The following is a 72,089-nucleotide window of genomic DNA, read 5'->3' on the forward strand; positions in this document are numbered from 1 at the left end:
TGGCGGCCAAACAATTTCGTTGATAAATATTAAGTTTTGGTGACTAAAAAAAAATAAGTCGTTATATATTCATTTTTTTTGATAAAAAAAAATTATTTATCAAATTAATACTTTTAACGATTAATATTTTAGTAGCTTTGGTTACAAAATGTTTCACTCCCCAATTATTAACATTTGCCGACCAAAAACCAAATTTGTCGCCAAACGTGTGAAAATTTTGGAGGGAAATTATTTGATATTGGCGCTCTCTGTTTAGACAAAAACAGATTATTCTCCCTCTCACACAGATTCTCCTTCACCACCAAACCTCACCCCACCTCACCTCACCGCACCGCAGACCACCGTCGCTCACCGTACGTCGCACACCGCCGCCGCCGTAAATCACCACCGCCACCACCGCAGATCACAGGTTCTCTCTCTGTCTCTGGATTTCGATCTCTCTCTCTCTCTCTCTTCCTCTATTTCCCCCTTTCTGACTGTTGCTCTAGGGTTTTATATGCTTGATTCAGTTTAATTTCGTGATGATTTGTGAAATGGGTTTGGCTGTTGTGGTTTGATTTTTGAAGTTCTATGGGTTTGATGTCCTAAATATGGGTTTGATTTTAGTCGTTTGATACATTTGCCCCTCTTTTTCCGTTCTCTTTCATTAGTTTCAAAGCCCTAATCCATTGATTGTGTATGTCTTTGCATGTATGGCTACTCCTTGATTGTGTATGTATTCAAAGCCCTAATTTGAAAGCATTGAGGTTGACAATAAGAAATTTTTATGGCACATGTTAATGGGGTCTTAATTTTGAAGAAATCTTCTGTTTAAATATTGATGGTTCCAATTGGCAGACCAAAAGTGCCAAAAGAGACTGATATCCTTTCTGAAAACTGTCTCTAAATAGATGAACTATTGTTCCCTCAAAACATTCACTTCTTTTGAATGTTGCATCACATGTTCACATGTAAAGATCTACAATATATAAAATAAATAAATAAAAAAGAAAAGTGTAAAAGATCTACAAGATTGAAGATAAGACATAAAATTGATACAAGTATGATAGATTTGCCGCATCTTGACACATAATTGAAGGATACAATCTTTATTTAATTATATGCATAATGCATCGCATGACCTATGGTCACTATCTAACAACAAATTTAGATTTCATGCCAATGGCACATTTAAAGGGGTTTGTAAGGACAAATTTAACTTCATATGCATGCATACATATATTTATGTGCAAAGATTTAAATATTTTGTTGTTATATTCAATTTATTAATAAAATTATACATTATATATCAATCTCATTCTCTTTGTGATGAATTAGGAATTCCACATAATCTCCCTTCCTTAGCATTTAGTATCATTTCAACTATACGATTCAATTAAATTCTCTCAACAGTGAACTAAACCATCTTGGGAAGATTTGGGATTTGCATTGCTTTTATTTATTCCCCCATCTTCTGTAACTTTAATAAAGCCAATGATTATGACTTGCAAGGTAGTGAAATGGGCCATTCCCAAAGAAAAAGCCAAATCAGCATGCAATCAATGAACACTTGCAGTGTCCCTTCAAATTAAAGGACCACTCACCAGCTCCCTGTTTTTTTGGGGTAAGTACTAGACTGCCTGTTAGTGGCATCAGATTAGTATTATTGATAAATACAATATTTTTTCTATATATATATATATATTTAAAATTTAATTAACTGTATAATTCTTTAGATAGTGAAATTATGAAAAAAGATGCATATAGCTGATCAATTAGACATTTTAAAATATTATTCTCACTCCACTATTATGTTGTTTCTGATCGTTTTGATATGCAGGTGTTTTATGTTTTAGAGTAAGCAATGGCAATGGTGAAAGTTTGGAAGACTAGGAACTTAGCCAAGCTATATTCAAATCATCAATTAGAAATTTTTGCTTAGCTCTTTTTTACTTCTTACTTACTCTTTTGTGCAAATTTACCCAGGTGGACTATTATTATTGATGGCTTGTGGCAGCGGCTAACCCACCAAGCTGGTATGGCATTGGTTTGTTTTGATAAGAGCAGAGTTGGAATAATAATTTGTTTTGACAGTACTTTATTATTGATGGCTTGTGGCAGCAGCTAACCCACCAAGTGAATTTTTTCATTTAATTTAATGTTGATTTAATCACTTTTGCATATTAGTTATGAATAATCCTTTGTACCACACTTGTTATTTGAAATTAATGGGGTAGAAGAGAAAGAGCTGGATTTCTCAGAATTTTACAAGAAATCGCACAACCTTCTTCCACATTTGATGCTGCGGCACGAGCTCGTGATCAACAGATGGATGCAATGAGAGCTGAGATGGAGGCTCTTCGTGAGGAGTGGCAACGAGATCATGAAGAGTTGATGAGGGAGAGAGAGGAGCGCAAGAGAGATCATGAAGAGATGATGACGGAGAGAGTGGAGTTGATGAAACAAGCCAAAGATGGGAAAAAAACTCGGGAGGCACAACAACTCAATCATTTGAACAACATGGTCTCACGGCTCACAAGCCTCTTGCAGCCTTGAGATGGTCATTCTACTATTTGGTAAGAACATTTTTATTCATATGATACTAAAATTTATAGAAAAATTCAAATATTGACATTATTGTTTTGGAAAGTCGAAAAAAGAGTTTTGGGACTTGAAAATCTCCCCAATGTAGATGGATTGACATTATTGTGTGATCCATTAGAGCTCACTCTCTCTCTCTCTCTCTCTCACGCACACACACACACACAGAGACACACAGACACACAGACACATACACAGGCTGCTGAGATTGAACAGCCATGACCATTAATTCATAGTGCTTCATGATATTGTTTTGTATAAACATTTTGTTTTGAGCTATAACTGGCAGCCTTGTTTATTGCATTTGAACAAAGATTATATACATTGTGATGAAAAAGGAGTGGACAAATTGAAAATTCTTAGAAATATTAGTGGTGATAGAATGAATTTTGAAATTTGTTTGGATAAGAAAATTGAAACGAAAAGGAATGGGGGCACTGCAAATTGTTTAGTTGTCTGAATACTTGTCTCTTTGAATTTACATTTTTCTTTGTTAACTTTTGTTTTTAAGTTTCTGACCTGATTCTTTATACTCATTCCTAGATTTCTATTGGCTAATAACATTCCTAGTTTGTAGAATGTTGCCTCCTTTTTCGGTGCAAAGTGTAGTCTTGTTAGAGGCCACTATAAATGAATACAAAAGAGAAACTATGAGAATTGCTTTTAGTCGAGGTAGAATATGAGGGAAAAAATAAGGCCTGTCATTTTGAATGACTCAAATATGCACTAAAATGCGAATGCCACACATTAAATGAAGTTAGCACATATATAAGGCTTTGTACTCATCAACTGTCCGTTAAATCTCTATTTATATAGGGAGCACCCAAATGAATGCCTATTAGCCAAGTCAATGAAATATTATTTTGATACTATATACATATCTTGGCATCTCATCTAGATTAATCAAGACAGTAGACCACTGCAAATGAAGATAAGCTAAAGCCTTTGTTGTATTATATAGCGATCCCGGGTTTACCCTTGTTGTACAGTGATCCGGACATGTGTCCGTGAATGTTGGTAGTTGTTTATTTTCTAGTTTGCATCCTCTTTACTTTGTATTTTGGGATATGGGATGTGTTGGGCAGGTTTGTTACAGGTTGGTTGTGCTTGGGAGCCTAGTGTTGCTGCCCAGATTTTTGGTCCTTCGCTCGAGCGAGGAGTTTTTCGCTCGAGCGAGAGTAGTGTTGCCCCGGTTCTGGACCTGAGAGTTGTAGTTTCTGGCTCGAGCGAGCTTTTCGTGGCTCGAGCGGTCTGGGTTTTTCTTCGCTCGATCGAGAACTTCTTGGCTCGAGCGAGAGTTTTCTGTGTCTGGTCGCTCGAGCGACCAATCCTTCGCTCGAGCGAGCGTGTTTTATATCAGCGGACAGCAGCGTCTAAAACATCACTTTTTCACCTCTTTTCTTTGATTAAACCCTAAATCCGACACCCTCTCTCTCTAAACTTGCACTCTCTCTAAGATTTCATCTCCCTAGGGTGTGAATCTAGCCTAGGGCCTTTGTTAAAAAGATAGAGGGCGTTGAGAGCTTCGATTTAATCTGAAAAAGGTTGGATTTGGAGCAAGTTGATCTTGGAGTCTTCATCTCCTTTGTGGCTTAAACTTCGAGGTAGGGATAACCTACTCCTCTCTATGGGTTTTGTCTTTAAATTTTGGTATTTTGAGATGTTGGGCTTGGTTTGGTAATTTTGTAAAAGTTTGGGGCTTTTGTGTAATTTTACAAAAGTTGGGGTTTTATTCATAATAAACCTAGATGCGTGTTTGGCATAGAATAATGGAACGATTGTTGAATCATTGATGAAAATGGAACCTAAGGGTTGAAATGTTAATTATGGGAATTGACCTAATTACATTGTTTAATTAATTGGGATAATTAATTGAGAAGAATGAAGAAATGAAATGTTGATTGAATATCCATTGTGCGTTTATTTTCTGTTTAGAAATAACTGCTTTGGGCTATCGGTGGAGGATAGTCGTGATTGTTGTAGACAATGCATGATGATTAGGTAAACTGAAACTAATCAATGAAATGTGTCATGGAACTTGACGGTTAATTGAATACATTAATTGTATGTATTGTGTGATTGTATATAGAACCAATGTGTTTATATACGTTATGTGTAGAGGAGGAGATAGGGGATGTACTCCGCGGTTTAGGGGAAGATAGGGGATGTACCTCTAAACCGGATAGGTATTTGGAGGAGATAGGGGATGTACTCCGTAGACAGAGCTCATATGCTTGTCTAGAGAAGTGAAGATAGAGCTCATATGCTTATCTTTGTGAAGTGTGGATACAGCTTGTATGCTTATCTGTGGATATTGTTGATATACATATCTGTTGTAGAATGTGGATACAGCTTGTATGCTTATCTGTGGATATTGTTGATATACATATCTGTTGAGAATGTGGATATAGCTTTTATGCTTATCTGAATGTGAGATATTGTTTTTATACATATCTGTGGAAATAATGATAGAGCTAGCTTGCTTATCTGTTGAAAAAGGGAAAATGAAAAGTAATTGGGACTTGTAAGTCGTTGACATAAATATGTAATTTATGTGATTGAATCAGTGTTGACCAACTATCAATTGCTAATGTTTTAGTCATTGTCCATGGTTGGTTTAGTGTATTTCTACTGGGCTGTGGCTCACCCTATATGGGAATATCATTTTCAGGTACAGGAAGCATGCCACCTCCAAGGACTTAGCTGGGAGGCTAGTGGCGGGCATAGTTTTGTCGTTTTACTTTTGATGTATTACATGTAATTTCAAGCCAAGGGCTTAATGTGTGAACGAGTTAGAACTCTTTGTTGTAACCAAGTGTTAACTTGGGAAGCTGTAAGCCCGTAGGGCATTTTGTTATGAGGTTAACATGTAATACTTATGTAATGGAACTCTAATGAATGAAAGAATGTGGTTAGTTTATATGTAAATGTATGTCTTATTAGATGGGTTTATTGTTGTTATTTTGAGGGCGTTACATATTACACCTAGAACAACATTCCACACCTGAAATTCCAGCAAACAGAAAATTTAAAAAATACACCTTAATGGACATCTTTTCTGGTTCATCACATGAAATAGAATGAGAGTCCTTGAAGCAGTAAATGATAGTTAGGGCTGCAACACTGGTACACTTGGTGACTACTCAAACAAGGGCAATGATCCCTCCCACATATAAAAATAGTTAGAGGAACCATTGAGATGAAATACAAGTTACAACACAATAAAAGAGGAGAGAGCAATCATGTATGCATGCTTACACAAAATACCTATACGTGCATACTTGTAATGTGAAAACTGAATTGCCAAAGGAAAAAGTTTTCAATCAACAAATCCACATCTCACTAATACAAACAATCCATCACCAAAATCAGATTGTGAAGGTAGTAAAGAACCTTAATTGGCAGATGATTTAGAGGCCCAAAAAACATAATTAGAATCCAATGATGAAAGTTATATCGTACTTGCATGTTGGAGTTCAACGCATATTTTTAGGACGAAGTTAATCCATTCAACTTGCACTTCATCAAGTTTGGTGTTTGTGTAAGTCTTTTTCCCATCAAAATGCAAGAGAAATTTTAGAAACAATTAGTTATGAAAAAGATATACTAGTATCATGAATATAATATAGGTCTAAGCTACTAAATTGGTGGGATTTTTAGTGGGCAACTCCAGATTGAGTTGAGGGTGTGCTCCAATGGTGGTTTGGAGTGAAGCCAAGTAAATTGGAAATGAAAATTTGGAGAGCAGTACCTTTTATCTTGCTATGGTCAGTGTGGAAACTCAGGAATGATTGTGTATTTAATAATGGGCAGCGTTCTTGTGTTGAGTTGGGTGAAGTAGTGAAGGTTAAGGTGGCTTTATGGGCTAACTCATTTTTAGGTGGGTTGTCTTACTCTGCCCAGGACCTGCTATTAAACCTCGGTCAGGTTAGGCAGTGTATTGGAGGTGGTAGTAGAGGCAGGGGATGTGCACAGAAGACGCTGCTGCTGAACTAGATTTAGGAAAGGGGAAAAGCAAATATGGAAAGAAACTCTTACGGCAGTCATTTCGTCTATTTGGAAATTCAGTAATAATTGTGTACTCAATAACAAGCATACAGACACTGAAGAGCCGTGTGATCTCATTAAAGTGAGATTGGCTATTTGGTATCCTTGTATGTATTGGTCTATATGTAAAAGTGATTAATATAAAAAACAGATTTATGTGAGTATATTACACTTGCAAGATTTAGAGGTTGACCCCATAGGAAATAAAGATGAAAGACAAAACAAAAGCTAAACCAACCAAAGTACATATACTTCTTCACATCACTACAAAATCCATACAATTTATTTAAGGAAAAAAAAGAAAAGAAAAGCAGCAGCTAAATAAGGGGAGCAATCTATGTTAGTCATACTATCTAGGCATAATTCATGCCACCCTCCAGATCATTGTTACAAATCTATTGCCAGTGAATTCCTAACAATAACACTCCCAATTAAATCTATATTATCCAGTATCCTTTTAGTATTATTCATTCTTACCAAGGGGATGGCAAATCCAACTAATGCTTCATGGACAATATGAGAGTTGGGTTAGCCTTTCATTAAATATGTCACTGTTAATGGTCAATCTACTTTTCATTTGTAATTTAATTTTTTTTATCATTTTATGCTGCCAAAAAAAAACCTCTTAATTGAACAAAGATGAAATTAACTTTAACCCATTATTAAAATTCTTAGAATTGAACAAATCATGGATCAACATGCAATAAAAGAGGGAAATAAAAAATCTAAATGTGACTTTCAAATAAAAGCTAGCAGCCTCATTTTGAATAGAATCACTATTATGCAAGAAAGGCACAAATTTTATTTTATTTTTTTTAAATTTAATTTTATTTTTTTAAATTTTAAATTATCTATAAATTACATTAATATAGTTCTTTTTGAAAAGCAAAGAAAAATCAACATTTTACTACTATAGTTGCACAGAGTCCTAAAAAGTGGAAAAAGAAAAAAAAGAAAAATTAAGGCAATTGGATCAACAACTTTCTGCTTCACAGTTTTCAGAATTCAAAAGTTAGAGAGAGGGAGAGAGAGCGAAAGAGATAACACCTGGAAACTAGAAAAAACATATGAAGGAAAAGAAAGAGCCAAGAAAAGTGTACCCAACAATAAAAGATAGATTCATGAACTCACAAGAAAGAGAGAGAGACAATGAAACTTCTCAAACTGAAACTTGCAATATTAGTGCATGCCCTGTTTTTGGCTCTACTTTACAACATAGTACTCTGCTTTGATTAATCAAAAGCTTCTGAAACTTCAAATATTTTCCACTTCTCTGATAATACAAAACAACCCAATTCGAAAACCTACTTTGCATATAAAACTTATATGCTTCTCTCTCTCTCTCCAATTCTCCACCATATGCTTATATATGACATAAACCCACCTCTGTAAAGCCCACCAACTATCAACAAAAACCTTACCAATTTCAACTCTGATTTACAGTATCATTACCACCCAAGACCCTCATTCATTGAACTCTTACCTAGCAAAAAGAATAATTCAAATGAGAAGTTGTAAAGGAAGAGCACTGCTAAGTGACAATTTGAAGACATTTAAGATGCCTTGACAATTCATTGAACACTCTACTAACCAAGTTTAAAGTTTCATTAAACTCTCTACTAGCTAGAAGTTTAAAGCTTATTCGTCCAAAGAGCAATTTCTTTATCCAAACGCATTGTAAGTCTAAAAATTCATTGAATTAGCTATTGCAATGGAAATAAAAATGTATATATGAAACTAGGTTTTAAGATATTTAAGATGCCTTGACAATTCATTGAACACTCTACTAACCAAGTTTAAAGTTTCATTAAACTCTCTACTAGCTAGAAGTTTAAAGCTTATTTGTCCAAAGAGCAATTTCTTTATCCAAACACATTGTAAGTCTAAAAATTCATTGAACTAGCTATTGAAATGGAAATAAAAATGTATATATGAAACTAGGTTTTAAGATATTTAAGATGCCTTGACAATAATTTATATATGAAACTAGGTTTTAAGATTAAGATGCCTTGACAATTCATTGAACACTCTACTAACCAAGTTTAAAGTTTCGTTAAACTCTCTACTGGCTAGAAGTTTAAAGCTTATTTGTCCAAAGAGCAATTTCTTTATCCAAACGCATTGTAAGTCTAAAATTTCATTGAACTAGCTATTGAAATGGAAATAAAAATGTATATATGAAACTAGGTTTTACCATGCTTCACTATCTCCTTTTTGTAACAAAAATTCAGTTTTAGATGTTGATTCAGCAACATTAACAGAATTTCCCCATTTGTTTGGTTGCTGCCCTTGTTTTAACCTAAATATTTATGTAGTCTCAAAGTGAATGTATATGTATTTACTTGCTGCATACATTAATTTATACATTTGGTAGTTTAGGAGATTTTAGTTTTTATTAATTTATACATTTATCAATTGACATCTAATCATGTTCAACATTTTTACTCAAATGCTCAAGGCTATTTGAAAATAATACATGATGCTTTAAAAATCGTGATTGGCTTTGTCTTGTGGTTGGCATGTTTTTTTGGTTCCTTTGAGTGTCAGGGGAAATAGTAGGTGTCTTTGTCTTGGTGTACTTGGGCTACTAAGGGGCTGCAATTAGTGGCAGTGGTGAACTTGATCTAATTGCTTTGTTTGTTCTATCTGTTTAATCTTGTCCATTGAATTTGTGAGGCAGACTTTGGGAACATTAGTTGGTTGTCTTTTTGCGCTGCTTGTGGTTGAGTATAGGTTGGTTTATAAATGCCTTTCTATGTTGGCATGTGGTTTTGTTTTAGATGTTCACAATGGCTGATGCATATAGTGGCTGCTTTACTTGAATTGAAGCAAAAGTGGCTGCTCAGGTGGTTTCTAGTGTGGCTCAAAGGGGTATTACAGACAGCATGGAGTTAGCATACGTATAGCTGAAAATGGATATAGCAAAGTTATTACAGACTGTGGAATGCTTCCCCAATGGATATAGCTAAGTAGTTAAAATAAGCAAGGTATGTGTAGATCCTGGAATTGAAGGGGTTTCCAAACAAGGGTACATGCTCTATGATTTTATTGTTTAGCAAAAAAAAATTTTCCCAAGTTTTTTGTTTTTGTTTTTGGCCATCTATATTTACTTGTTTAATTTGTTTCATCAGGCATATTACTTTCACTTGAACTTGTAGACAGATATTGAATTCTCTGTTATGAAGGTTAAGCCCTTGGAATTTAACTAAGAAAGTAGTAAAAATAACAACAAACAATTATAAGAACAATTTTAATAGAGCTATGTGTCATGACCCGAACCCGCCCCTATAGGTTAGGATCATAACCGGCCAGTAATCATAAGACTACCTACGGCCTTAGACAAAAATCCAATAATATATAATAATAGGGTGCCAAAAGCGGAAGCAGAATAATAAATTTTTGTCCAATGAGCTGTGTTTATATGGCATAACAAAACATTTCCCATATATAATAACTCACACCACAGATAATTACAGAATACATATTCCAAGATCATTCAGTCATCCCTTGATACATAGTTCAAACTTATAATATTTACATATACTGTAACGCTTTCAAAATAATTACAATAAACCAACTCCAAAAACTAGTACAATGTAATATAAATAAAATAAGAAGCTTTCATTAATTAGAGTTAATATACAAAAAGTGACGCATGCGATATATATTCATAAATTGTTCATCCTGAATCTACCGCATGTATTACAAGAGGTAATAAGAAATGAAAGCTAAACAGATATTCATATTCCCTAATGGCTTATATCTTTCTAAGTCCGTGCTTGGTTACAACAAAAAGAGTCATAAACTCAATACAAATAAAGCCTTAGGCTTGTGAAAAGTAAATACAAAATAAGCAGGAATTGAGCCTTCAACTTCACAGTCCTCCTAAGCTAAGTCCTTGGTAGAGGCATATCATCAGTACCTGAAAATGTTTTTCCCAGGTATGCTGAGCCAAAGCCCAGTAGAGACAGTCTAGCATAGTATATGAATCTTAACAAAGATATAAGTATGGTGTGCATATACAATGCCCATAATAAAATCATTCGTACTTTTACAAGATCATCATATGTCAAGTTTCGTATCTCAAGCCATTTTATCTTAATTCATTTCATGACAATTCATTTTACCTCAATCCATGAGTCAAGTCTATTATTATCCAGACAATCCAATTGGGGCTACAACTCAGTGGTTCTCTAACCAATACAATCATTACACAAACACTTCAAATTTGTTATTTTATGAAAATTTCGTTCGCGGGGAATCGACACTCATGTATACATGTGCGGTTTTCGGGATTTTCATCCTGGATACATAGACCAACTTAATTCAATGGAGTCCATCTCCTTTCTTCTCCCAAACATAGAGTACATTCCCTTTCTTCTCCCAAACATGGAGTACATTCCCTTTATCCTCCCAAACATCATACATATTCAATGCATTAAAAACACAGCCATATTCAATGACAACCGATAAAAGATTAGTTTCAATTCACCTAATCTTCATGCAATTTCTACAACAATCATAGCTATCCTCTACCGATAGCCTAAAACAGATATTTCTAAACAGATATACAGGGTTCGTTTGGTTTGTGTTTCTGAAAATTTTTTGAGGAATTTTCTCTACAAATAAGTTTTTAAAAGTAATCAAACCAAACAAGTTTTCCCAACAAAATTTCTCAAAACTTGTAAACCAAACAAGTTTTTCAAACAAATCTCTCTCTCACACACATCAAATCAATCACTTTTTCCAAAACTCTCTCTCAAAATAATTTTTCAAAACATCTTTTGAAAAAAACCAAACCAAATAACTTTTCGTACTTTTTATCTCTAAAACACATCTCTCAAACACAAACCAAACATACCCACAATCTCCAAAACAGATAAACTATCCAATTTCCCATAAGTGAGCGATAACAAGCATCCAATCCCACCATTTATATAAATATCTATCCAATTTCACATTTCCAATACTAATTATAATTATTTATACAAAATAATTAATTGGGACATTTTAGGGCAAAACTCCCATTTCTTCCAAATCTAATCTTTGTGTCAAAATCAACAAATTTAACACAACACATCCTCATATCTACACCCACAACCATTCTCAATACCTTCATTTGAAAACTCCTCTTTTGATTTTAAATCAAAACTCTAGGTTTGTTTGAAATCCTTCACATCCCAACATTATTTACACAAACAACAAATAATTAAGTTAAAAATCATAGGAGAGTGTAGAAAGTCCCTACCTCAAAGTTAGAAGACTAGCAAAGCAAGGAGAAAGCTTCAAAAACGTCGAAACCGTCTTTTGTTCGGATCAAAATGGAGCTCTTGAGATGCTCTACTTTTTCCCAAAGACACTAGGGTAGAGAAACCAACGGATCTAGGTGAAAATGTAGAGAGAATGTGAGTTTTAGAGAGAGAGGCTCTAGATTTAGGGTTTTGGAAGGAAAAGAGATGAAAAAGTGATATAGAAGGAGATTGTTGCGAACTGATATACGCATAGTCCGCTCGAGCGCAAGAAGTGACGTAAGAGCATCCGACACAATAAGTTGTTCCGCTCGAGCAACGCTCGAGTGCAGAATGCACACTCCTAGTAGTTCTGCAAATAACAGACCAGTACTCGAGCACAAGAAAGGCCACTCGAGCTGAGCCTGCTAGAGCATAGAGTACACTCTCCTAGTAGTTTTGTAGACCTGCAAAAGTATCGAGAGTTCACAAAGCCTGCTCAAGTGCAAGAAGTGCCGCTCGAGAGGAGTAAAATTCTGGGCAGCAAGAGTTTGGAGACTAAGCAACCAACCTGTCCCGAACGCAATCACAACAATCCAATAGGCAAATTTAAGGAGATACAAGGGAAGCAAAATGTGAAAAACTATATGAAACCATGAAACTCGAGTCTGGAATACAACAAAGGTCGGGTCAAAACCGGAATCGCTATAATCTCCCCCCCTTAAGGAATTTCGTCTCCGAAATTTCAAGTCAAGTTTTAAAGTTATGCTTAAACAAATTACCATAATGATCATCAATCAATTCCATCATCGTGACCTATTCCCCGGTCATCTATTCTCACAACAAGATGAACAATTTCTTAGTATTGAATATACAATTCACATATTTCAAAACATATGCAATGTTCACATTAAACTCGTGTTTCCAAAACATATACAACATATATACAACGTTTTCATATTCTCAAAACATATACAATGCTTTCATATTTCATTAACATAATTAAAATTCCAATGTATGTTCAAATATCAACAAATAAGTCTGGATACTTCTCATGGACTTCCAACTCACGTTCCTAAGTTGCTTCCTTAACCCCGTGATGTTTTCACAATACCTTAACCAAGGAAATTGTGTTGCCTCGCAAGACTTGGTCCTGAGTATCCAAGACTCACCAATCTCTCCTCATATGGGGCATACTCATCTACCTTGAAGTCGGTTCAATCCAATGTATGCGATGGATCCGACTCATACTTCCGAAGCATGGTAATATAAAACACATCATGAATCCTGAAAAGCTATGGCGGCAAGGCCAAACGATAAGCTACTTCTCCAATTGGCTCATGGATCTCAAAAGGCCCAATGAATCGAGGGGACAACTTCCCACTCTTTCCAAATCTCATCAAACCTCTCCTAGGTGATATCTTCAAGAAGACATGGTCTTCCACCTCAAAAAACAAGGGTTTCCTCCTACGGTCGGCATAACTTTCTAACGACTTTGGGCAGTAACCAACCTCTTACGGGTAAGTGCAACTTTCTCTGTCGTTTCCTGGATTGACTCTGGACCCAACATTGGTGCATTACCCACCTCTGCCCAACACACAGGAGATCTACATGGTCGGCCATACAAGGCTTCAAACGGTGCTATGCCAATACTTGACTAGAAGCTATTATTATAGGCAAATTCCACTAAGGGCAAATGCCTCTCCCACGAACCCTTAAAGTCAAGGACACAACCCCGAAGCATATCTTCAAGGATCTGAATAGTACGCTCGGACTGCTTATCAGTCTGAGGATGATAAGCAGTGCTAAAAGTTAATCTCATGCCCAAGGCACTCTGTAGGCTCTGCCATAGCCGAGCTGTAAAATGCGAATTTCTGTCCGAAACAATCGTCAATGGAACCCTGTGCAACCTCATTATGTCCCTAATGTAAAGGTCGGCAAGATAATCTACCGAGTTACTTGCACGCAAGGTTCTGAAAAGCAGTTGCGGTCGCCGTAACGGTGGCGGTGGCGCGGTTGCGGTTGCGGTTAAAGCCCGTAGCATAACGGTTGCAGTAACTGGAACCGTGATTTTTTTTTATTTTTCACACAATTTGAAAAAAACTTACCGATATGCATATTTTTTTTCCATAATCATATTTATTGGGTTTAAAATAAATATTGATCAATTTTTGTAAATTTTTAAGTATGATCCAATATATTTTATATTTTTAAGTTACTATAAATTGAGTTTTTTATATTTTATTTTAATAATTAATGACTTTATATTATATAAAAAATCAATTACTAACTACTATATATAAGATAAACAATGACAAAAGTAAGAGAATAAATAAGAGCCTAAATATATATATATATATATACATATTTTAACCAAGCCAAATAGATAATGATCACACTTATTATTATTATTATTTTCAAACAATATATAGATAGACACACACAAACAAAATGGTTGAGTGATAGCAGCTGAATAGAATAGCATAGGTCTTACAGCTTCAACAAATCAATAACATTTTCTTCATCTTCCCTCTTCTCTCTCTCTATCTCTTGCTCTTCCATTTTCTCTCTTTATTTTCCCTCTTCTCTCTACCCCTCTTCCCCCTTTTCCCCCATTTTTAGTTTTTTTTTTTTGTGTTTTTTTGAAAGAAACAGTTCGGAACCGTTACGTAACGGTGTAACAGGCCGTTACGGCTGTTACGGTACCGTTACGACCGCTACGGCCGACACACCTGTGAATCTCAATCACACTGTAAAAGCGACTGTAACGGATGGCGGTAACCTTTGTTGTTAGAATCGTACGATTCGCGATTCGAATCGTACGATTCGGTTCGATACACATAGAAATCGATTCGAACAGGTACATGGAATCGGAAATGGTGCAGAATCGCATCTGAATCGATCGATTCACGATACGAATCGAAGAATCGCTGAATCGCACGATTCGTTACTGTCGCGGGTCGACCCAGTTTCTCGGACCCGAATGGAAAAAAAAAATCAATTTTTGGGCCAATTTTTTTGCTTTTTCTTGGCACAAGATGGGTCACTTGGTCTTCTAAGACCAAATGACAGTCCACCCAAGGTAACCCATGATCTTTTTTTACTTCCAACAGACAAAACCCTAGAAAGACTCACCTCTCTGTTCGACGCAGAGCTTCGTGGTCCCTCTTCGCAGTGTTTGGTGGTCCCTTGCTGCTGGAATCTGCTTCGTGGCCCTTCGTATAGTCTTCGTGGCCCTCAACGCAGAACTTCGTGGTCCCTTGTTGTTTGGTCGCCTCTTCTTGCACCTGCAATTTTGTTTGAGGTAGTACACTACCAGACAAACTTCAAATAGGGAATATAAAATACTATATTACTTTAGACTCCTCCTTTTCCATTACTTTATTGTCCATTATCCATTACTCTATTATTGTCTATTGTGTGGACTGTAGAAGCATTGAAGAATCTGCTGTGTGGGTGGGACATTAAAAAATATTTTGTTTTTTTTAATGGATAAAAAAAATATGAAAAGCAAAAAAAAAAGTGGAAAACAAGATCCAACATGGGACCATTGTACCCGTATCAAAGATGATAATAGAATGTATTTGAGATGTAATTATTGTGGAAAAGATTATTGGGGTGGAGTGATTCGAATGAAAAATCATTTAGCCGGAACTCATGATAATGTTGGTGCTTGTAGTCAAGTTTTTGAAGATGTTATGAATATGTTTTTACAACTCTTAAGTGGAAAAAAACAAGACAACATTATAGATGTTGATTGTTTTGAAGAAAAAAATATTAAGGGGAAAAATAAAGGGGGAACTATGGATGTGTATGTCACAAAGGGGAGGGCAAAGCAACAAACTTTGAATCAAATGATAAAGCAAAGGGAGCCCGTGATTAGAGATATTTGTAGAGTCATTTATGGGCATGCATTGGCTTTTAATTTAGTGAAAAGCCCCTTGTTTAAGAAGATGTTGAAGTCGGTTGGTGAGTATGGTGTGGGATTGAAACCACCAAGTTATCATGAAGTGAGAGTATCTTTTTTGAAAAAAGAGGTTGATAATGTGAATGCAAGTTTAGAAGTGTATAGAAAAGAATGGAAGAAGACGGGTTGCACTATAATGTCTGATGGATGGACCGATTGAAAGTCTCGCTCTCTTACTAATTTCCTTGTTAATAGTCCAAGTGGAACAGTGTTTATTAAATCAATAGACACCTCCGGTGTAATTAAAAATTCTATGAAATTGTTTGAGATGCTTGATGACATTGTGAATGAAATTGGTGAAGAAAATGTGGTTCAAGTGGTAACCGATAGTGCATCGGCGTATGTGGGTGCCGGTAGATTATTGGAAGAGAAGATGACTAAATTGTTTTGGTCCCCATGTGCGGCACATTGCCTTGACTTAATGTTGAGTGACAGGTGAGTTGACGGTTTTCAAAGATACAATAATTAAAGCCAAGGAAATCGCTGTGTACATTTATAGGTATGCTTGGGTGCTTGATTTGTTCAGAAAATTTACAAAGAATAGGGAGTTGACAAGACCCGCGGTTACTAGATTTGCCACCGCCTTCCTTACTTTAAAAAGTTTCCAAGATAGAAAGCTCCAACTTAGAGCTATGTTTGCATCGGAAGAGTGGGCTAGAAGTAGCTATTCTACATCTGTTAATGCAAAAAATGTTAGCATATTATATTAAGTGATATTATATTAGCCGAAAGGTAGCCGAAAGATACACTAGGGTCTGTCTGTAATCATTTTATGCACTCAGGGATAGCACTCAGGGGGATCATCTTGTAATTGCATTTCTTGTAAACCCTAATCTTAATCTATAAATAGGGGGTGATATTCTATCATTCCCCAAGCTGGTTACCCAAGCTTCATGGTATCAGAGCTACACCATTAGGGTTAGGGTTCAAAACGTACCTAGTTGGATCATCTACTGGGCTGATCTCCTTCAGCCGTCCTCTGCTTCATCTTCGTCCCTCCGCTCGTCTGCTTCGTCTTCATCTTCGTCTGCTCGTCTGCTTCGTCTCTGCTTCGTCTGCTCGTCTGCTTCGTCTGCTTCGTCTGCTCGTCGTCCTCATCTCCCTCGCCTTCCGCCATCGCCCTCGTCGTCCTCATCTCCCTCGCCTTCGTCACTCTGGTATCTCACACCCTTGATATATATAAATATATGTATATATATACTGATATATATTAATATAACCTGATCATATATATTTATATATATAAATACATGTTTATATAAATAAATCAATATATATATATATACCCCAAAAAAAAAAAAAAAAAAAAAAAAAACACACACAAAAACAAAAAAAAAACAAAAAAAAACAAAAAAAAAAAAAAAACAAAAAAAAAAAAACAAAAAAAAAAAAAGAAGAAGAATGGTTTCTTAATTTTTTTTTTTTTTGTTTTGTTATGTCTTTATAGTAGTCATTGTGCCTGTTATCTCACTACCACCTTCCGGGTTTGTGATTATCACTAGTTTTGTTGCGGGTTCGGTAGTATTGTATCCATGACAGATTCCACCAGTGTGTCTCCTTCTTCTCAAACACCAAAGAGTGAGAGTCCCATTCTACCTACTACCATGACTGAGAACCCCAACCCTAGTCTGAAAATCACCACCTCTCTATTTAATGGTCAAAACTACCTAGCATGGTCTCAAAGTTTGACTTTGTTTTTGAAAAGCAGAGGAAAGATGGGGTATATTGATGGCAGGATACAGGCACCTAGTACCACTGACTCAGGATATGACCAATGGGAGATTACCAACTCTTTGATTATGAGTTGGCTTATCCATTCGATGGTTCCAGAACTTGGTGAGGGCTACTTGTCTATGGAAACCGCCCAGGACATTTGGGAGGCTGTGGCTGTTACCTATTCCCGCAAAGGAAATTTTTCACAGGCATTTGAGTTGCGCCGCTCTATTGAGAGCTCACTTCAGGGGGAGCAAACTGTTCTTCAATACTTCACTTTCCTTACCAACGGCTGGAAACGCCTTGACCACCTGGAAGACTATAAGCCCGTTTGCCCTACTGATTCTATTGGGTACAAAAAGTTCATCGCCCGGGAACGGGTCTTTAAATTTTTGGCCGGCTTAAATGTGGAATATGATCCAGTTAGGGGTCGAGTTTTGAGTATGGATACTCTTCCTTCACTTCAGGAGGCATTTGCCTATGTACAAAATGAGGAGAGTCGCCGGTCTGCCATGATGTCCCCTGTCTCTACTGACCGTTCCGCATTACTGTCTACTCCTCGAGATGGCCTCAGCCTGCCTCTTTCGTCTGCTAATAAGGAGTCTGTATTCTGTGATTATTGCAAGCAGCCGCGGCATACTCGTGAGACGTGTTGGAAGCTTCATGGGACTCCATCCGGGGGTCGAGGTGATCGGTCTGGTTCTCGAGATCTTGGGTAAGACGACTTAAAGATAACAGATTAACAGAAAACTTGGGAACATGGAGAACAGAAGATAGATGTATGGTAGGAGTGACTTGGACTAAACCTTTTCCAGAAATGGAAGAAACAGTACCATCGGCAATCCTAACTTTGTCCTGACCTGAAGAGGGCTTATAGACAGAGAAAAGATCAGAGGAGCCAGACATATGATCTGAGGCACCAGAATCAATAATCCAAGGCAATGATGTATGACACAGGAAAGCATAGATGATTTGTACTCAGTTTGGGGCCACTATCAAAATATTTCGTTCTGATAATGGCGGGGAATACATAGATTCTGGGTTAGGACAATATTTCTCTACTCATGGCATTATCCATCAGACCTCTTGCACCAATACCCCTCAACAAAATGGGGTGGCCGAACGCAAGAATCGGCACCTTCTTGACATGGCTCGGTGTATGTGTTTTTTTATGAATGTCCCTCGGCCCTATTGGGGTGACGCTGTTCTCACCGCTGCCCATCTTATTAATCGTCTCCCTACCCAGGTCTTGGACAAACAGGCTCCGCTTCATGTCCTCCTTGGTTCTTCGTCCTTGTTTTCTATTCCTCCCAAAATATTTGGTTGTGTCTGTTTTGTCCATAATCACTCTCCCTCTCGTGGTAAGTTGGACCCTCGCTCCCTCAAGTGTGTTTTCCTTGGTTACTCTCCTACTCAAAAGGGGTATAAATGTTACCACCCTTCTTCTCGTAAGTGGTTTGTGTCCATGGATGTCACTTTCTTTGAATCCCAGTCCTATTTCTTGTCCTCTCCGGTGTCACCGTCCTCATTTCCGGGGGCGCCTTGGTGTGAAGTGAGTCCTGTGCCTCCTATGGAAGAACCAGTTGTTCTTGCACCACCCACTACTACTGTGCTTCCTATGGAGGAACCAGTTGTTCTTGCACCACCCTCTTCTACTGGGACTCTAGAACCCACTGTCACCAAGAATACGGATGGGCATGTTTATGTCCGGGACATAGACAGAAAACAAGTTAACTGGATACACGGGACCGTTTCTGCTACCCCACTGCCATCTCCTGCTTCTGATGAGAGTCGAGGTAACTTTGAATCTCTCGAGTCCATTGATCTTGATATTCCTATTGCCAAGAGGAAGGGTGTGAGATCTTGTACTCAACATCCTATCTCACAGTTTGTATCATACTCTCATTTGTCATCCTCATACAGAGCGTTTGTGTCCAATATTTCCTCTGTTAGCATTCCTAACCATTTTCAGGATGCTCTTGCTACCTCTGAATGGAAACTAGCCATGATTGAGGAAATGAAAGCACTTAGGAAGAATGGCACTTGGGAATTGACTGAGTTACCTCCGGACAAACGACCAGTGGGATGTAAATGGGTATATACTGTGAAACACAAAGCTGATGGGTCTATTGAGCGTTACAAGGCAAGACTTGTGGCAAAAGGGTTTACTCAGACATATGGCATTGATTATCAGGAGACCTTCGCACCCGTGGCTAAAATGAATTCAGTCAGAATACTTCTCTCTCTAGCAGCTAATCTGGATTGGCCGCTTTATCAGTTTGATGTCAAGAATGCTTTTCTTCATGGTGACCTCGAAGAAGAAGTATATATGGACATCCCTCCGGGTTTTGAGGATCATCAAACAGAAGGCAAAGTATGCAAACTTCGAAAGTCATTATATGGTCTCAAACAGTCTCCAAGGGCTTGGTTTGAGAGATTTACTCAGGCTATGTTTAAATATGGCTTCAAACAAAGTCAGGCAGATCACACATTGTTTGTGAAACATTCCTCACACGGTAAGACTACAACACTTATTGTTTATGTAGATGACATAGTTCTTACAGGCAATGATAGTGGGGAAATACCTCTGTTGAAGAAATATTTAGCTAAAGAGTTTGAAATCAAAGACTTGGGCAGCTTGAAGTATTTTCTGGGAATTGAAGTTGCTCGCTCTAAGGATGGGATATTTATCTCACAGAGAAAATATGTGCTTGACCTGTTGAAGGAAACTGGGATGCTTGGCTGCAAGGCATGTGCCACCCCCCTGGAACCCAATCAGAAATTAGGGGATAATGAAGGAGGAGAAGTTGTGGATAGGGGGAGCTATCAACGACTAGTGGGTAAGCTCATTTACCTATCTCACTCCCGTCCTGATATTGCTGTTGCTGTCAGTATAGTTAGTCAGTTTATGCATGCTCCTCATCAGATTCACCTTGAGGCTGTCATGAGAATCTTGAGGTATTTGAAGTCTGCTCCTGGTAAGGGTCTGTATTTTTCAAAGTATGATCATCTTCGTGTAGAAGCCTATACAGATGCTGACTGGGCTGGATCAGTATCTGATAGGAGATCAACTTCAGGGTATTGCACATTTGTTGGCGGCAACCTAGTTACTTGGAGGAGTAAGAAACAGAATGTGGTTGCCAGGTCCAGCGCAGAAGCTGAGTTTAGAGCTATGGCACAAGGTGTGTGTGAACTTTTATGGATCAAATTATTGTTGCGTGATCTAGGTATTGATCAAACGGACTCCATGCGGTTATACTGTGATAATAAGGCCGCCATCAACATCGCTCACAATCCAGTTCAACATGACAGGACAAAACATGTTGAGATTGATCGCCACTTCATTAAGGAGAAACTCACTAGTGGTATCATTTGTACTCCCTTTGTCCAGTCTGGTGAACAACTTGCTGACATTCTCACCAAGGGGATTGGCACTAAACCATTTCATGACATATTAGTCAAGCTGGGCATGAGAGATATCTTCGCACCAGCTTGAGGGGGAGTGTTAGCATATTATATTAAGTGATATTATATTAGCCGAAAGGTAGCCGAAAGATACACTAGGGTCTGTCTGTAATCATTTTATGCACTCAGGGATAGCACTCAGGGGGATCATCTTGTAATTGCATTTCTTGTAAACCCTAATCTTAATCTATAAATAGGGGGTGATATTCTATCATTCCCCAAGCTGGTTACCCAAGCTTCAAAAAAGGCACAAGGAACAATCTTGGGAGATGCTAGATTTTGGAAAGCAATCAAGTATTGCTTGAAGTGTGTGCTCCCTTTGGTGAAAATTTTGAGGCTTGTGGATGGTGATGCAAAGCCGGCAATGGGATTTATTTATGAAGCTATGGATAGAGCGAAGGAAGAAATTGCTTCAAACTTGAACCATGTGAGAGGTAGATATAAGCGCATTTGGGAAATTATTGATACTAGATGGGATTTACAACTCCATAGGCCTTTGCATGCGGCGGCATATTACCTTAATCCGATGTAAGTTTTTTTCTATTTTTGTCAAATTATTTGTGTTGTGTTGTGTGACTTATATACAAAATGTGTAATGGAATTTATTTATGAATTTATCTTTCTTTCTAGGTTTCATTATCAAGAAAACTTCAATGCGGATACGGAGGTGAAAATTGGTTTATTTAAAACCATTGAGAGGATGTATCCGGATATAGAGGAGTGAGTGAAGGTTGATGAGCAATTAGAAAAGTTCAAGAAGGCCGAGGGTATGTTTGGTATGAGCATGGCCATCTTGACAAGGGAAAAGAAACAACCTGGTAAAATTTTTTATTATGAAATTATATATTCACAATTTCACAACAATTATGTTGGCAATGACATGCATTATTCTCTAACATCTCTTTATCATTTAATTACAGCTCTATGGTGGGAAAGTTACGGAGAAGAGTGCAAAGAGCTTCAAAAGCTAGCTATTAGAGTGCTAAGTCTTACTTGTAGTGTCACCGGGTGTGAGAGAAATTGGAGCACTTTTGATTATGTGCACTCGAAGAAAAGAAACCGGTTGGAGCAACAACGGTTGAATGCTTTGGTTTTTGTGAAGTATAACATTCAACTTGAGTTGAGGCAAATTAAGAGACAAGAAAGGGGTGAGACTTATGATCCTATTTATTTATCGGATATGGAATCCGATGATGAATGGATTACCGAGAAAGAAGATCCATGTCTACCCGAAGATCATTCATGGATGGACATCCAAGAGTGTTTCGAAGATGATGAAGGAACAACTAGCAAAAAGAGAAAAAGAGGTATAATTCTATATTTTAATTTTTAAATAAGTTAATTTCAAAGATTTAGTTTCTATATTTTCACATTTACTTGCTCATTCATAACCTTATTTAATTTTATTAATGTAGGACCAAGAAATTTAAATGCCATCGATAGAGGAAAAAGAAAAGTATTTGAAGATGATGATGAAGTTGAATTGATTGAAGGTGGGGAAGAGGAAGAGGAAGAGGAAGAAGAGTTTGATGAAGTGACTATGGTAGATGATGATGAAGATGATGAAGATGATATTGACCTTGGAGATGATGAAGATTGAAATGAAGAAATGAAGACTTTTTGGAATTTTTAACTTTGTCTAATCTAACTTTTGTTTTGTATGGTCTCTTTTTAACACAAGTTACTTTACAAGTATAGATTAGAGTTTTGAAAAGTTTAGAACTTGTTAAGTTGTGAACCTTATTCATGATGAATGTGAATTGCCATACATATATGTTGTGATGTGAATTTACATAAATTATATCATAAATACATAAATATAATATAGGATCATAGATCACGGTGGGGCTCGGACCCACATCTCTTGCCATAGAAGCGTCTTACCTATTTAGACCACGTGATCATCATGTAAAGTAACATTTTTATTACTTTAAATCTAAATATTTCATGTTTATAATATTTAAGTGTATAAATATGTTTTTTTTATGTAATTTAGAAAACGTAAGTGAATCTTTACGATTCACGACTCGATTCGATTCGCGATTCGGTACATGGCCATTTCGATTCACGATTCGAATCCCGATTTGACAACTATGGCGGTAACCACCAAAACCGTTACGTAACGGCGTTACGTAACGGTTGCGGCCGCTTTTTAAAACCTTTTTGCAATAAACTCGCTGGCCTCTGATGCTTGGCCTTCACTTGCTGACAAGTAAGGCACCTTGACACAAACGCGACCACATCTTTCTTCATCCCCCTCCACCAAAACTGGCGATAAAGGTCGTGATGCATCTTTATGCCTCCTGGATGCACCACAAGGCGTAAATGGGGAAACTCTCGAAGTACCTCCTATCGGCAAGACTCCGGCACGAAGAGACGGTCAAGATATCTGACACTCGAGTCAGAGTATATGTTCAAGCTTCTTTCTACCTTCCATCTGAAAATCTTCTCTCGGAGGGATTCTATCTCAAGGTCACCTTTCTGTGCTTCTATCACTAGGTTCACAAGTATAGGTTGTGCAACTACTGCAAATAAGGTTGCAGACTCAACGGACTCACCAAGCTGCAAGTCAAACTCTCCAACAGCACCTAACATCTCCCATTCCGGATGGCAATACAAGCCACATTGCTAATAGATTTCCTACTCAATGCATCGGTCACAACATTGGCCTTCCCCGAATGATAATGCAACTCAAAGTCATAGTCCTCTATGAATTCCATCCACCGCCTCTACCTCAAATTCAAATCTTTCTGTCTAAACAGATACTTTAGACTCTTGTGATCAGAAAATACTTCAAACTTCTCACCATACAGATAATGCTTCCAAATCTTTAAGGCAAAAATCACAGCCGCTAACTCTTGGTCATGAGTAGGGTAGTTCCTCTCATGTGTTTTCAACTGTCGCGAATCATAGGCTACTACCCTTCTCTTTTGCATCAATACACAACCGAAATCTTCTTGGGAGGCATCACAATGCACTGAATAGCCCAAACCTCTCTTTGGAATAATCAAAACTGGAGCAGTGGTAAGTCTAACCTTAAGTTCTTGAAAATATTTCTCACAAGTCTCACTCCACATGAAACTTGATCCCTTTCCTCGTTAGTCTAGTCAATGGTGAGGCTAGCTTAGAGAAATCCTTCACAAATTTACGGTAGTACCAGGCCAACCCCAAAAAACTACAGATCTCGAAAGCATTCTTAGGTGGTTTCTAATCTTGCACTGCCTCTATCTTGGATGAATCTACAGTCACCCCTTCCCCGGATATCACATGGCCTAAGAACTTAACTTTTTTCAAGCAGAATTCACACTTCCCAAACTTAGCATACAGTTTGTAGGCTCTAAGCAACTCAAGTACCACTTGCAAGTGTTCCTCGTGCTTCTCTTTAGAGGGTGAGTAAATCAAGATGTCATCCACAAAGACGACCACAAAACGGTCTAGGAACTCACGGAAGATCCGGTTCATTAAATCCATAAACACAGCTGGTGCATTAGTTAGTCCAAAGGGTATCATTAGAAACTCATAATGGCCATACCGTGTACGGAATGCCGTCTTCGGGATATCCTTCTCCCTTACTCTTAACTGGTGATAACCCGATCTCAGGTCTATCTTAGAGAAGCAACAAGACCCCTTCAACTGATCAAACAAATCATTTATACAAGGCATTGGGTATTTGTTCTTAACAGTTACTTGGTTCAACTTTCGATAATCTATACAAAGTTGCAACGCACCATTTTTCTTTTTGGTAAAAAGAGCCGGTGCTCCTCAAGGCGAAGTATTAGGGCGGATAAAACCCTTATCCAACAATTCATGGAGTTGAATCTTCAACTCACTCAGCTCAGCGGGTGCAAACCTATACGGTGCCATAGAAATCGGTGCCGTGCCAGACACTAAATTAATAGAAAACTCGATCTCTCGGTGAGGTGGTAAACTAGTAAGATCTCCGGAAAAACATTCGGGTATTCGCAAACTACCCTTGGCAACTCAACTCGGACTTCATCACACTCAGTACTCAAGAAGTTGGCAAGAAGGCAACTAAGCTTACTCCGCCTACGTGGATCGTACACCGATGATAATGTAAGATTTCTGAATAGCTTTCTGTATCTCATATGTTCAATGTGTGAATGATTACAATAAGACCTTAGATTATATAGTCCTAAATTCTAAATCAAAAGGGAGAATATAATTATGCCTCTAATAGGAGAATACAATTATGCCTCTAATAGGACTCTAACACAATCATATCTCTAATAGGACTATAATAGAAAATACTAATCATACCTCTAATAGGACTATAATAGAAAATACACAATATATTCTCACACCTCCGCTCAAACTCAAGGTGTTTCAGCAGAAAACACTGAGACTTTGCTAAGAAGAAACTGAAACCGAGCGGTAGTGTGAGTCTTGGTGAAAAAGTCCGCAAGTTGCAAAGCCGAAGGGATGAAAGGAAGCAAGATAGAGGCAGACTGCAGATGTTGGCGAACAAAGTGACAATCAATCTCAATATGTTTCGTCCGCTCATGAAAGACAGTATTGTGGGCAATCTGAACAGCACTGCGATTGTCACAATAGAGAGAGGTCGGAGAAGACTGAGAGACACCCAAATCAGACAAGAGACAACAAAGCCAAAAAATCTCAGCAGTGGCATGAGCCATAACACGATACTCAGCTTCGGTAGTAGATCGAGCAACGACTGATTGTTTCTTGCTTTTCCAAGAGATTAAGGAATCTCCAAGAAACATACAGAAATCAGACGTAGACTTACGATCAGTAACATCACCAGCCCAATTGGAGTCAGCATAGGCCACCAAGTCCAAAGAGGAAGTAGAGGACAACAATAAGCCTTGAAAGATAGTACTCCTGAGATAACGAAGAATGCGAACCAAAGCAGCCCAATGGGTGGAGCGAGGAGTAGAAACAAACTGACTAACTACATGAACAACATAAGCAAGGTCAGAACAAGTGACAGTCAGATAAACTAAACAACCCACAAGCTCGCGATATAAAGTAGGATCATCCAGAGGGACACCATCAGTAGAGTTAAGCTTTACATTAAGCTCAATAGGTGTATCAGAAACCTTAGTATCAGTAAGACCAGCATGATGAATGACTTCATTAGCATACTTAGCCTGAGACAGGAAATAGCCTTTGGGAGAAGAAGCAACCTCAATACCAAGAAAATACCGTAATGGACCCAGATCCTTTATTTCGAAGGTGCGGAAGAGATGTTGCTTGACCTCAGAGATAGCAGAAGAGTCCGAGCCAGTGATGATCATATCATCCACAGAGTAAGAGAGCAACAAAACCAATCGAGGTATGTCGCAGAAATAAGGCAGAGTTGGAAGCAGAAGGATAAAACCCAAGTTCGGTAACAGAATCTGAAATCGATCATACCAAGCACGAGGAGACTGTTTCAGACCATACAGAGCACGCCTAAGACGACAAACCTGTCCAGAGGGATGGCTAAGGCCAGAGGGAGGACGCATGTAAACCTCCTCAGTGAGATGGCCATTAAGAAAAGCATTCGTAACATCCATCTGATAAAGAGGCCAAGAACAAACAGCAGCGACAGAGATCAAAGTACAGACATTAGTCATTTTGGCAACAGGAGCAAATGTCTTCTCATAATCAATACCATACTCCTCAGAGAAACCTTTGGCAACCAGACGAGCTTTGTAACGCTCAAGAGAGCCATCAGAATGAGTCTTGACTTTGTAAATCTATTTGCAACCAACCAGGTTCTTACCAGCAGGTAAAGGAACCAACTCTCAAGTACTAGTTTTCTGTAAAGCAGACAACTCATCCTCCATAGCTTGAACCCAATGAGGATCTTGACAGGCTTCCTTGTAAGACTGAGGTTCTACAAAAGAGTGAATAGCAGACAAAAAAGTATGATAGGAAGCAGAAAAACAAGTATTAGACCAACCCTACCTGTTTGGAGGATGATGTGCTCGAGGAGGATATTGGTGTGCAGTAGGATCAGAGTCTTCAAAAGCAGGAGGATCAGCAATAGGGGTGGAGACAATTGGTGGAGGAGGAGCTTACGACGAGAATAAACTAACGGAGGAGGAGAAAAAATTGAAGGAGGAGAAACAGCCAGTGGTGAAGCAGGAGGAGAAGATGAAACAAGCTCAAGAGGAACTGTGGAGATGTACTCATCAGACGGTACCTCAGAAGGAAATGGGTCAATGTGAACCAAATCCTCTTTGGAAACTGGAGCAGTGACAGGAGGAAGTTGAAAGTAAGGCAGACGTTCGAGAAAAGAAACATGACGGGAGACATAAAGACGACGGGAAACAGGGTCGTAACACCGATAACCTTTTTGAGTAGGACTATAACCCAAAAAGACACAGAGGACAGACAGGGCACTAAGTTTGGTCCTATCTTTGCGGGGAAGAGGGACAAAACAAGCAGACCTAAACACACGAAGGAGGGAGTGGTTAGGAAGTTGGGAGAACAAAGCCTCATAAGGAGATCGACCAGAAAGAATAGGAGTAGGCATGCGGTTGAGAAGAAAAGCAACAGTAAGAACTGCCTCCCCCCAGAATGGAGCCGAAACTAAGGCAGAGAGAAGAAGAGACCTAGCTGTCTCAAGGAGATGACGGTGTTTATGCTCGGCTCGACCATTTTGGACAAGGGTATCAGTACAAGAGGTTTGGTGAATGGTGCCCAATTTGGCCAAATACTCACAGACTTCAGTTTTAAAGTATTCCCCACCCAAGTCAGATCGGAGTATTTTAATTGTGGCCCCAAATTGTGTAGTAATCATAGACTGAAAGGTACAATATATCTGATAGAAGTCGGACTTATGAGTCATAAGATAAGCCCAAGTGTAACGGGTGCAATCATCAACAAATGACACATAGTATACAGAACCCCCTTGGTGAGAACAGGAGAAGGGCCCCAGACATCGGTATGAACTAAAGAAAAAGGTGTAGCAGATATAGAAGTACTGTTACGGAAAGGTAAGGCTGTCATTTTGGCAAGTTTATACTCCCGACACTTAGTAAGTTGACTAGGAGAAACTTTGCCCAATATACCTGACTGAGCTAAAGATCGTAAGCGGTCAGTAGACAAATGCCCTAATCTGGAATGCCACAAATAGAAAGGACTGGACAGAGAATCTAACTGAAAAGAAGAAAAGGCAGTCGGAAAGGTAGTCATAGGCAGATGCAAACTCTCCACCACATAGAGGTCTCCAACTCTATGGCCAGTCCTAATCTGCTGCTTGGACATCCGATCCTGTACAGAACAAATAGAAGAAGAAAAGATAACATCAAAATCAGAGGCATCAAGTTGACTAATAGATAATAAACTGACTGATAACTGAGGAACATATAAAACAAATGGAATAGAGACTGCAGACATAGCAGACGGTAGGACAGACCCAACAGGTATAACTGACATACCAGACCTATTAGCCGCATTAACAGTAATAGGAAAAGGAGGAGGAGTGCAATTTTGAAGTAAGGATAGATGGGGAGTCATATGATGAGAGGCACCAGAGTAAAAAAGCCAGACAGAGTTTGAAGATATCTTCCATAGCCAGCTTGCTAGTCAGCTTATCAAATTGCTTCTTGTGTAGTCCCTTTGTTAGCACATCAGCTAATTGTTCACCTGTTGGAAGGTAGGTCATACAGATTATGCCAGCATTGATTTTCTCCTTGATGAAATGTTTATCCACTTCTATATGTTTTGTGCGATCATGTAGAACTGGATTATGAGCTATAGATATAGCTGCTTTGTTGTCACAATAGACCTTCATAGGTGTCGGGTGAGAAAGCTTTAATTCTTCAAGAATTCTTTTAATCCACATTGCTTCACAGATTCCATGTTCAACAGCTCTGAACTCTGCTTCTGCACTACTTCTAGCTACCACATTCTGTTTTTTACTCCGCCATGTAACTAGGTTCCCACCTACAAAGGAGCAGTATCCGGATGTTGATCTCCTGTCTGTAACACTTCCTGCCCAGTCTGCATCTGTGTATACTTCAACTTGAAGATGCCCATGTTTCTTGAACAGTAAGCCTCTCCCTGGAGTTCCTTTCAAATATCTTAAGATCTTATAAACGGCCTCAAAGTGCTCTGCCCCTGGTGAGTGCATGAACTGACTTACCATGCTGACTGCAAAGGCAATATCAGGCCGCGTATGAGACAAGTAAATCAATTTCCCTACAAGTCGCTGATATTGTTCCCTCTCTTTGACTTCTTCAGCCTTAGCAGCTTGTAACTTCAAGTTAGGCTCGATCGGAGTCTCCACCATCTTACAACCAAGCATACCTGTTTCTCCAAGGAGATCAAGAACATATTTTCTCTGATTAACGAATATACCTTCCTTGGATCTTGCAAATTCCATTCCGAGGAAATACTTGAGGGCTCCCAGATCCTTAATGTGAAATTCTTTTGCGAGTTTCTCTTTGAGGGCTGCTAACTCTGCTTCATCATTACCAGTTAAAATGATGTCATCAACATAAACAATCAAAATTGCAATTTTACTGTTTTTTGAATGTTTATAAAATATTGTGTGATCTGCTTGACTCTGCGAGAAGCCACAACTGATAACTGCCTTCCCAAAGCGTTCAAACCACGCTCTTGGTGATTGTTTGAGTCCGTATAATGACTTGTTCAATCTGCATACTCTGTCGCTTCCAAGTCTCTGTTCAAATCTCGGCGGTAGGCTCATGAACACCTCCTCTTCAAGATCACCATTGAGAAATGCATTTTTAATGTCAAGTTGATGTAGAGGCCAATCTGAATTTACTGCAAGAGATAACAGTACTCTGATGGAATTTATTTTAGCAACAGGAGCAAACGTCTCCTGATAGTCGATCCCATAAGTTTGAGTGAAGCCTTTAGCCACCAGTCTCGCCTTGTATCTCTCAACGCTTCCATCTGCGTTACATTTTATCGTAAACACCCATTTACACCCAACTGTTTTCTTGTCTTTGGGTAGATCAACTATCTCCCAAGTACCACTTCTCCTTAAAGCATTCATCTCCTCCATGACTGCTAATTTCCAATTTGGATCATCCAATGCTTCCTGTATATTCCTTGGAACAAACAAGTGTGAAATCCTAGATGTGAAAGCTCTATGGTTTTTAGACAGTCTTTGATAGGAGAGGTAATTTGCAATAGGATGTTTAATGCAATTTCGGACACCTTTCCTAATTGCTATAGGAACATCAAGGTCGGAAATAGAAGGAATAGGGTTACCTAAAATTTTGATGCCAGAACTCGGGTGGACATTCGGGTCATTAGGATGGACATTCGGGTCATTATTCCTCAGATGAAATCGCTTCCTAGTATAAACCTGAAGCTCAGGATTTAGATCATTTTGTAGTACTTCTCCCCCTAAACAAGAATCTTCTTGACTAGGCACCATAGAACTTGGTTCTCCTAAGTGATCACTATCAGACAGATGTGGTTTTTGGGTAGGATAAATGACATTGGGGAGCGGGATAGAAATATCCCAAAAACGGTCTTCTACTCCACTTGTCTCCCCCTGAAGAGAAGTGTTGGGGAAATAGGATTTTGTTTCCACAAATGACACATCCATACTCACATGAAATTTCTTGGTTTGAGGATCGAAACACTTATACCCCTTTTTGTTTGAGGAATAACCCAAAAAAACACATTTTATAGCACGGGGGTCAAGTTTTGAACGAAATTGACTGGGAACATGAACATAGGCAGTACATCCAAAAACTTTGGCGGGTAAATCAGAAAACAACCTCGTGTCAGGAAAAAAAGTTTTGAGACAATCAAAAGGTGTTTTGTATGTTAACACCTCTGTAGGCATCCTGTTTATCAAATAAGAGGCTGTTAAAATTGCTTCACCCCATAAATATTTAGGAACATGCATGTAAAACATTATAGCACGTGCTACTTCAAGTAGATGTTTATTTTTTCGTTCTGCAATGCCATTTTGTTGAGGGGTATCCCGACATGTAGATTGATGAAAAATCCCATTTTTTTCCAAAAACTCACCCAACTGCTCATTGAAATATTCTGTTCCATTATCAGAATGTAAAATACCAATTTTGGTTTGAAATTGGTTTTCAATCATATTGTAAAAATTTATGAATAAATTTTTCACGTCAGATTTTTTATTCATCAAATAAATCCAACATAAGCGGGTATGGTCATCAATAAATGTAACAAACCATTTTTTACCAGAAAGAGTAGTGATTTTAGAAGGGCCCCAAACATCACTATGAATCAAATAAAAAGGTTTGGAAGCCTGGTAAGGTTTCGGCAAATAAGTAGAGCGATGAAATTTTGCAAAAATGCAACTTTCACAATGAAAAGAAGAGCAATCAATCCCTTTAAATAATTCTGGAAATAAATGTTTCAGATAAAGAAAACTAGGATGTCCTAGCCTATAGTGCCATAGCATTATTTTTTCTTGAACAGAGATTGAACTAGTACTATTAAAGCTCTGAGCTTTTTTATTACTAGCAGGTACTTCATCAAAGTAGTAAAGACCTTCAAGCATCCTAGCACGCCCAATCATCATCCCCGAGTTCTGGTCCTGAAATTCACAATGGGATTCAAAAAATGTAACACGACAATTAGAATCCTTAGATAGTTTACTGACAGACAAAAGGTTACAGGCTAAGTTGGGGACGTGAAGAACAGCATTGAGATTAATTTTCTCAGTTAGTTTAATAAATCCTTTTCCTGCAATAGATGAAAAACTACCATCGGCTATTCTGATTTTGTCATGACCAGAACAAGGGAAATAGGTACTAAATAAATGGGAAAAACTAGTCATGTGATCGGAGGCACCGGAATCTATGATCCACGGAGAGAAGTTTAGGCAAGAGAAGGCTTTAGGATTTCTACCTGTTTGTGCCAACAAAACACTAGGAGTACCGGATGAGGAGTTGGATTTTATCAGCTTTAAGAGTTGATCAATCTGCTCTTTGTTGAAGGGACCTGAATCGGCTTCATTAGCGGTAGGAAAGCCACGATTTTTCTCTCCTTGTTTGCTGCTTTTCCAGTTGACAGGTTTGCCATGGATCTTCCAACACGTTTCGCGTGTATGGCGAGGCTTGTTGCAAAAATCACACCAGACCCGTGGCTTATCATCAAACCTGCGCTGGTAATTTGCAGCCTTGTTGGCCGCAGCATCGCTAATTAAAGCAGAAATTTCAATTGATTCACCAGTACCTTTTTTCTTAAGCATGACGCTCCTTCGGCTCTCTTCCCTTCTGACTTCGGCAAATACTTCGCCAATGGATGGGAGAGGAGGTCTGCCAATAATTCTTCCTCGCACTTCATCGAACTCAATGTTGAGGCCGGCAAGAAACTTGTAAATACGGCTGTCTTCCACAGTTTTCTTGTGGTGGTTGTAGTCGTCAACCGATTTCCATTCGTATGTGTTGAAGATGTCAAGATCCTGCCACAACCTTTTCAACGAATTGAAATATTTGGTGACGGAATCATCTCCTTGACGAATCTCTCCCAACTTCAAAGTTAATTCGAAAACTTGAGATTGATTTCCTAGGTCAGAATACATCTGACTAACATTATCCCACAATTCTTGTGCAGTAGTATAGCACATGTAATTAGAGCTTATATCCTCCTCCATGGAATTGACCAACCATGTCATAACCATGGAGTTTTCAGCGTCCCAACTGTCGAACAGCGGATCATTAACAGCAGGAGCCTTCTTGTCACCAGTGATGTAACCGATCTTTCCTTGCCCACGGATATACATCCGGACAGATTGTGACCAGCGGAGAAAATTATCACCATTTAGGCGGATGGTGGTGATTTGGACAGAGTGAGAGTTGGACGTTTTCACCGGAATGGCAGCGGCAGGGGTTGAAGTGGTTTCGGACGTGACTTCCGACATGGCTATGACGGTTTTAGGGCTGCTGTGTTTGTTGTTGCTCTGATACCAACTTAGAAAATATGAGGAAGAAGGAATATATTTGACGAAGAAATACCTGAAGAAGACCCAAGCAAACCTGAATGAAGAGAGGAAACAATGGAGGTAGATGGGGATGGCTGGGAGTTAGACAATATATGCCGAAGCTGACTAATCTGAGCAGTCAAGGAAGTCAAGTCAGGATCAGGAGTCGGAGCAGATGTAGTAAAATCGGCAGGAGACTGAACAGACAGACATCCATTCTTGGGACAATGGTACTTCCAATGACCCCTTTGATGGCAGTAGGCACACTCATTTGAAGCAAGGAGCCCTTCTTGGATTTTACAGAAGCAGAAACTGTCATCATCATAATAAATTGAAAGCTAATGGGGGCAACAAAACCAATATATCCAACATCACAATGTAAGAACCAAAAGAGTATGAGGTCTAAATGTAATATCAGAAAATAATATGACAATAACCCAATATTAGAGGATTTCAGATGCAAAAATCCAATGGGTCGAACCAGCCTCAAACATAACCCTTTCGAGTGAGAGAAGCTGAGAGGTAACTTCACTTCGATGTAACCAACAGATGCGACGAAGTAACCAGAGAACCATACACCAGGGACAATCGCGAGGCAGAGAGCAGCGAGAAGAAGTCGAGAGTCAAAGACTTGCAAATCAGCTAGGTCGCGAAATTTGTCCAGAGAGCTTTGAACCAGAGAGAGAACTAGGGGTTTCGACAGACTGAACTAGAGATGGGTGGAAGTCTTGCAAAACCAAGATGGGTTGACCACGAAGGAGAGCCAGAGAGAGAAGACGAGCTGTGAGGAGGCGATGACTAGATGGGTCGAACCGTTGGATGGGTGCGACTACCAAATAGCACAAACAGAGAAGAAATCCAGACGGGTTGACTAAGACAAGGCATAACCACGAGCAGATGGGTCATGAACCAGAATGAGCAGATGAGTCGACTGAGATGAGGCACAAACACGAACAAGAGAGTAATGGAGACGGGTTTAGGGTTTCGGATCAAAGAACGGCTCTGATACCATGTAAGATTTCTGAATAGCTTTCTGTATCTCATATATTCAATGTGAATGATTACAATCAGACCTTAGATTATATAGCCCTAAATCCTAAACCAAAAGGGTGAATACAATTATGCCTCTAATAGGAGAATACAATTATGCCTCTAATAGGACTCTAACACAATCATACCTCTAATAGGACTATAATAGAAAATACTCTAACACAATCATACCTCTAATAGGACTATAATAGAAAATACACAATATATTCTCACAGATAAGTCTCTGTCCACCCGGTTCCCCAAGAAATAAAAGCAATCACCGCTCAAGGTATATAAAGTAACTCTCTGACGGTAGCAGTCTATAACAGCCCGATATGATGACAACCCAACCAATTTCCAAAATAACATAAAAAACTAAACATGTCAATTAACATAAATGCAAAAGGAAATTGGCGACTGACAACCTCTATGTCACAACCTCGACACTCTTGCTTCAAAACAATTTCACCACCAATAGGTGATTCTACACAGATAAGAGATGCTAACTGAGCCAACTCTAATCCCAAAATCGATGCAAATGCAGACGAAATAAATGAATGGGATGCATCCGTATTAATCAACACATTAGCAACTGAATTGCAAAACAAGAAGGTACCTCTCACTATCGAAGGCGCTGGTACAAAATTTGGCCTGGTAACAGCATACACATGCCCTGTAGGTCTCTGTTCAACCTGCTTACCCCTCGGATCATAAGCTTGATGTACTGACTGAGCCGAAGAGGCTCCTTGATTGGTCCTCGAGGCCTGTGCTGACTGTGTAGGCTGGTGGCTCTGTGTCTGCCTCGAACTAGATGCATTGGGTGTGCCACCCAATTGAGGGCAAAATCTGTTCATGTGTCCCGCCTATCTATACTGATAACAAGTGAGCGGCTGTCCTCTCCCTTGACTCTGGCTTTGAGAACTAGCCGAAGACGATGCAAACCGTTGCCCTCCTCTCTATGGGCAAGGTGGAGACTTGTGGTCTAACTGACCACACTTGTAACAAGTGAAATCTCCATGACCACCTCTCCCAGAACCCAAACTCGGCACTGGAAAGGTAGACCTCGACTATGCTACTTGGGACTGTTGGGGGTTAGAACTCCTCTGCTTCTTATTGGCCCCCTGAACATCCTGACTCCTCGTGGAGCCCCTCATCCTCTCCTTCTCCATCTGCATTACGGTCTCAAGATGAGCCATCGCTTCCACAAGGCGTTCGTAATCTCTAATCATCGACCCGACCACTTTGAACATTAGCCTGGTCCTCAACCTCTTCTCAAACTCCAAACAACGGCACTCTTCAGTCGCTACGAGTTCTGGTGCGAACCTCGATAAGCTAGTAAATGTAGCTTCAAACTTAGCCACATGAGTGTTCAACTGCACCAACTTGGAGAATTAATCTCTCAACTTCTCCCTAATAGTGGTAGGTAGAAATTTGTCCTGGAGGGCATTGGCAAAATCATTTCAAGTCACCCCAATGCGTCCACGTGTATACTTTCATCACTGACTCGCATCTCTTTTCAACTGGAAAGATGCCAAGGTCACTCACAATTGGTCATCCTCGATGCCAAGTATCTCGAATGTTTTCACTATCTGCTCTAGCCACTCATCTGTCTTCAGTGGCTCATTGGGATCACCCAAAAATTCATCCGGATTCGACTGGAAAAACTCCCGCTTCAAGAAAGATGGCCCTGCTTCAGCTACTTAGGCTTGGGCTTGGACTTGATTCTTAGCCTTGAAAATGTCCATAGACTTCCACAATGCTCCAGCCATTTTGCAGGCTAAGGCGCCCATGGCTTGTTGACCAACTGGTTCAGCCACATTGGCCTAACCAACTCCTTCTTCCTGTGTCGGAATTTCATCCGGTAAAGGCACCTTATGCCTCCTAGGCCTACCACGCCTACCATCACCACGTCCACGTCCACGTCCACGCTCTTGTTCTGACATCCTAATGAAGGTAACAAAATAGATTAGCACATTTACCAATGTGCCGAAGCTAACTCACTTGCGTCCTAAAGCAGTGGACAACAGTAATTCACTCCACTTAAGCGTATAGTCACGTAAACACATATGAATTTCCTTCCTAGATAATGACTGTCCTACGGCGTTGCCAGAGTTCTGATTAGAAACAACAGTGATCAAGTGCTCTTCTAACAAGACTTCTAGAAACCCGTAGACCAATATCCTAGGAATTAAATCCCATACCTATATAATCACATAAGCAATGTTATCATGTAAGCACACCGTACATAATAAAATCTCTATCATACGAGACAAAACCATTATGGTACTAACCACTTCCTACGTATTCAAAGTATTCAAACCCGGTACGCTCTGATACCAAGTTGTAACGCTCCCAAAATAATTACAATAAACCAACCCCAAACACTAGTACAATATGATATAAATAAAATAAGAAGCTTTCATTAAACAGAGTTAATATACAAAAGGTGACCCATGCGATATAGATTCATAAATCGTTCATCCTGAATCTACAGCATGTGTTACAAGAGGTAATAAGAAATGGAAGCTAAGTAGATATTCATATGCCCTAATGGTTTATATCTTTCCAAGATCGTGCTTGGTTACAACAAAATGAGTCATAAGCTCAATACAAATAAAGCCCTAGGCATGTGAAAAGTAAATATAAAATAAGCAGGAATTGAGCCTTTAGCTTCACAGTCCTCCCAAACTAAGTCCTTGGCGGAGGCATATCATCAGCACTTGAAAATGTTTTTCCCAACTAGGGTGAGCCAAAGCCCAATCGAGACAGTCTATCATAGTATATGAATCTTAACAAAGATACAAGTATGGTATGCATATACAATGCCCATAATAAAATCATTCGTCCTTTTACAAGATTATCATAGGCCAAGTTTCGTATCTCAAGCCATTTTATCTTAATTCATTTCACCTCAATCTATGAGTCAAGTCCATTATTATCTAGACAATCCAACTGAGGCTACAATTCAGTGGTTCTCTAACCAATACAATCGTTAAACAAACACTTCAAATTTGTCATTTTACGAAAATTTCGTCCGTAGGAATTGACACCCATGTATACATGTGGTTTTCGGGACTTTCACCCTGGACACACATGCCAACTTAATTCAATGGAATCTATTCCCTTTGTTCTCCCAAACATGGAGTACATCCCATTTCTCTTCCCAAATATCATACATATACAATGTATTAAAAATACAGTCATATTCAATGACAACTGATAAAAGATTAGTTTCAATTCACCTAATCTTCATGCAATTTCTATGACAATCATAGCTATCGATAGCTCAAAACAGATATTTCTAAACAGATATACAATCTCCAAAACGGATAAACTATTCAAATTCCCATAGGTGAGAGATAACAAGCATCCAACTCCATTATTTATATAAACATCTATCTAATTTCACATTTTCAATACTAATTACAATTATTTATACAAAATAATTAATTGAGGCATTTTAGGTCAAAACTCCCATTTCTTCCAAATCCAATCCTTGTGTCAAAATCAACAAATTTAACACAACACATCCTCATATCTACACTCACAACCATTCTCAATACCTTCATTTGAAAACTCATTTTTTGATTTTAAATCAAAACCCTAGGTTTGTTTGAAATCCTTCACATCCCAACATTATTTACACAATCAACAAATAACTAAGTTAAAAATCATAGGAGAGTGATGAACAAAGCAAGGAGAAAACTTCAAAGACGTCAAAACCGTCTTTTGTTCGGATCAAAATGGAGCTCTTGAGATGCTCTACTTTTTTCCCAAAGACACTAGGGTAGAGAAGCCAACGGATCTAGGTGAAAATGTAGAGAGAAGGTGAGTTTTAGAGAGAGAGGCTCTAGATCTAGGGTTTTGGAAGGAAAAGAGATAAAAAAGTGATGTAGAAGGAGGCTACTGCAAACTGATATACGCATAGTCCGCTCGGACGTAGGAAGTGACGGGCGTAAGAAGTGACGCTCGACCGCAGAATGCACTCTCCTAGTAGTTTCGTAGATAACAGACCAACACTCGAGCGCAAGAAAGGCTACTCGAGTTGAGCCCGCTCGAGTGTAGAATACACTCGCCCAGTAGTTTTGCAGACCTGCAAAAGTACTGAGAGTTCACAAAGCCTGCTCGAGCGTAAGAAGTGTCGCTCGAGCGAAGGAGCAAAACTCTGGGCAATAAGAGTTTGGAAACTAAGTAACCAACCTGTCCTAAACGCAACCACAACAATCCAATAGTCAAATTTAAGGAGATATAAGGGAAGCAAAATGTGAATAACTATATGAAACCATGAAACCTGAGTGCGGGATACAACAAGGGTCAGGTCAAAACTAGAATCGCTATATATACGGTCAAGTGACCGACAAAAAAGGGGCAGAATCTTAAAAGAGTAAATTACTAAGGTTGGGGTTGGACATCCCTCTGCTCATCTATATACATATAAATATAAAGTGAGCGATAGCCCTGTGAATAATACCAGAGTAAAGAGGTCATAAGAATGAGACTCTTAGATAGATAAATCTTAATCATGTGTAACTCATATAGGTTATTATCAAAACAAAATGACCTTAGGTCCATTCTATTATGCTTAAGGCATGTCAAAGGTGTATAGTGACCTTAGGTCCAAACATTTATTCATAAACTGACCTCAGGTCTAATGGATCCATATACAATTGACCATTGGTCTTTCGAATAGAGTCCATCATTTCCATATTCACATTCATGCGCATGTTCAAAATCATGATCATGTTCACAATCGTGTTCATATTCAAATTGACTTTTGGTCCAATCAATTCCTTATTCAAAATGACCCTTGGTCCATTTAAACAACCATACAAAACGACTTTCGGTTCAATTCACATATATAAGATGACCTTAGGTCCATCTTGTCAAACATTCTAAACGGCCTTAAGCCTATTCCGTGTCCTTGTAAAGTATACCAAATGACCTCGGGCCCATTTCATATTTTCATCAAACATACTAAACGGCCTTGAACCCATTTTGTATTCATACAAAACGACCTTCGGTCCAATCTTATAATTTCATACTTATCAATCACCTCTACGAATTAGACAGATAGAATACTCATGCATGGTACAAATTCATAAGTTTAGAAACTTACCACATAGGTAACATTTAGAAAATAATACATACACAAAACTATCTTTACTAAGATATTACTTACTGTGGTCAGATGGTTGAATCGTCCTTGTAGTTGATCCTACATAATTCACAACACATTAGGTCATAATACAATTCAATCCGTTCTTTAGTTTGCTTAATTTTCTTAGGCTTCTTTCTAGTTCTTTAATTCATTTAGAATGCTTAATGTGTGCCTAAGAATGCTTAAAAATGAAAGAGAACGAAATTGGAACATAAAGCTACTTTTCAAAATTTCCTGAAATAGGCACTTCGCTCGAGTGCAACATTGGTTGCTCCAGCGAACCCCTTAGTCTACAAAAGTATTGGATGGTTCATTTTTACGCTCAAGCCAACAATCCTTCACTCGGGCGGTCCTTCGCTCAAGCTACCTTTTGGTCGCTCGAGCCAATGCTTACAGTCTGCAAAAATACTGGATGCCTTCAATGTGCGCTCGAGTGGTAATTTCACCGCTTGAGTGATGCGGTCGAATTCTAGGATTTCCAGAACTCTATGTGAGCTTCAAAACACATGTTCAAAAGGTGTAGGCTTGCCTATTAAGCACTAAACTTTAACCATATAACCCTAAACATGAGGTCAATAATCAATTTACAAAATTGAAGCTCAAAACATCATGAATTCATCATGCATGGTCATTTTAACCCAATTTCTTTTCTAAAACTCTTTACACATGAAATTCAAGTTCATAGCCTCATGGATTTTTGACTTAAAAAACATAGTTCATGCTCTAAAATGAAGAACTATAACAAATTTACACATGCGTGCACAGATTGATCCTAATCTCTACATGTTCAACTCAATTCTTACATTTATTTACGTACTCTTTTTGAATTCACATAATTATGAACTTAAACTCATGAATTAGAGTTCAATTACTCACGTAGAGCTTTTATTATCACTTGTATTAGTAGATTCTTGAGCTATTCTTCACAATCCTCAATTCCCTTGAGCAAATCTTCAAAGATGATCTCCCTCTCTCTATAGAATGGCTGGCTCACTCTCTAAAATGGCTCTCCTCATATTTTTGAGTGTTCAAAAATGAGTCTAAACACTTGGATTAACCTATATATATGCTTGACTAATCAAAATGGCTAATCAAGGTTTAGTGCTAATTAATCAAGGCTCAAGTTTAATTGAATTTAATCTAATTATTTTGATCCAAATTAATTTTTAATTAAATTTCACAGTATGCTCTAAAAATTATGCTAATCATAATCGTACAGTCAATTTTGGTTTGTGTCACCTCTATAGCCTTAAATTTCAAATTATAACAGGAAATAGAACATATTTCCCTATAGTGGACAAATATAAATTCAAAAACACATATAATCACATAAGTAGCATCCAAAATCATATTAAGCACATAATCACAAGCATAATTAAAGGTTAACAGTATAACACAGAACAGGGTTATCACACTATGTTTATTATTTTTTTAAATTGCGCCTTTTAAAAATTTTTTTTTTTTTAATAATAATTGGCACCAACAATAGCCATGAGATGGCGCGCGGCCGTCTCACTAGTATATTTATATATGTCAATGACCGGGAGATTTCAGGCGAGGATGTAGGACGAGTCTTCCCATTATTGAACACTGATGACGCAAGAGGAAATATTAAGATAGGTGCTTGGGAAGAAGGGATATTTAAGAGGATTTGGGGTCAGCCCAAAACCCTCTTCCTTCGATTCTGGATCAAATGCTACAACACGAGAGGTAGAGATGCAAAGACTTTAGATCCGAGATGGTGATTACTTTTGGAATGAAACATATTACTATTGGCGTGGTATAGATTACTAGTGGATGTCTTTTTTTGTGTATGGACGATATGGTTTTTGTGTGATTCTTTGTTTATATGGAATTATTATTTTGGGTTGGATTATATTTGGTTTGTATAGAATTTGACATTCAAAGACCAAATTTTGGATGGTTGAAAGTGAAATAGAAATTGGTATATATATTGTTTTGTTTATATATAGGGTATAGGTTGCACAAATAAATACAGGTTGTGGAGAAATTAATAATAATAAAAAAAAACACTAAATAAAGTTTTGGCAACTAAACGTTTAGTAGCCAAAAAAAAAGAAGAAAATGAAGTTGGCGACTAACCAATTGGTAGCCAAAAAGGAAATTAATACTTTTAGCGATTAAATATTTGGTAGTCAGAAAGAAACCAAAGGTTTTTGGCGACTAAAGATTTAGTAGCCAAAAAAATGAGACTTTAGGCGATTAAATAGTTTAGTAGCTAAAAAAAAAAAAGACGAAAATAAATTTGTTTTTGACGACTAAATATTTAGTAGCCAAAAATAAATGAGACTTTGGACAACTAAAGAGTTAGTAGCAAAAAAAAAAAAAATGATAAATAAATTTTTTGGCGACTAAGTTCTTTGGTTCTTAAATGTAATACTATTGTGACTAAAATTTATCCACGACTAAAAGTTTTAGTTGCTGAAAGTGAAAACTAAAATTAATTTTATTTGAAAACTTTTGGCGACTAAATATTTAGTCTCCAATTTATGACTTTTGGCTACTAAAAAACATTCAGTCGTTATTTACTTTTCCCGACAAATGTTCAACGACTAAATGGGCGACCAAATAATTTAGTTGGCCAAAACTTTCGGTGACTAAATATTGACTTCTGGCAACTAAAAATTTAGTCGCCAAAAGTGCCATTTGTTGTAGTAAAAACTGGATGTTTATATAAGAAAGAAAAAATGAATAAATTACAAAACACAATTAAAAATTATACACAATTATAAAATGAATAAATTACGAAACACAATTACAAATCATACATGATCATGTGATATTTTGAACAGACATGATAATTTCTGCAGTTGGATGGTCTAAGTAGGGATACAATCAGTTTGGTATTTAGGTAAATTTTTTCATTGAATCGATAATGTCGGTTTTATTATTTTGAACACTGACACAGATCACTTCTCCCTTCAAATTGTATCGAACAGTACCAATGGAAGCGGTTCGGTTTAGTGCAGTTTAATTGGTTTAGGATCTTTTAAATTTAAGCCATTTTTTGGTATAGTCACTCATTTATATTAAAATATTAAATTAGTCATTTGTCAACCATTTCAAACATGTTAAATCCATCAATTTAATAAGTACTTTACAATTTCTACATTAACAAAAATACCAACACAAAATAATAATAAATGCTAAGGCTTCAAGAATAGTAAGTTAGAGTTAAAGATTATATGAAGTAAGTTAGAGTTAAAGATTATATATATAATAAGGGTATCCCAACTTAGGTTATAGGGATGATAATGTTAATTAATTGATATTAATAATTTATTATACTTATTAATATCATTATATTATTAAATTATATATATATATTATATATACAATATATGTTGAAGTGGTTAGTTTCGGTTTAGTTCGGTACATAAGGTACTTAAACCAATACCAAACCGAAAACCGGAAAAAATTAAATTAAAAAAATGTACAAATCAATTCTTATTAAAAAATAGACCAAATACAGTTGTTTTGGTCCGGTTCAATCGGTTTGGTCGATTTTTTCGATTTTTCTTATATCCCTAAGTCTGAGGATTGCAAGGCGAATATGCGTATTTGAATTTAGGAATATGGAAGGAATATTAAACCTATACAACTTTTATTATTCAAAACCCGGGATTTGTCTCCGTTCAAGGCAATCCTTGCCACACCATTCCACAAACATACAGACGAGACACCTATATTGACTAATTTTTGAGCAGCCATAAAAAAACAGAATAAGAAAAGAGGTCGACACCACCGGAGATTGATAAGGAAGCTTGCCGTTCTGGTTTAGCATATACATAGCTCCAAAACTAGACATCTATTTCTCTTCTTTGTTTGTCTGTCTATTTATGCGTCCAAATAGAAGAAAAACGTGTGCATTTTTTGTGTTGCAAAGCCTTTCCCTAAAATATCACTCACCATATTAGCCTCCTTGACAAAATATTAAACAATTTTAATTCTCGTTATTTGTTTATCTATTTTTTTAATTTTTTTATTTATTTATTTTGGGAGGTTGAACAATCATAATCTAATATCACACATAGCTAGAACCTCAATAACTATTAAAAAAAAAGGTATGCACAATGAAAACAAATAAATAACTCACTACAACAAAAAAAGATCCATAATAAGAGAAAAATAATTCATGTTTGCCTTTGACAAGAACTATTTTTCCAACTACCCTATTAATAGTTTGCTGGTTGTTCACTCCTCAACTAGTATTAGGTGGATTTGGTGTGTATTAGGTGGATTTGGGATGGTTGTTGTGCTGGGACCACAAGAGCCACTGTTGTATAGCCAAATGAGCCCATTTTGGGATCTATTTTAATGATCTGAATCATTCACATTTTATAGTACATCGAGTAGAATATACCTACAAAAAATCAAGTTAATCGGATATCGTTAACCCTTGTATCTGCTCACATTTGTGTTTACAAAAATAAATTACAATTGTGATTTGAAGTATTAAAATGAATACAAATGTAAATAGATGAAAGAGTTAACGATATCCGATTAACTTAGTTTTTTGCAGGTATGTTCTACTCTATATAATCTAAAATGTGAACGGCTCGAATTATCAAAACGAGCCCCAAAATGAGCCCATAAGGCTACACAACAGTAGCTACTGTACTGGGGTACATCAGCCACACCAAATTCGTTTTAGGTGGGTGCTACAAATGATTGGGTGGTCTTTCTTGTGCCAACCTAGTTGGAATGAATATATTTAACTTTGATGTTTATTACACTTCCTTCTTTTATCTTTATTGATATAAGATTTGAAGGATTTATCATTGGTTCTAATTCAATAAAATTTATTATTTTGCTGATCAAAAAAAAAAAAATCACTGTTAAAAATAGCTTTAATTAAAAGCTAAACTAAACCCTTCATTTATCGAGAGAATGTGGATCTACAAAATGAAGTGTACAGAGGTTTACGGAGGGGACTTGAATCCTCAGTGGAGATTTTATGTGTGGAGATGGTCGGGAGGATTTCACTAGGGAAAGACACCTCATGAATTAGGTAATCTTTTTGACTGTTATTGGGCAACATCTGTGGAAGGAAAGGGCGAACAATTAAGTGCAACGATGCTATTTTTCGTCAAGGTTTAATGGGCCGATGCCTATTTTGGCTTTTGATAAATGTTTTTTTTTATTATTTAAATTATTGATAAGTATCACTTTACTCCTTAAATTATGAATGTGTACAAATGAACCTTCTAAACTATTGACATGTTTCACTTTGATCCCTTCTGTTACGGTTCAATTTGTACACTTTTATAGTTTAGGGGATTCATTTATAAATTTTTATAGTTTAGAGAACAAAGTGACACTTCTCAATGGTTTAGAGGGTTTATTTGTACACTTCTATAATTTTAGGGATCAAAATGATACTTATCAATAGGTTAGGGGCCTTTATATAGCGACCTCGGTTTTGACCTAACACTTGTGGTAGTTTGGACTCGGGTTTATGGTTTCTGAATGTTGTTCATTGTCTTTTTCTCTTTATTCCTCCTTAAATTTGGTTATTTGGACGTGTTGAGTGCGTTTGGAACAGGTTGATTGCTTAGTTTTAAACCTTGTGTTGCCTAGAATTTTGGACCTCCGCTTGAGCGGCCCTTCTTACACCTAGATCTAGTGATCTCTACATCTGTGTGCCTTTGTTAAAAAGATAGTGCGTCTCAAGAGCTTCCTTTTTGTCCAATTGAAGTTTGATTTCGGCGTCTTTGAAGATCCTCCATCTCTTCCTTTGTTCTTTTAAGCTTGAGGTAGGGATATTCTACACCTTAATATGATTTTTAGCCTAGTTATTCGTTGTTATGTATAAATGGTGGAATATTAGGGATATTTGTGGATGAACCTAGGGTTTGGGTGTGGAATGAAAGGGGAGGTTTTCAAAGGTAATTGGTAAAAATGGTTTGGGTGTAGATGTAAACGTTTGTTGTTGAAAAAGGGTTGATATGGACACTTGGGTTAACATTTGGAAGAATGGGAGTTGTGCCCTAGATGGATCAATTTGTGTTTTGTATAAATAAACGAAATTGATTATGGTAACATGGAATTGGTTAGTTGTTGATGTAAATGGTGGAGCCGGATACGCGTTATCTCGCTCCTATGAAAATTTGAATAGATTATCTGTCTTGAGATTGAATATCTGTTTAGAAATATCTGTATTGGGCTATCGGTGGAGGATAGTTATGATTGTTGTAGAAATTGCATGAGGATTAAGTGAATTGAAACTAATCATTTAATTGTGTCATTGAATATGACAGTATGTTAAGGCATTGAATATGTATAGTTGATAGTCATTGAATATAAAGGTACTTTTAAATACGTTGTAAATGTATAATGTTTTGGGAGGAGAAAGGGGATGTACTCCATGTTTTGGGAGGATATAGGGGATGGACTCCATCGAAATTAAGTTGGCCGGAGTGTCGAGGGTAAAAGTCCCGAAATCATGTGTATACATGGGTACCGATCCCGCGAACGAAATTTCTGTAAAATGGCAAGATTGAAGTGCTTGTATGATGATTGTGTTGGGTTATTTGGAGAATTATGAATTTAGCCCATGAGTTGAAATGAAATGAATTAACTTGAAATGAGTAGATGGGAATAGATTGGGACGTTAACATCGGTAACGTAAGGTCATGTGGAGAATGAATGTTTCGTCATAGATATTGACTATACACTTGACACTTATATCTTCATTAAACCTCATATACTGTGTTAGATTGTTTCTACTGGGTTTTGGCTCACCCTACTTTGGGAAACCACTTTCTGGTATTGGTGACATGCCTCCTCCAAGGACGTAACTTAGGAGGACCTTGGAGCCGAAGGCTCTTTTTATGTTATTTTGTACTTAATGTTTATTCAAGCCGAGGACTTTATATGTACAGAGCTTATGACTCTCTCTTGTTGTAACTCAACAATGTCTTGGAAAGATGTAAGCCCGTTGGGCATTTATTTTGTTGATTATTAACTGGTATTACATGCTATAGATTCAGGATGAACATTTATGAATGTATATTGCATGTATTATCTTTTGTACTACGAACTCTGATAAATGAAAGTATCTTATTTCTGTTATTCTTCCGCTTATGAGTTGGATTTATTATTATTTTGGAGGCGTTACACTTTATGTAAATGACTCTTTGGTATAGAGTGCTGTTATTAGCACCCCATCAATTATTTTGGACTCTCCATTTTTTATATTACAATAATAACCTCAAATAAATTATTAAAAAGGACATTCATAATATCTAACAATTAAGCCCACACATCCACTACATTATGAGTTAGGGTTTATGAGAGCACCCAAGCTGAACCACTGCTTTTAACAATGTTAGGTACAATTTTTATTGTTGAAAGTTTTAATTTTTTGAAAAAAATGGAAACAAAGCTCTCTCTCTCAACAAGCTTTTGCTGGTAAATGGAAGCAATTTTTGTGTTTTTTTGGTTGATAGCTGATTGAGTTGAAAAAAGTGAAAATTAGTCATTTAATCACTTGAATTTCGAATTCAATTGTTCTAGTTTGGTAATTTACAATGGAGAAGCAGCATGTCACTCTTTGATGCATTTTGGTGATTATTCCAGAATTTATGCAATCTGGTTGCTAGTTTCAATTTGCTGCAAATACTTTTACTGGAGATTGTGCTTTAACAAATGATAACTATGTTTGACTCAGGTGATAGATTTTTCATAATGGTTGCTACCGCCGCTACTTCTGCATTTTTTCCAGTTGCATCTCCTCCACCCGATTCTGGTGCCAAGACATCCAGCAAGCTTGGAGGACCTCCAGCAAATGTGGATGCTCGAGGGATTAAATCAAAATCTGCTGCCACTCAGGGTTTGCAGGTTAAGGCCAATGCACAAGCCCCTTCCAAGGTAAACGGCACCAAAGTTGGTGTAATGGAGGGGCTCAAGAGTGAGGATGATTCGCCATCACTTCACCAAAGGACTTTTATCAACCAACTACCTGATTGGAGCATGCTTCTTGCTGCTGTCACGACGATATTCTTGGCAGCGGAGAAGCAGTGGATGATGCTTGATTGGAAGCCAAGGCGCCTTGATATGCTCGTTGATCCGTTTGGTTTTGGGAAAATTGTTGAGGATGGTTTTGTTTTCCGTCAAAACTTCTCTATCAGATCCTATGAGATAGGGGCTGATCGGACCGCCTCTATAGAGACATTGATGAATCATTTGCAGGTATGATTGAAAGTTCATTTGACTACAATGTCAAAAGAATAAATGCACTCCCATGTACCATTCACTGCCCCTTTTCTAATTTGTTTAGTCCTTCACAAGCTTAGGTTCTTTTTGCAGGAAACAGCTCTTAATCACGTGAAGAGTGCAGGACTTCTGGGTGATGGCTTTGGTTCAACTCCGGAGATGTGCAAAAAGAACCTGATTTGGGTGGTCACTAAAATGCAGGTTCTGGTAGATCGCTATCCTACTTGGTAAGTCACAGTCTTGTGTGCATCACATTGCTTTCTTACTACATTATGATATCATACCTTTTAGTTTCTCTGACGGTTCAGTTGTCTCTAGGAAATTGATGTAGTGTTTGGCTGCTAAGGGCTATGTTAAAGTCATATTACATGTATTTACAACCCCACCATGTTGTAGAGGCTTAGTTGATTCCCTAACTTTAAGGTATTTTCAGGATGATTTAACATACAATAATTAATGCGTGAATGTGAAGCTTACTTGAAGGTTGCTTTGCACTCGCTTCACAAAGCTCCTGCTGACGACAGGTGTGTGGGAGAGACAGCAGGTAAGCAGTCTTACCCCACTGTTTTGTGGAGATGCTGATATTTGTGACTCAAACCTGTGCCACAGGACTGGGGGCAGATAGCACTTGCCATCATGCCAGTCGCAACATCTAATGTGAAGCACATTTCGTTAACTTTAAAAGATTAGGGGTCTATATTTGAGATGAGATTATAATCTATGTTTGCAATCTGGTCTAAATGTAAAAAAACATGCATGATAGGAGGGGTTGGAGGTGGTACCTTGACCTTTTGTTTGATCTCTTAATTTTCTTTTTTAATCACATATTGCTTTAAGAAAACGTATAGTACTTGATCTCAAGATTTGATGTAGTTGTCATAGATACGACAGACACTTTAAAGGATTAAAACTCCTCAAAACCAACAAATTATACAAAAAAAAAAAAAAAAAAAGAAAGTCAAATATTCTATTTTTTCCTACTTTTTGCACATTTTTTATGTAAAAAGACAAAAAGTCATCCCAAACATGCTAATTTTTTACTTCATATTTTAATCAAAAAATTAGAAAGTTACTAAAATAGCCTGTTTCCAAACGAGGCCCTATCGACCTGCCCTACCCAACCCAACCCAATTAAGCTATTGAAATATGTATGGTCTTTTTTTCTTATTTTTTTAAACTATTGGGGTCCGTTTGGTTTAGTTTTAATATTATGATTTGAGTGTGGAGTTGTGTTTTGAGTTTTTGAATCTTGATTTGAAAAGAGAAAATTTGTTTAGTTATGAGTTTTGAAAATAGTTTTGGGATGATTTGTAATTTTTTCTTATTTATTTTTGATTGATTGATTGATTGATGTATAGAATGTGAGAGGAGAGATGAGAGAGAAAGTGATTGATTGATAATAATAATAATAAAAAAAAGAAGAAGAGAAGAGATGAGTTTCGAATGTAATTTTGAGTTGTATTTTAAAATTATGCTTGGTGAACATGTTGTATCCAAATCCTGATTTAAAAACAGAGTAGAGTTTTGAAAAGTAAACCAAACGCTGCTTTGGTTTTTATGTAAGTTTGAGGAGTACTTCTCGAGAAAAAGCATTGAAAACAAGGGTGAATGGGGCATGTGCCTGTTATGCTTGGTTAATGTGGCGCTCTCTCTGCGTTGGCATTTTACAATACATGGCTGAAGGCTTTAGAGTCACGAGACTTATGCTTCATAAATTCTCTCTTTTATATATGTTCAAAACTTGGTTCCTTTCTTTTCCAATTTTTCCCCTTTAAAATGTTGGTTGGAAGGGTATGGGCAATATTATTACTGTCATGAGACAGAAGTCTGTTACGACTTGGATTGCCTTATTCAGCACAGTGAATGCTTTGATCTGTAATAATAGAGACCTATATAGTACGTATTTATATCGAAGAAAGGAAAGAAAAATCAATGTTATAATTTTTTTGGAAAGTGTTAATACGCCTCATGAAGGCCATAATTAAATTTGCATAATGGATAGAAAACATGATGAAGTTATGGGATCGATTGCTTGTGAATTATTAAGTTTTTTCTGTGTGTGGGATACTTTAACTAGTACTCACACACCTGTTTTATGTCGAGGCATTGCGGAGTCAATAAGCATCTGTAGTGATTGCTTGTTTACTATCCTGCTCGTTTTTTGATTTGAAATTTTGATCAAGCTCGATTGAGTTTTTTGTTTTGGGACTCCATGGTTTATGACAATTGAGGCCCTGTTTGGCAAGAGGCTTTTTGGCTAAAAAAGCCAAAATGTTCAAAGCCAAAAAATTCAACCCTATTAGCAAAAGGTCACAGCAATCAATCACTTTTTCCCTCGCAACTATTTATTCAACTAAAAAAATCATTCCAAACACATTCACCCTTTTTCACCTCATAAAAAAGTAAAAAAACCACTAAAAAGTAAAGTTGCAAAACGGGTACTTAGTTTTGAGGTTCTCTTTCTGAACTGTTCACTACTAGGGAACTTTAGCAGCTGTAGTACAATGCTATTAAGCATGGACTGAAAGCTGTGGGAAAAAATGGCCAGCTTTTCTTCCTAGGTTGGTGAGGTGATGCAACTTGCAAGTTGGCACATGGTAGCGGTGGTTTATTTGAGTGGCCTGTTCATGATGTATCTATATACCTTGTGTCTTGGTCAATTAGAATGTGTTAGCTTGCCCCACTGGTGTGAATTTACAGGTGCAATGTTAATCCATTGTATGAATGGTGTTTTTATTTCTATTTTAATAATTTATCCTGTTATAGTTGCATGTGTCTTGTGTTTCTCCTCTCTCACTTTGGTAAACCAAGCAACTTAGGCAAAGATGAGAAATGATGTTTGATTTGCTTCTTTGAATTGGAATTTTGTATTTCAACCTAATACGCTGCTTGTTAATGGGACATAAAATTGATTCTATTTTGCACCTTGGGATTAGAAAGTTTTTGTGAAGGTTCACCTTTGGCATATATTTCATGATTATTGGGGAAGTAGGGGTTCCCTATTAGAATAGCATATGTGGTGGTTACAGCTTATGTTATAGAATGATTATTTGTGTGTGTATAAGATTCATGTTGTCATATTGCTAACATGATAAATTGTTTGTTTGTAAGAATGTCAACAATTCAAATTGCTTTCAATTGTTGTTGTAATCTCTATTATCAAAATTTTACGATTTGCGATTTGATCACAATTCGATTAGTATTTTTTGCAAAATCAATACGAATCTATAAGTGAATCTATTTTGAAAGTGAATTAAAATGAATCGCACGATTCATAATCGACGAATGATTTGATTCACTTTTTATGATTTAAGCAATTCTTGAAACTGTTGTGTCCGGCATATTTCGATTATTTTTATTTCTTGTTTTTTTGTGAAAAACGACGTAATACAACTTCTAGTAGTATTTAGTAGAAAAATATATATACAAAATTTGTTGTTATTTTGGTGATTAGAGAGTTTTAGTAGGATCTAATCAGATTTAGTCAGACCCAATATGCTTTTAACATTTTCTTATTTTTTCTTCCTCGATAAAAATCATAATATAACTTTTAAAGATATTTAAGGATAAAGTAACTTGTATCATGAATTATCTATTGCTATTTTATTGAAATAAATATAGTTCTATGTTACATGAGTGAGGTCAGTTAAACAAGTTCTATTTAAAAAAAAAAAGAAAAAAAATTACTTTTTCGAACAAGCATATATACCTTTTAAAATGTTTTAGGCTTTGAAATAAAGGATTCCAATTAATTCTTTTTTATTATTGTGTTATTCTTACTTGGAAAGGTATGTATGCTTATTGTCCAAATATCAACATCGTTGTGAAGTTATTGTTACTTGGAAATTGAGAGTCTATCTTTGTTTACTTGCTTTACTAAAAATGATTGATAAGAAGTATCTAAAAAAGGAAAAAGGTAAATTCGTGATCTTACATGAGAAGTGTGTTAACTTCTTACCTATTAGACCACATGGTCATCATTTAAAACAGTATTTTTATTAATTTAAGTCTAAATATTTGTTAAAACCTACCACTACCACTTCCACCTACTATACCTACCACCACCTACTACACCTACTCCACCCACACCTACTACACCTACCACCACCTACTACACCTATATCTCCTATATAAGGAGTCCCTCACATTTGTAATTCACACAACATACATCAATCAATAATACATCAATTTTAACATGGTATCAGAGCAAGGTTGAGAAGCTAGTAATTCTGCTTCACCGGCGGGCTGCAGCCTCGCCTTGGCCGTCCGCCGGACCTCTACACATATCTTCATTCCGGACCTCTCCCCAAAGTCTTGTTGATCTCCTCTACCCAGTTTCCCAAAGTCTTGTTGATCTCCGTTTGTGCAGTGAATTCACACAGCAGCACCTCTCGGCATACACCACCACTCACCCATGTGACCCACTCTCCAACCTATACTTTTTCTTTTTTTTCATTACACTCCTGTTCCCCACTCCACTTTCTTTTTTTTTTTATATTTCTTTTACTCCATCTTTTGCAAAGAAACCGACACACCAACTGTTTTGCCCAAACCCATTTTACTTTTCTTCTTTTATTTCTTTATTTTTTTCTTTTCATCCATTTTACACCACCACACACTATCAGCGCACATGCTTTCCATTACTATATTATTATTATTATTCTTATTAAAAAAAAAAAAAACAAAACAAAAAAAACGCATGTGGGCTTATCCCCTCTCTCCTCCGTTTGATTCCAACTTCATTATTTTTATTTATTTTCTCCACCTCACTTTTAATCTCTTTCAAATATCCACTCTTCAAATTTATTCCCATTCACACATTTCTCTTCCATTTTATTCACATCCTTCTCTTCAAATTTATTTTCTTTTATTTTCAAAACAAAAACAACAAAACAAAAAAAAAAACAAAAAAAACAAAAACAAAAAAAAAAACGAAGAAGAAGAACAAACACACCCACAAAAAAAAAAAAAAAAAAAACAGAAGAAGAAGAACTGCACACCAAACTCATTTTATTCATGTCGGGGCTCACCCCGCTCACCATTTTACACCAAAAAAAAAAAAAAAAAACCACAAACAAAACAACCACACCCACAGCGGGATTTTTCCTCTCTACTCTACTGCAGGTCTTTTCTTCTTGCATTTCTCTTGGGTGTCCCTTACCGGCGCTGCCTTCATACTTCCCAGTTCACCGAGCACGTTCACTCCCCCCTGCTCCTCCACTGCAGCATATGGCGGACCTCCAAATCGGAACATCACGGTGGCCTTCCGCTTCAGCTCCTTATTTTCTGCCTTTAGCATACTTATCTCTGCTCGCGCATCCTTATGCATGCGTTGGAGCAGAGCCAGTTGGGCGTTTAACTGCTGCACCTCATTTGTCCTACTCTGCAGCCGGTGCGACAAGTTTGTGACCGCAGTCATGGTCTCCACACATGACTTCAATGTATACTGATTGGCCTCAATATCCGTTTGCACTGCCATTTTTTGCTCCACCGACCGTATCGGAAAGTTCAACGGAACAAAACCAGAGGTGTGTGGTTGAGGTTCACGGGCCACCGCACCAGTTGTCTCTCTTGTTGACTCGTTGAGGTCTGGAAAGAGAGTGAGCAGACTACGGGAAGAAGAGGCCATTTTCTGGGCAACAGAGTGTTACAGCGTGTTACAGAGTTTCTCTCTCAGCAAACGCAGAGTTTTTCAGAAGTTTTTTGTCTGCCTCAGCCTCAGCCTCTGTCTTGGTTAAATAGCCAAGGCAGACACGCGCATCATGCGCCGCTCGGCGCTCGACAATATGGGCGCTCCTTTTGATGGCACGCCTTTTGATGGCACGCCTTTTTATGGATTGGGCACGCCTTTTGATGGCACGCCTTTTGAAAGATTGGGCACACCTTTTAAGGGTGCACCTTTTCCAACGGTCCGACAAGACCCCATAAACTGTCCCGACATTGATTCCGGTTAGCATACAGTGTCCTCTACAACGTTATGACACCACCATACAGTGTCCTCTACAACGTTATGACACCACCATACAGTGTCCTCTACAACGTTATGACACGACCATCCAGTATCTCCTATCCTGTTTTCTTTTATGTATTCGTCTATTTTCCTGTTTTGTTACTCTCTCCAAACTCAAGTTGGTTAGTTCCTATCCCCCTTGAGTTTGCGGGGGGCTGTTAAAACCTACTACTACCACTTCCACCTACTACACCTATATCTCCTATATAAGGAGCCCCTCACATTGTAATTCACACAACATACATCAATCAATAATACATCAATTTTAACAATATTTTATATTTATAAGATATATTTAACTTCCAACTGTGTAGATATATATTTTAAAGTAATTTGGTAAAAGTAACTGAATCTTTACAGTTTACAATTCGATTTGTGATTCGGTACATGGCCATTTCGATTCACGATTCGAATCTTGATTTGACAACTATGGTTTTAATGAATAATGGTCAAATACAATATAGACTAAGGGTGCTGTTGTTGTCATATGAACATCACATCAGTCTATATTTTTGGAGTAGTAATTTAATGCAAAGATTGTTCTATTTGTGAAATGATTAGTGAAATTGTAATAGCCTTTATATGAAGCTCATAAAATGTTAACAATTGCTATCAGAAATGAATGGACTTGTGTCATTGAATTGATTGAATTTCTGTGGGCGACACATACATTGATACATATAATGTCTGCAGCTCATAGGTTACATACATTGATACAACTATCTAGGTACTTCATTGCTACATGATCTTGATCACATCCACAAAATTAACTTTCTTTGTGTATTTTATTATTTATTGTATTTGATATGGTATTAGATTAATAATACCACCTTTTAGCTGATGAAGGGAAGTATTTACTTTATGGGACGTGACGTGATGCCCTTGAGATAATGAAATTTATTAGTACTGAAGTTGCTTATAATATTTGTAATTGATTACTACCAATTCATGGTTTGAGCTTCTTTATTTCTTTCAGGGGTGATGTAGTGCAAGTAGACACCTGGGTAGCTGCATCCGGAAAGAATGGTATGCGGTGTGATTGGCTTGTTCATGACTGCAGAACAGGGGACATTTTAACTAGAGCTTCCAGGTGGGAACATTTTTCTTTTCTTTTTAATCTCATGATGCCGATGTTATGCAAAGTTCTTCTATTGTGCTATTTCTTTTGAAAAAGTTAAGTGGAGCCACAACTGCATTGGAAAATGGTGAATATATTATCTGTTTATTCTTTGACAAATAAAATTATGGGATTATTTGTTGAATATATTTAATGCTAGAGGAAGTAGCAAAAGAAGCAACTAAACATATAGATTATGCAAAATTAGTTGGAAGTCTTCTGCTAAAAAGATTCCCAACTTTCTTAAGAACATGAAAGATACTCTCTGGAGAATGTTTAGCCAATGACCTTTAGACTGTGTGTGTCAAGTGTAACTTTCTGTGAACCAATTGAATCAGTTTTTTGGACTAACTGACGAGAGTTCTCTATAGCATGTAAAGCTATAGTCTTTACTCGATCTGAAGTTGAATTTAAATGACTTATTTGACTAAGGCCTAGTTTGGGAAGACTAAATAAGTGCACTTTTTGACTTTTTTTGTATTATGTGTAGAAAAAGTAGAGAGGAGATGTTGATTGATATGACCCAAAAAAGATAAAAAGATGAAATAAGTGCACTTTTTTCTTTGTAGCCAAACTTGGCCTAAGTAATCAAAGTTTTTATGATTGTGGTGGTTTTAATTGGACGCATTGCAGTGTCTGGGTGATGATGAATAAAGAGACGCGGAGGTTATCTAAAATTCCTAATGAAGTTCGAGGGGAAATAGGTACTTTTTTTGTGGATTCACCTCCTGTTGTGGACGAGGACAGCAGAAAATTACTAAAACTTGATGAAAGCACAGCAGATTATATTCGTAATGGTTTAACGGTAAGTTAAAGGTTATTTCATAATGCAACAGATCATTTACCTTTGAAATGTACCATATAATTTGCTTTGTTTTCATGTTTTGTGTGTTTTAATTGTTCAGCCTAGATGGAGTGATCTAGATGTCAATCAGCATGTTAACAATGTGAAACACATCGGATGGATTCTTGAGGTAAATTCCTTTTCTTTTGTTTGATGCATAATCTATCTTGTTATTGATTTTCTTGTCTCATAAAATATGATCTGAGACCCCTATGGGAATGCTCGGTTCAACATTAATTTAGCTGAAGTATTTGCTCACTTGTTTGTATCAGCTATTCACGTTAGTTGAGTGCAGATTCCTTCCCTTTGTCATTGTATCATAATAACAAAATGATGCGCCTTCTTGTAAATTGTCCTCTTATCCCCTTCTTTGAACTAACTGGAATGGAAACTTTTACCATCCTCCATGGCTTTGTATGATTTCATACGAAATTCCTCAGCCAAGATTCATTTATGATTTTATTATTATTATTACTATTTTATATTGAATGCATTTGAAGTTATTTATTAAATTGATTTGTATTGAGTGAGGATTTTCATTTTTCTTGGAAATTGAACCATTATTTTTTATTCTAGGTTTAAGTTTAAATGAGTCCTGTTTATCATAGCATTTTAACTAGTTTGATACGTGTTTCTAACAATCAAGGCAGGTTAGGCGATTAATAGACATCCTTATTTATATTTTATTTGATTCTATTGTTACGTTTTATGGTGCCCAAGTCGTGTTTTACTATGCTGTATGAAGCACAACGTACTAATTCAATAAACGCGGAACATCTGAATGCCCTCATGAGTTACTCAAGCATTGTGATTTGCAGTTCTTGATGTTTGCAGCTTTATGTCTTAGAAATCAAAACATGGGGCAAAACCGTGATGGAAGTCCTTGTTTACACTTTTCAACAACATAATTTGTTGACATTAATTGCTTATGAATTTTAAAACCTAGGATTTTGGTTTCAAATACAGCAAGAATAAAATCCAGCAAAAACAAAATGCTAGCAACTTGGCTGTACATAAGAGAGATGGAAATAATAGAAGAGAGAAGATTTAATATGTGAAGGTTGTTATCATTGGCCAGTTGAGCTATGCTAGCAAGATTTACAGTATGATTTCTCATTTTTTATATGCATCATTTAAGAGCTTGTGTACATACTTTGTTGCCACCGCGTAAACATTGTTGCATGATGTTTGCTTGGAGTTTATAATGCAATGAATGCTGATCTATGGAAAGTGTGGCTCACTGTCAAATGGCATGTGATATCTGGTTGTGATTGTTCTTTCACAGTACCAATTTTGAGGGATTTATGCATTTCCTGACCATTTTAAATTCATTGTTTTCTTCAATCTTTCCAGCATTCCCTTTTCACTTGTTTCAAACTACAGGGCATGGACACGGACATTGGTCACAATGATTTTGAAAAAAAATTAGGATACAGATGCGGCGAGGATGGGGAAATTTTTATTTTATTTTTAATATTTTTATTTGCTATGTATATGAATACAAATTTAGGAAATAGAGATACAAGAGACATTAATATATATGTGGGTGCAATTCCCTCTGTTTTCATGTATTTTAGTTTGACCCCAACTCATCTTTTTAAAATTATCAAAAAGAAACTCGCAATGGTATCCTGAGGTGCATGTCCATGAAGTGTCTCCAAAGTGTTGAAAAAAAATAATACTTAATAAAATTAGCATGCCACATGGCGTGTCGGTGTCTGACATACGACACTGAACACTCATTTTGAAGTGTCAGTGCTTCAGAGGTTTCAAATTTGCTTGCTATTTTATTGATCTAATCAGAAACAATGCCGGTTATTGCAGAGTGCACCACTGCCAATTTTGGAGTCATGAGCTTTGCGGCATGACTCTGGAGTACAGGAGGGAATGCGGGAGGGACAGCGTGCTGCAGTCCCTAACCACTGTATCTGGTGGTGGTGTTGGCAGTTTGGTTGATCCTGGTTATGTTGAGTGCCAGCATTTGCTTCGACTTGAGGGTGGGGCTGAGATTGTGAAGGGAAGAACTGAATGGAGGCCCAAATATGCCAACTGTGTTGGGACCCTTGGTTCACTTCCAGCAGAAAGCAGTTAATTGTTGAAGTTCTTTATTGCTTGGAGTGGCAGTAAGTCTTATCCTTCGTGTCGCGATGCCCATGTAAAATCCCTACTCGAGTTCCTGGATTATATATGGTTTTTCATTATATTTATTTCTTCTGATCTGTGTTCTTGTTTGGGAGAATAGAGAAAAGTTCTTAAGCCTTTTGTAAGTAGATCTTGTTGTACTCTCTCTCTCTCTCTCTCAGAGCTGTGTCTGAAGTCTTAGTGATTACCTTACCTTCTCAGATTGGCAACTCATTCATTTTTATCATTTTTGGTGGCAATTCTTTATTATTTATAATTAAATTTGTTTTTTGGTGGAGCATGTTACTTTTTTCTCACTGTGCTGCTAAAGTTGTCTAAATGTGATGGCAAAGTCGCGCTTGGAGGTCAAGTAACCATTAAATTTAAATATCTTACAGTTGTTTGACAAGCAACCATTACTTCAAGATAGTTGAGAAATCTGAAATGTAATGTTCCCAGAAAAATTATTCAGAAAGTGTAGAAAATCTGAAATGTGTGAAGCATATTTAAATTTAGGGTGGTATTGTTCATATTCAGAATGAATTTGATTTATGCATTTTGAAATCCGGGTACTTTGAGTATATCTAGCATTGATGATCAAGGTCATGGATGGAGCTCTCATACCTTGATATTCTCTTTTCTGTAGTGTGTTTCTTTGGTGGGGCATGCTATTCACTCCCATAGAATTATTTTTTTATCTTATTTTTTATTTTTATTTTTTTTCGGAAAAACCAAAAAACTAATTTGTGGTTTACCCCTCTCAATCTTTAAATGTTTTCAAAATTTTCATTATTTTTATTGCAAACACCACAAAAGTGTAAACGATTAAAACAAAAGTACAATCACGCAAGCCTATTATTCCATCCCATTATGGCGGTGTTTGGGAATTTGATTTTTGGATTTTTTTTTTTTGTTTTTTTTCACTACAAGACAAATATTTTACAAAATCAAAAAAAATAAATACAAACAAAATATCACATCAAATTTTATAATCATTTCACTTTTACTCTCACAAACATCACATCGAACCATAAAAAGATCCAACTATCTTTCCAAACATAAAGAATTTTTTTTCTAATAATATCCTACAACTAAAAAAATTTACAAAAAAACTCACTTCTTAAACACCCATTATGTATAACTTGGTTCCAATCACAGAACAATAATGTGAAACAAAATTATCATACAGAATACAAGATATGTGGTTTAACGGTATGCTTGTGTCCCTGGTTTAACAATACGCTTGTGTCTAATGAGGAATGAGATTAAATTCATTGTGCCCAATAAGTACTACAAAACTCTAAACCTCTCAATTTAATCGCTTTATAATGTTCACTCTTACACACTAAACCTTTACAATCTGAGTCTCTAGCCTTCAATCTTTTACAATAAATTTGAGTGTGTAGTAAAAATATAAAATGAAGCTGTTGGGAAATCTGAATCCGGAGAGCTCACAAGTGCACAACACCATTGGAAATAAACTCATTAATTCATTGAAAATAAACTTGAAAGACCCTATGTAATGTGATTCATGAGTTATGAGCTAATCAAGAACACTTAATAGTAATTCCTAAATTAGACAATAATCTAAATCATCAAGCTAATACAAAAGTGATTTAAATTATTTCTAAGCAATCAACAAATGCGTCATAGAGATTTAACGTGAAAAAATATCACAATTAGACAACTCCAATTGTGATAAAAAAAAATCACAACCTAAGAAGGGCGAACAAATCCACTAAGAAGAAAGAATGAAAATTACAAGAGACCTCACCAAGCTTTACCACCTATGAATCCATACAACCCTTGGAGACACTAGAACATCTTCGTCGCCTACTCTTCATCTAGGATTGTTCATTATTGAGCTTGAATCCACAAACTCCAACTCAGTTCGAATTCTACGGGTTGAACGCTAAGGAAGGTAGATTCAATCAAAGCCCCTTGATGTATTCAATTAGTTCCATGATGTGCGACAATCATCAACAATCCACTAAGAGAAAACCAATAACAACTCTCTATAAGATAGAACTAGGGATGTAATCGGTTCGGTACGATCGGTATTTAGATAAAAATTTCCACCGAATCGATAATGTCGGTTTTATTATTTTGAGTACCGATATAGACTGCTTCTCTTATCAAACTGCACCGAATCGAACCGATTGAAACAATTTGGTTCGATGCGGTTTAATCGGTTTAAGACCTTTCAAACTTTAATCATGTAAAAATATTGAATTAGTTTTTTGTTCACTTGTGAAACATATCCAATCCATCCATTTAATAAATATTTTTCAATTTTTAGATTAACAAAAATACAAATAAAAAAATAATAATAAATACTAAGGCTTTAAAAATAATAAGTTAGAGTTTAGATTATATAAAATAAAAATTTACTATCTTAAGTTATAGAGATGACAAGATTAATTAATTAAGGTTAATAATTTATTATACTTATTAATATCATTACATTATTAGATTATATAAATTATATATACAACATATATTGAAATGGGCGGTTTTCGATTTAATTCAGTGCACAAGGTGCTTAAATCGACACTGAATCGAAAATTAAAAAAAATCAAATTAAAAAACCACACAAATCGATTATTGCTAAAAAAACAGACCAAACATAGCCAATTCGGTATGGTTCAATTGGTTTGGTTGATTTTTTCAATTTTTCTTGCATCCTTAGAACTATTGTTCTTCAATGTTTAGAGAGAAATTTGGAAGCATTAAACCCTGAAACGAGCATCTGAGGCGGCTTAAACAATCCAGAGTTGCTAGGAATGCTTGAGCGCATAAATGACCACTTGAGCGATGTGTCTAGAAAGATAGTGCTGACAAACTTCCATCTATCACTTCACTCAAGCGCAAGACTTACAACTCAAGAGGTAAAACATATCTCTGGGTATCTCTGAATTCAGACTAAGATATTGGATGCTTAAATTCAACGCTTGAGTGCAAACATGACCGCTTGAGCGATCCATGTAGTTTGACAGGCCAATAAAAAGAAACAAATTCTGAAAAACAACTTATCAAACACAAGCAACACTTAAAATCTCACAACATTACAACTCAAATGTATTTGTTCGTGAAATTGACGAAACAAGAGTCATAACAAAACTCATTAATTCACATGTATAGTACCAAGGCCTGACTTCCTATCAAGTGTTTTGTCCATCCTATTCAATATTGTTATGGAGTTGATTACACAAAAATAATTACTCAATTGTATGAGATTCTATAGGAGTTATAACTAAAAAAAAGTTATAACCAAATATCACATAAGGTATAATTAAAGAGTTCTTAGATCATAATCAAAATAATATCATAACTAATATCAGAATGAGTCATAACTAATACCATAATGTATATAAACAAGTCATAACTAACATCTCAACATATAGGTTATAACCAAACACCATAAAAAGGTCGTAGCTAGGGGGCATATAGAATTTCCCATAGTTAAAACATACTTATATATATATATATATATCTCTTGAGGTTTGGATAAAATACAATAAGCTTCACAGTTTTGACATAATTACGTTGAGCTCCCTTAATATGTTAATTCATAAAACACTTAACCCACTTTTAATTAATAATTTATTAGTTATATAGATGAAAAAATGATATTGTTATCTTTTTTTACACGAAAATATTTATTTATTTTTGTTTATTTTTATATTTCTCTACCATCTGTATTAATTTCTGTCCATTTAACCCTAATAAAAGGGAGGTCAATGTAATTATTTCAAAATTGATTACTGTATTTTTTCTAAACCATAGTAGAAATTAGTGTAATTTACCTTGCTATTTTTTATTCAATATATATAAGAATCTACCTTCACACATGAAGGCTCCAACACATCCCAACCTTATGCAAAAAGGAGGATAGAATTTGAAACATAGAGTGCCTTGTTTGGCATGTAATTTTAGTCAACATGTATGGACATGGCAATCAAGAGAAACAAGCAGAGCAATTGAGTTTGATACTTTAAATCTAGTTTAGGAACCTAGTATATGGATGCACTGTATTTGGCTTGGGACCTTACAATTAAACATAAAGAAATTGTAGTTCTTGTAAACAAGGTTACATACATGCACATGGTCAAATGCTCTACACAAATACATGCAATTTCACATGATTGGGCATCAATCACTAGCTTGATGTTTCATGTTCACAAAACCTATCAAGTTTGTTACATTTTAATTAAATTTTATAATCAAGTGGGCTACAATAAAGAACCAATCTTTCTAAAGTTTACTCCAAATCCAAACAAAGTACTAGACTTTATTATTAGAAATTTAATCTTCATGGGGATTTGTTAATGTGAAAGTTGTTTTCATTGTTAGTTTCTTGATTCCATGCATGTGGCCCTGTGATTAGGTAAAAAGAAAAATTATGTGCATTTTTATACGGAATTCATAACAAGAATGATGTGATAGTGACATTTTTATAAATACAAGTTATTTTGATTAGATTTTTTGTTTTACAATAACAAAATTAAAATTTATCATATCATTTTGTACTAATTTTAAAAATATTTAAGTTATATAGTGACAAAATTAAAATTTATCATATCATTTTGTATTAATTTTTTAAAATATTTAATTTTATTTAAAAAAATTTAATAAGAGAATAAAAAAAAGTAGAAAACTAAGAGACAAATGAATGATTAATGAAATTATTACCTTATTACCAAGAAATAGACAAGTAAATGATAGAAGTATTGGACAAAAATAAATTAAAACATGGTAAATTACACTCATACCTCTTAGATTCCTCTAAAATATTATTCTCACCTATCTTATTCAAAAGTAAGAGATGATAGTGATATTTTAAAGGATAAAGAGGTACCAGCATTATTTCAACGAAACGGAGGGGGCATCGATGTAATTTACCCAGAAATTTTTTGTACATGACAGTGTACGATATGTATTGGCTATATTTAGAGCTTCTACAATAGACATCTTATTTACACTTCACAATTAAATTAGAGAGTTGTGAAACGGGTTACCCCGGGACTTAAGTCTACGGATGCCATGATGACACTTCAGAGTATCCTTTTTTTTATTCAATCAAAAAAAAAAAAAAAAACTAAATTAGAGAGTCATTCATCAAAAATTCAATTTCAACAACCTCCGTGTGTGGCTACCTATTTTAAGGTGTTGTTACAGTTGGTCCCTCCCTGTATGTAGGAAATAATCATCCTTAAATTTATAAGAGTCTATTATACTTCAACAATAAAGAAAAAATATATATATAATTTTTTTTTTTTTTTTTTTTTTTTTGAACGGCAAAGAAAAGGGCTTCATTGATGAAAAGTAGTACAAAGTACCAAACAATTACACCAATAAAGAGTAGTGAAAGAGGAGGGGTAAGTTGGTGAGGAACCAACGAACCCAACAAACCGATCAGTACACAGATCAGGAACAAATCAGGAACAAAACAACACATGCAGCCAGTAACCAACACATGCAGTGGCAAGAGGAAAACACTTGCAGCCAGTAGAACAGAGCTGAAACTTGGATACTCAGACCAACGGAAGTAGCTAAAACAGATCAAACACCAGCAAAACACCAGATCAGTACACTTGCAGCCAACAAAACAGATCAGAAACTAGGATACTCAGACCAAAGCAGATCAGAACAGATCACAGCAGGTTGCTTACACAGGTCGAACAGATCATAGCATAACACAGCAGGCTGCATACTCAAGTCAACAACCTGTAAGCTAGAACAGGTCTACAACAGCCCAAACAGATCACTAGCAGCCATCAGAAACAGGGGAACCGAACTTGAAACCATCAGGACAACACAGCAAACTGAAACAAAATTTTCAGAGAACCCAGAAACTCACAGCACTGGTCTCACCAAACTATATCAGGCTTTGCCTCACTCCTGAGATATTGTAGAGGAAATCTGAGACCGAAAAATGAAGCTCCTTTGAGGCAGCCTTAAGCCAGAAAGCCAACCTAATGAGAATCAGCTCTCGTAGCTCCTGCAGATTTGGATTAGACGCATTAAAGAAACAATCATTCCTATGCTTCCAGATTGACCATAGTGTTACCAAAGGTAGGGCACGCCAAATCCTCAGCTCAGCTTTCCTGCAAGGGTATCCTGACCACCATTGCAGCAGACCAATAACAGATTCAGGAATAACCCAAGATACACCCCACCACTGTAGAAGACCTGACCATACTCGCCAAACAAGTGGGCAGAGCATGAGGACATGCTCCAGAGATTCCTGCTGTGACTTACAAAATACGCACAATGAAGAGGCAGAGCTAGGCAAGACTCCAATCTGTTGCAAGAAAACAGCAGTTTTTATCTTGTATTTCCATGCGAGCCAACCGAAGAACTGAACCTTAGGAGGAAGAAACTTGATCCACACCAGACGACTGAAGCTTTCAGTCGCTCCATAAGCACTGCTGGTATATTCGTAAAGGTTAGCCACAAAAGATTGCCCTGTCTTGGCTGCTCTCCAAACTGCACTGTCCGGAGTCTCCAACTGAAGAGAAGGGGCTGAACCTACTATGCCATAGAGTCTTAGCAATTCAGACTTTTCCCAAACAAAGAGTGGCCTCCTAAATGTGAATATCCAATACTTAGTTGTGCCAGATACTTCCACAAAATCTTTTAGAAGACTATCCTTTTGTAAAGATAAACTGAAGAGGCGAGGGAACTCATCTTTTAGGCAGAGATTCCCACACCAAGGATCAACCCAGAAACTGATGCGGTAGCCATTTCCCACCTTTAGCTGGAGATTGCTAGCATAGAAAAGGGAAAGGGACTGGTTTTGCTCACCTGCTGCCACTATGCCATTCCAGATAAATGAGAGAGAGGAGTTTAAACTTGGGTTTGGAACCCATTTCCCACCAAGGAACTGATATTTACTGCAGATAACCTTATACCAAAGTGACATTGGTTCAGAAGCAAATCTCCACCACCATTTTAGAAGTAGACATACATTTACATCTCTGATTCTTCGAACCCCCAAACCACCTTGCTTAATACTCTTGGTAACCTCTGACCATTTGACTAAGTGAATTTTACGCTTGAGATCTGGCCCTCCCCATAAGAATGATGCTTGAATTTTGTCTAACTCCTTTGCAATTCCCTCAGGTAGCTTGAATAGTGATAAATAGTATACAGGTATGCTAGATAACACAGCTTTCACCAAGGTTAATCTACCTGCATAAGATAGTAGCCTCCTTTTCCAACCAGCTAGCCTTAGTTTTACCTTTTCAACTACTGGTGACCAAGTTTTCTTCCTTCTAGGGTTTGCACCCAAGGGTAGACCTAGAACAATATATATATAAATGCCTACCCAAAACAATGAAAAAAAGAATATTTTATTGGAGTTGTGAAATAAAAAAGAGTATTGTTAGTAGAATGTAATTAAAAAAAGTGACTCTTTTTAAATTAGGAATTTAAAACAATTTTTTTATAAAACAATTTTGCTCATATTAGTTGTTCTAAAAGTAATGTTACACTTATTATATATGTATATATATGTTTTTTTTTTTAAATTTTTTTTTAATCACATTTAGCTTTTAATGTGATGTGTCATAAATTCACAATATTAATAACGTGGATAAGTGATGCGACCTATTAAATTAATACAATGATTATATATAATATGATAAATCAAATGTGATAAATGTATCATTACTTATTGTTCCAATTATATTATTTTGATACATCTTTGTTTTGAATTTTAAAATTTTGTTAGGTCATGTTACCTATGTAAATAAAAGAGTTCATAAATTTGTTGGTTTGTATAGTATTTTTCTTAAAAGCAAAAAGAAGGAAATAAAGTAATATTAAAAAGTTTTTAGAAATTGCTATACCCAAATTAAAGCAAAAGTAAGACCTTGGGTAAAAAAATGATGACAAAATTTATCAACCAGATTGTATTTGATCAAACTTGATTCTAATAAAAAAATGTTTAGGAGAACATTGATAAGGTATGGTCAAGTATAAAGGTAGATAACTCAAAATTGTTAAGGTTAGGATAAAGTATGAAATTGTATCACTAAAATAGTTGAGTTTAAAATTAAGAATCGTATGTAAAATTTGAAAATTCCCGACCCGTTGTAATTTCCCAAATAATTATGGAGAAGGCACTTGGGTGTAATTTTGTTTAGGAGGGGCAAATGTATATGCATAATAAAATTGAGTTAATTTTAGTACATTACTAATTAAACATAATTTGTTATGTAAATGTTGCAAAAGAAATAGTTCATGATAAAATTAAATAAATCTAACAAGTAGTTTTTTTAATTTTTACAAGTTTTGAACTAGCATACAATCGGTTAAACCTCTAATTTAAGCTATTTTATTAATTGATATAATCTAATAAACAAGAAGTGGAAAATACTCAAGACTCTTAAAACATAACCCTTAAATTTATACTCAATGACGATAAATGTTGCATGTAAGTTGATTTGTTTAGAAATCAACTTAACCTTTGCTATGTCACTGTGGATAAATTTAGATATGAAATTTTATGTTCTTTAGCATTAGTCATACAAAAATATATGTACCATTTTATTTATAATTTTTTTTTATAAAAAAAGTGACATGTACATTGTGTATTAATAAAATCGAATCAATAAAATTGATACTATTATTTAAAATATAAAATAATTAGAGATCATTTTCATTATATTTTGTAAAATATTAATGAAATAAAAAGTTGGTAAAATAATTTTATTAAATTTAAAAAGTCATCTTATTATATATTTTATAAATATTTGTAAATATAAAATTAATAATAAATTGTAAAAAAATAGAGGGGGCTGGCCCGGTCCCCTACATAGTTCCACCCCCTACTTAGGTGATCGGGCAAGTGAGCTTTTAAGTTTGAATCTATCAAGAATTATTGGTTTGCATTATAATTTAATAATTAATATACTAATTGCAATTTTCTATCCAAGACAAAAAATAAAAAATAAAAAATAAAAAATTGAGTGACAAAACTACCCCTCCTAATCAAACAATGATATTGCACGCACTGGACTATAAAAACTTGATCAAGGTGCGTGCCGAAGCTGCGGGCGGCCTCTGATTTTTTAGAACAATAATATTACAAATTTAGATTTAATTACTTAGAAATTATTTAAAATTATTATTTTTTAATTTAGATTTATTTTGTATATGAATTCTATATTATACAAATTTAATTGTTTGAAATTTTTTATAAAAAGATATGTAAAAAAATAAAAAGATAATATGACCCACACAAATGTACTATTTCCAAACAACTCTTAATCTTTAACTATTCATTTAAAAAAATCTGGATGGATAAGCCTGGTTCTCACCATTTGTTAGCCTGAATTTGGGTCAGTATCTTGTTGTGACGGAAATTCGAAATAAAACCGAGTCACAATATACTTGTAACACTTAACACTGTATCTTTTTAAGGGAATAAAATTATAAATTTTTTGCACTTGCGAGGAAGTGCTGAGTGATTGTTGCCTTAGGTTTCGGCCAGCATTCTTTTCAGAAAGAGAGAGAGACGTGTTCATGTGTAAGCCAGTGGACCCACAAATCAGAAAGCGACACCTAGCCCGACATTTTGTCACGTGTATGCGGGTAGTTTTAGGTACGTAGCTTTTACCATGTTTCACTTTTAATCTACAGTCACGTATTTGCTTTAAGAAAATTGGATAAAAAAAGTTTGTTTTAGTATTATTGTCTAAATTCCAGGTAACATGTTTGTTTACGTTCAAAAAGCAAAAGTTTTGCAATATGCTGTTTTTATACACAAAAATATGATGCTTCAAAAAGTGCTTAAAGATATCAAATTTTAATAACTTAACAGCTTTCATAAGAATTTAAATCAAAAGTTTTATGATGTGTTTGGATTTGTATTTGTGATTTTTCTTCACAAATTTCATATGCGAATATAGTTATTGCAAAACTAATTCTTACTACTAATAATGATATACAAATACTGTCAAGCTTTATCATCAACTGATGCTTGCAATCTTACAATTGTCAAATTTATTACATACTGTGTGGGTAATTTTCTGACCACACTGCCCGCCTAGTAATCAGTTGAAGAGCACCGGCAGAATAGATGGCTTCAGATGACCTGCAACAGAAAGAAAAGGCTCCGACGGTGGCTCTTCCACCCGGGGGCACTCCGACGATCAAGTCAGTATATCTCTCAAAGATAATCAAGTGCTAAACTCACAAGCTTGAGTATAAAACTGCGTACCTTAGACCCACGGGGTGCCTCTCTTTTATAGTTTACTCAATCCAAGTCGTACTAGAAGCCTGACTTCTATGGACTCCAATTTAGTACTTACTTTGGATTCCTCAAGAGATAAAGATAAACTCTCTAAGAGCTTTATCCTTATTTTAGCAGAAGTCTTCTCTTTTCTCTAGGACTCTTGTCCCTTATCCGCTTATCTCGGATTCCGATATCTTCGGAGTCAACCTCGGCATAACTACCACGACACGTGGCACGTCGGCTGACACGTCGGTGTCACCTTGACACGTGTTGGTACTCAAAAAATATATCCCCACAACTGCCCCCTAGGTTCTATTACCTCGGCATTCTGAGGTGATGGAACCTATATCGATATTTCTTTCTGCATATTGGCTCAAAAAACTGTTTAGCCGAGATCATTTATTTCAGGCCGACGTGTTCTCTTCGGAGAACAAGAACTTAAACAAATTCCCTCACGCGCATGAGCTGTCATGCATTTCTTCTCAACCGTTCCCCTTACGTGTTCTATCTTCATTGGCCCGTGTCTGTGACGCGTTTGTAAGCTGCCTATCACCTGTCTGCGCCGTCTGACGCATACGTTCCTCCAGGCGCAATAAATGCCCTGTTTTGCCGCCGTTTCAAGTTCTTGATAAAACTTTTCTTTCCATCTTCATTTCTTTACTTTTGCATTCAATTTTCTGGCTCTCTCTCTCTAAACTTTCTCAAACCCGCCATTGCTCTAGCTCCAAGCTCTGCAACCGTCTTCATTCTTCCATTTCAGCGAGGGTTTCGCCGTTTCATCGTGTCTACAGCCGTTGCCTTACTTCGGCGACTTTCATCCCGGCTTCATTTGTTCTGGTAAGCCTCTGTTCCCCTCATTCCCAATTTCTTCTATGTACTTTCGTTCACTTACTGCTATTATTGCATTGTTCAAACCTTTGATTTGCTGAACTATTCATCTGGATGCGCCTATTCCATGATTTTACTCATATCTTGAACACTTGCACTGTTTTAATACTTTTCTTGTCACTGTTCTTGACCTTTTACTTCTGTATTTCTTTCGCTTTTGAGAACCATACCTCTGTTCTTCGTTTCTGAAACGTCGTTCTTTGTTTCTTGTTTTCCAGATTTCTGCCTTTAATTTTTGCCTTCATATTTTTAGGTTTGGGTTTCGCTTATAGAACCTTCAATTTTTAGGGAAAACTGAAACAATCCTTACCAAATTATACCTAGGGTTTTGCCGAGGTCCCGATAACCCATTAAGAGCACCTTCTTTCTGAAATCTAGCCTTCTGTCTTTAGGCCGACGTTATGGGTATGTGGAGACATAGAGTTGATACCCTGACCAAACTTGAGGACTTTAGGCAGGAGTTCTCCGTCCCTGCCGATGTCCGCCTGAAACTGGCTGGGGATGATGACTCCATCATGCCTACCGAAAACACCATGCCTCTTCCTATTGTAGCCTTTACTGAGTGTGGACTTCGGCTTCCACATAACATTCTTTTTCGCGAGATTCTGCATTATTATAAGCTGAACCCTATGCAACTTGCCATAAACTCCTATCAAGTGATTTTTGGTATCATCGCCTTAGCTAAACAAGAAAATGTTAGAATCACCCTAGCCGACATACAATATTGTTACACCATGTGCCCCTTTAGCCTGAAGAAAAAAGGTTACGTCTACTATCTCAAGCCGAGGTCTACTGAATTCAAAATCGTAGCCGACCTCCCAGACTCCAACAAGGGGGCTGGAGATAACTACTTCATTGTCTCTGGAAATTGGGAATTTGCCCCAGACGAAGATGTCCATCTATACCCTCTTCCTCGAACAGTTAAAGAGGGCAAGGGTAAGAGCCCAGTGTTATTTACTTAGTTGTTTCTTTTCAAGTCTTCAATATTTTATCTGTTTCTAATGTTTGTTCCTTCTTGCAGACGTTCGTAAGTTACCGAAAGACTTTCGCCAATCTTACGTTCTTAGCAAGGACCTGAAAAAGCTCCTTGATTTGCCTGTCCACAAAAGAAAAGCACCTCTCCTTCTGAACTTTATTCCGACATACAAATCCACACTGCCCGACGTCCCAAAAAGAAAGAAGAAGAGCCTTTCTCCTCCATCTACGACCACTCTACAAACAGCATCAACATCTCGGGCTGACCAAGGGTCAACCTCTGATCCAGCCGACCAACCATCAACTTCAGCCCCATACTTAATCCCAATACCAGAAAGAAAGCGTCGGCGACGACTTGTCAAAACTGCTGAGATGGGTCGCCCGAAGCCTGTTGCCCAAGATCTCTTAGCCGACCTACCTGTTGACGTTGATGCTGTTCCAACCCAATCCATGCCCCCACCAAAGCCAAAAAGAATAAAAAAGGCTCAGCCCAAGGCCAAAGCTACTGAGGTTGAGGCTGAGGATGCTCTGCCCATCTCACAATTGGCTGAAAGTAAAAAGAGTGCTTCTGCTTCTGCCAAGAGGTCTGCTGAGGCCCAACCGTCAGAGTCCACTCAAACGAAGAAGCCGAGGTCATCATCTGCGACGACCTCGGGTTCCAAAGTACCAAGAGTCCCCTGGGTGCCTGAAATCACCTTGGAGGATAAACCTGTTCTAGCTTCTGACAGTGCTGAAGACATAAACGTCGGCGTGGCACTCAGTACTGCTGTTCTCCTTCCTGGTGATCTTGAGCGAAATGCCAAGATGAGCGAGTATGAGAACTACGCCCTCATGCTCCAACGCTCTGTACAAGTAAGTTCCCCCATTTGGTAACTTGTCTTTCTGTCCCTTTTTTTCTATACTTGCAAGGTTTGTGTAATAACTTTTCCCTTGGGTTCTTTCAAGCTATTCAACATGCTCATTCTCTTTCCATGCAAGCTTTTGAAACAAGGGAGAAGTTGGCCGATATGAGGCGGGAGGTTTCTGCCTTGAAAAAGGAAAGCAAAACTGTTCTGACAAAGATGAAGAAGCTGGAAGATCAGGCCGAGGCTGCCACTAAGGCCCAACAAATGGCCAAAGAAAAAGCGGAGTCTGCTGAGGCTATCAGGAAAGTTCCTGAGGCCGAGAGAAAAAAAGCCGAGGTAAAAAAGGCCCAAGCCGAAAAAGAGCTTCAGGAGGCTCTGGCCACCAAAAAAGCCGAAATCAAGGAGGCTGATGAGAAGGCTTACGCCCAGGGCATGGCCGATGTCACTGAGGAATATAAACTTCAAGTCAGGCAGGCATGCAACAGGGGCTTCTCTCTTGGTTGGATGGCCCTTGCCAAGAAGCTTAACATTCCTGACGATTCGCCGCTGCGTAAAGCCGACGCTATTCCTCTTCCATTTCCTCCACCTCCAAGCTAAGCTGAAGATGAATCTGAGTCTGAAGATGCCGATGAGGAAGAAGATGAGGCTTTGGTTAGAAAACCAAAGGGTGCTGATGGGGCTAAGTCCCCTCCTCAGAATGAGCAAGTCCTTGACTTGACTCAAGATGAAGAAGGTGATGAGGTTATCCCTGAAGCTATTCCTGACACTGTTCCAGCCGACATCCCTTCCGAGGTTAAGACTGTCGAACAAATTCTTCAGGAAATTGACGCTGAAATAGCGGCAGAGAAGGAGGCCGAGGTTGTATCTGATCTCCAAATCCAACAATCTGGAGGAGAAGACCCTTAGCTTTATGTTCTTCTTTTGCTTACTTGTATTTTGTTTTTTTCTTTTATCTTTTTCTGAACAATGTAAACTTTTGCGTGGCCGACGTGCCTCCCAATTTTGTAAATGTTAACTCAGCTTTTCTTTTCTTAACGTTTGAATCTTTGTCTTTTCTTTGATTACTTCTGCGTGGTTTCTACACTTAGAATATTTTGCATGATTTACATACTTCTTTCCTTGCTTGTGCAATCTTCTCGGGGTTACATCTCTCGGGTGTAATAACTACAAGCTTTACTTCGGCAAGATATTGACCTGCAATCTTTTCATAAGTTTCAACAAGTGTAAAACATATACTATTCAATGTCAACTTTGCAAACTTTTTCTTAAGTTTCAACAAGTATTTTTAACAAGTAATTTCAACAAGTACTTTGCAAACAGTGATCTCGGTCTAACCTACTTGTAAATTGCTACAAATTTCAACAAGTGTTAAAACAATATACTTAGCTTTTACCTTAACCTGTAAACTGCTGTAAATTTCAACAGATGATCACATGTCGGCTTAACGTTATCTTGTAAATTGCTACAAATTTCAACAAGTGTTAAGCATCTTCTTTGGTTGGACCAACCTGTAGATTGTTATAAGTGTGCAAACTATAACCTCGGTTTCACTTCGACTTGTAAATTGCTACAAATTTCAACAAGTGAAGAGAAACAGTAATCTCGGCTTAACTTCAACTTGTAAATTGCTACAAATTTCAACAAGTGAAGATAAGGAATCAGCTTAATTCCAACTTGTAAATTGCTACAAATTTCAACAAG

General features: G+C 37.0%; 2 protein-coding genes and 1 pseudogene across 6 annotated transcripts; 2 read left to right on the top strand and 1 right to left on the bottom strand.

Annotated features, from left to right (window-relative positions):
• The first annotated feature begins 248 nt into the window (after positions 1-248).
• Positions 249-22,774, top strand: LOC114262898 (uncharacterized). Of its 4 annotated transcripts, none has more exons than XM_082903193.1 (7): positions 249-409; positions 1,492-1,603; positions 1,820-2,555; positions 9,408-9,614; positions 21,631-21,818; positions 21,921-22,307; positions 22,416-22,774. In XM_082903193.1, the coding sequence occupies exons 5-7, from the start codon at positions 21,770-21,772 to the stop codon at positions 22,598-22,600; spliced, it is 621 nt and encodes a 206-aa protein (XP_082759319.1). In that variant the 5' UTR covers positions 249-409; positions 1,492-1,603; positions 1,820-2,555; positions 9,408-9,614; positions 21,631-21,769; the 3' UTR covers positions 22,601-22,774. The 4 variants fall into 4 exon arrangements, with proteins under 4 accessions (XP_082759319.1, XP_082759320.1, XP_082759317.1 ...); XM_082903194.1 differs by having other exon boundaries at positions 1,966-2,555; XM_082903191.1 differs by having other exon boundaries at positions 250-409; positions 1,496-1,603.
• A 17,810-nt stretch (positions 22,775-40,584) lies between these two features.
• LOC114264135 (palmitoyl-acyl carrier protein thioesterase, chloroplastic-like) lies at positions 40,585-57,738 on the top strand (annotated as a pseudogene). Its single transcript, XR_014349405.1, has 7 exons — positions 40,585-40,817; positions 46,801-47,321; positions 47,439-47,572; positions 54,332-54,445; positions 55,106-55,277; positions 55,378-55,446; positions 57,141-57,738. The product of XR_014349405.1 is annotated as a palmitoyl-acyl carrier protein thioesterase, chloroplastic-like (transcript).
• A 5,577-nt stretch (positions 57,739-63,315) lies between these two features.
• Positions 63,316-64,362, bottom strand: LOC145805632 (uncharacterized). The gene has a single exon (XM_082900796.1). It carries the CDS (start codon positions 64,360-64,362, stop codon positions 63,316-63,318), a length of 1,047 nt encoding a protein of 348 aa, XP_082756922.1.
• Between the last annotated feature and the right edge of the window lie 7,727 nt (positions 64,363-72,089).

This window comes from Camellia sinensis, chromosome 13 (genome assembly GCF_055761805.1).
Source record: "Camellia sinensis isolate YWXY chromosome 13, ASM5576180v1, whole genome shotgun sequence".
Classification (NCBI taxonomy): domain Eukaryota; kingdom Viridiplantae; phylum Streptophyta; class Magnoliopsida; order Ericales; family Theaceae; genus Camellia; species Camellia sinensis.

Coding starts and splice junctions, on each gene's coding strand:
- LOC145805632 (XM_082900796.1), bottom strand. CDS start 64,362: ATGTCACTTTGGTATAAGGTTATCTGCAGTAAATATCAGTTCCTTGGT.
- LOC114262898 (XM_082903193.1), top strand. CDS start 21,770: ATGTTTGGTATGAGCATGGCCATCTTGACAAGGGAAAAGAAACAACCT. Junction 21,819..21,920: donor AAGGGAAAAGAAACAACCTG/GTAAAATTTTTT, acceptor ATTTAATTACAG/CTCTATGGTGGGAAAGTTAC. Junction 22,308..22,415: donor TAGCAAAAAGAGAAAAAGAG/GTATAATTCTAT, acceptor TTATTAATGTAG/GACCAAGAAATTTAAATGCC.